At 45.8% G+C, this 70,243-nt stretch overlaps 3 protein-coding genes across 11 annotated transcripts in view; all 3 read left to right on the top strand.

Annotated features, from left to right (window-relative positions):
* LOC129636277 (probable 2-ketogluconate reductase) overlaps positions 1-1,104 on the top strand; it is a 32,522-nt gene extending 31,418 nt beyond the window's left edge. For all 5 annotated transcript variants that reach the window (XM_055559689.1, XM_055559686.1, XM_055559687.1 and 2 more), the window contains one exon: positions 890-1,104. In XM_055559689.1, coding sequence (XP_055415664.1) covers positions 890-1,046 — 157 coding nt within the window. In that variant the 3' untranslated portion in view covers positions 1,047-1,104. The remainder of the gene's footprint in view (positions 1-889) is intronic.
* Positions 1,105-3,596: 2,492 nt separating this feature from the next.
* Positions 3,597-21,786, top strand: RBFA (ribosome binding factor A). 3 transcript variants are annotated; one of them, XM_055559199.1, is made up of 8 exons: positions 3,747-3,883; positions 5,369-5,586; positions 5,865-5,907; positions 8,054-8,230; positions 8,708-8,820; positions 13,531-13,615; positions 16,068-16,141; positions 17,265-21,786. In XM_055559199.1, exons 2-8 carry the CDS (start codon positions 5,582-5,584, stop codon positions 17,524-17,526), a joined length of 759 nt encoding a protein of 252 aa, XP_055415174.1. In that variant the 5' UTR covers positions 3,747-3,883; positions 5,369-5,581; the 3' UTR covers positions 17,527-21,786. The 3 variants fall into 3 exon arrangements, with proteins under 3 accessions (XP_055415173.1, XP_055415172.1, XP_055415174.1); XM_055559198.1 differs by lacking the exon at positions 5,369-5,586 and having other exon boundaries at positions 3,597-3,883; positions 8,054-8,122; XM_055559197.1 differs by lacking the exon at positions 5,369-5,586 and having other exon boundaries at positions 3,602-3,883.
* Positions 21,787-35,197: 13,411 nt separating this feature from the next.
* On the top strand, positions 35,198-69,355 carry ADNP2 (ADNP homeobox 2). Of its 3 annotated transcripts, none has more exons than XM_055558906.1 (4): positions 35,198-35,362; positions 46,190-46,310; positions 59,983-60,072; positions 64,670-69,355. In XM_055558906.1, the coding sequence occupies exons 2-4, from the start codon at positions 46,203-46,205 to the stop codon at positions 67,910-67,912; spliced, it is 3,441 nt and encodes a 1,146-aa protein (XP_055414881.1). In that variant the 5' UTR covers positions 35,198-35,362; positions 46,190-46,202; the 3' UTR covers positions 67,913-69,355. The 3 variants fall into 3 exon arrangements, with proteins under 3 accessions (XP_055414881.1, XP_055414882.1, XP_055414880.1); XM_055558907.1 differs by having other exon boundaries at positions 35,257-35,291; XM_055558905.1 differs by lacking the exon at positions 35,198-35,362 and adding an exon at positions 35,431-35,557.
* The last annotated feature ends 888 nt before the right edge of the window (positions 69,356-70,243 follow it).

Raw genomic sequence — 70,243 nt, 5'->3', positions numbered from 1 at the left:
TCACCCTGTCTCACACCCTTGTACCTAGACTGTTTTCCATTGTGTGCAGTAGGGCCCACCTGCTTCATAGGGGGAAGACAAATGGTTTTCAGAATAGTCCTATCCCTGCTAACTGTACCACACAATACAACTTACTTCAATCAGTCTTGGAGGTGAGGGTGGTTGCACTGCATTGGCATAAATTACAGGTGCCCGTAGAGAACTTCCATAGGTTTGGGGGTCCTTAAGATTCCCAAGGGCATGCCCCTTGAGCCTCAGTAGCTATTGGGCCAGGGTCGGGGGGTTGGGGGTTGGAATCACTGCCACGTGGCTACTTTGGCCTGAGTCTGTATTAAAATAAAGAGGCGCTGTCGGGCTAGGTGACAGCACTTTTCCAATCCTGAGTTCTAATATTATCCATCATTATGTTTGAGTCTGCCTGACCCAGTTCACTAAAACCTTATCTTCCCAGGCTGTCTCCCATTCTTTGCCTTCTTCCTGGAAGAGAGCTGCCTCTAACCTGCTAATCCTAGTTAAGAAATCTTTTCCCTCTGAATGCCATTCCCATTAAAGGTGTACTCATCTTGTCCCATCATGCCTGAATCAGCATGTCTCCCCAAGGCCCTTTCTTATCTTGTGGGTCACAATCATTTAATCCATCACGCATGTTCTGCAATTGTGAACTAATGGCGTGGGTGCAGTTAGGATATGTTACTTTACATCCAAAAACGTTGGGTCACCCAAACCAGGGTTAGATGAGCGGTGATCATCTAGAGTACATCTAGGTATCATCTCAGTACACCATGAGGCCTCCCACAGCCTTCCTCATCTCAGAGTGGGGATGTGAGACCAGAATATGAAGTTAAAGCAACCAAATTACTCTGTTTTCCTCCATTAATCTGTATTTCAGAGATCATCCTTTATTGGAGTTGAAGAACGTCATTCTGACACCTCACATTGGAAGTGCAACTCATCAAGCAAGACGACAGATAATGGAAAATTTGGTTGAAAGCATCCTGGCTTCTCTCAGTGGCCTTCCTATTCCTAACGAAGTGCTGCTTAAATGATTTATGTGAGTTAAGAGTTCAGTGGGATGGAAACAGCAGATTAAATGGGAAAGAAACACTTTTGTATACTTTATATTTGAGTCCATTATATAGACTGCATTAATACTTAGATGAAACACTTAAGGACTAGTCATAATACTTATCACCTGTTCAAAGTTTGCTAAATGCTTTCCTCACATGCCCACCTCATCCTCAAGGCAGCTGTAAGAGGGAAGTTCTGTTACCATTCATGATGAAACTGAGCACAGGGAATTACTTGTCTACAGTTCAAAAGTCTGCACTCAGTCTTTGGGTTTCCCAGTGAGTTGTGCTGCTTTCAATCTTGATAAATTCTGGTAAATTGATTGGATTACATAGTCTTCCCTGACAGTCTAATCACTATTGCTTTAATCATTAAAAAAAAGGATAATTGGGCACCTTCTATGTGCCAAGTTCCCACTCAAGGGTTTACTTACTAGTGGGGGAGAAAACCAAGCAGTGCCAGGAGGTCTGTGCTGAGCGGGAGCAAAGGAGTGGGAAGAGAGTGCCTAGAGCGGAATTACCAGGGGTGATCTTGAAGAGGGGTCTGGGGTGAGGATGCCTCCTTTCTGCAGCAGTTTGGAAGCTGTTTTTCTCCTCCACATGGACTGTCAAGCAGGTGTCACGGAAGTGAGCAAACGAATTAGTAGCATAGAGAGGAAGGAACTTGATCCTTCCTAGTTGTGCCAGCAGCGGGAGCTCTGCTCCAGGACGCTGGTTTTTCATTTAAACCACCGAGTGAGGACGGACCTTACTTCCCTGCTCCACATTTGAAGTTCTGTAGCAAGGAGTTGCAACGCCCCCATCTCTGTTAGCTCCGTGCGCGTGCATAAAGTATTCCTTGCTCTGCAGTCTCCTCCTCCGGGTGTTTTGCGCGCTTCCCCAGCAGCAAAGCCCAGCCAACGCGGCACTCGTTGGAAGAGCGGCGGCTTCGTAGCTCGCTCGCAACCAGCACATCCTGAAGTCCCGCCCCGCTCCTCAGGTTGCGTCGTGGCCCGCCGCTCCGCACCCTGATATCTGGCCCCACCCACGGGCGCCCCGCCCAGCCTATGGTGCACGGTCCCCTATCAGTCCCGGCCCGACCCACTCCGCTAACAAGTGTCCACACACCCCTGCTCACTCGCAGTCCCGCCCCTCCCCGCACACGCTTCCGCTCGGCCGCCTAAGGGCCGGTCTACTCGTCCCGAGACACCGCCGCGCCCTTTCGCCCTGCCCACAGTCTCCCGGCGACTCCCAGCATGCCCAGCACTTGGCCCAGAGCCGCTTCACCGGTTCCCCTAACGGGTCTGCCAGCCCCACGTCGCCTCAAGGCCTTACATCGCTCCGCCCTGAGTGGCAACGCTCCACGTCTCCTGGGCAACGTCGGCCAGCCACGCCCTAGTCTACAGCAGTTCAGTTCAGTCGCTCAGTCGTGTCCGACTCTTCGCGACCCCATGAATTGCAGCACCCCAGGCCTCCTTGTCCATCACCAACTCCCCGAGTTCACTCAAACTCATGTCCATCGAGTCAGTGATGCCATCCAACCATCTCATCCCTTCTCCTCCTGCCCCCAATCCCTCCCAGCATCAGAGTCTTTTCCAATGAGTCAACTCTTCGCATGAGGTGGCCAAAGTACTGGAGTTTCAGCTTCAGCATCATTCCTTCCAAAGAAATCCCAGGGCTGATCTCCTTCAGAATGGACATGTTGGATCTCCTTGCAGTCCAAGGGACTCTCAAGAGTCTTCTCCAACACCACAGTTCAAAAGCATCAATTCTTCGGCGCTCAGCTTTCTTCACAGTCCAACTCTCACATCCATACATGACTACTGGAAAAACCATAGCCTTGACTAGACCGACCTTTGTTAGCAAAGCAATGTCTCTGCTTTTGAATATGCTATCTACATAGCCCCGCCCTATACATCGCCCCGTCTCGCTTCGCCCCGCCCCACGTCTCCCCGTCAATTTCGCTCCACGACACGTCACAGTTAACGTCACTGCGTCCAGCGTCTCTCGCCTGAGTGTCTCCTTGGTAATGTTGCCCCGCCCATACACACGTCTGTCAACGTATCCCATCCCACATGTCGCCCTGCCCCGCGTCGCTCGCCTGACTGTCTCCTTGGGAACGTCGCCCCGCCCATGCCAAATCACGTCAGCGTAGCACCGCCCCACACGTTGCACCGCGTCTCTCGGCTCCGCGTCTCCTTGGCAACGACGTTCCGCCCACGCGCCGTTAACGTAGTTCCGTCCCCACGTCGCCCCGTCTCGTGTCGCTCCGCCCCACGCCTCCTTGGCAACGACGCCCCGCCGACTCCTCGTCAATATAGCCCCGCCTACATTTCTCTCCGCCCCGAGCGCTCCTCTCCCCGTCTCCTTGGCAACGTTACCCCGCCCACACCCACGCCCCTGTCAAAGTATCCTACCCCGCACACCGCACCGCTCAGCGTCGCTTCGGTTTACGTCTCCCTAGTAACGTCACCCTGCCTATGCCGCGCAAGCGTAGCCCTGCCCCACACGTCGCCCCGCCCCGCTTCCCTCCGCTCTACGACTCCTTGGCAACGTTGCCCCGCCCACGCCTTGGTCACAGCTCCGCCGCGTTTGTCTTCCTGCCCACGTCTCCCCGCAAAGGTCGCCCTGTCTGTCTTTGCCCCTCCCCACGTCTCCTCGTCACCGTCGCCCTGCCTTACGTCGCCATTTGTCCGCAGTCGCTGAGCAAACATGTGGGCCGCTCTCAGGGGGCGGCCGGGGCTCCACTTGGGGCTCCTGAGCGGTGCCCGAGGTCTGCACAGCTCTCCTGTGTCCTGTGGCAAGAACATGCTCAAGAAATTTGCTTCGAAAACCAAGTAATGTTCCCGAATGGGGTGGAGGGCGTTGGGGCGGTGGCCCGGCGTTGGGGTCCTCAAGGGTGAGGGCTCCGCCTGGGCGCTAGCTGGCTCCCGAGCGCGCAGCCAAGTCTGAGCGCAGACTCCGCGTGTGAAAGCCCACCCGTCACGGCTGCCGTTTGCGGTTTTTCCTCCCTGCCTTTTTTCTGTACTTTCATACAGTTGTGATGATTTTAAGTCTGCTATAAGCAAAGTGAACTTTTAAAGCAAAGTGATGTTTACATTCCACCGTGGGTCCGAGGTTCCAAATCCTCGGATTCAACCAACCTTGGATTGAAAATTCAGAAGAAATTCCACGAAGTTTTAAAAAACACAACCTGAGCTTGCCTTGCTGGCAACTGTTTTGGTAGCATTTACATGATATTAGGTATGGTAAGTCGGAGAAGGCAATGGCACCCCACTCCAGTACTCTTGCCTGGAAAATCCCATGGATGGAGGGCCTGGTAGGCTGCAGTCCATGGGATCGCTAAGTCGGACACGACTGAGCGACTTCACTGTCACTTTCCACTTTCATGCACTGGAGAAGGAAATGGCAGCGCACTCCAGTATTCTTGCCTGGAGAGTCCCAGAGACGGGGGAGCCTGGTGGGCTGTCGTCTCTGGGGTCGCACAGGGTCGGACATGACTGAAGCGACTTAGCAGCAGTAGCAGCAGCAGGTATGGTAAGTCACTGTATGCCGCTCACACCTAAGGAGTAGTGTGAGTTAGGTTCATGAATTATTGAGACTTTTGATGGAACATGTGTCTCTTTTTCTCCATTTGTTAATTCCTATCAGTATGCACCCATAGGTTAGAACCCATTACTACTTAATTTTGCTCCAGTTGTTCCAGCTTTGGACCATTGGTAGCTCTTCAGGTGGCTCCTATGTTCCTTTGACATGCCTCATTGTTGGGGGTTTTGAAGTAGTTTTTATTTGTTTTATTTTATTTATTTATTTATTGGTTGTACTGGGTCTTTGTTGCTGCCCTCAGGCTTTCTCTAGTTGTGGGGAGAGGGGGCTACTCTTTAGCTGTGGTGAGCAGCTTCTCATTGCAGGCTCTAGGACATGTGGGCTCAGTAGCTTAGTTGCTTTGTGGCATGTGGGATCTTCCAGGATCAGGGATCAAACCCGTGTCCCTTGTGTTGGCAGGCGGATTCTTAACCAGTAGACCACCAGGGAAACCCTTGAAGTAGTTTTTATGTTTAAAGAAATTTGTTAGGTCTTCTTTACTTTATGGCGCTACAGAATGCCTCAGTGCTAGAACCAGCCACTTCTCCAAGGAGCTCTGTCTGGTTCCTTCACTGGACACTGGCATCAGAACCATGATCTGGAGCTGAGTATGTCATTGCTACTGGGGTATTTGTCTTTTATACCCTTTCAGCTGACAAAGTGAAAACAATACATGTTCAGGTTAAGCCAAGGGTATATGCTTATCTGTAAATGTTTCTCCATGTCACCACCTGTAGCTGTAAAAAGTGGAACTTGAGTTCCTGCTGACCTCCATCTCTTATCTGCTGGTGCCCGGGTGGTCCTCACCCCCCTCCCTTGATTGTCTGCAGCAGTCGGGAGCCTGGCTCTCCCATCTGCCTTCTGCTGACCTAGCTGTTGATGTGTGACCGTGTCAGTTGTTATCCAGATCCCAGGCAGCAGCTTTGTGGAGTAGGACAGTGCTGTCATGCATGTGGTAGGTATGTTTTTAAGATCCCCTTTCTCCATCTTTGGGACTAGAAGCAGACTTTAGGTAAAACCTTGAGCTGAATTAAAACTGCCTCCTGTCTCTGCCCGAAAACCCAGCTGCTGTCAGGTGGATAATTAAATCTTTTAGAACCTCAGGAACTTAAATCTGTATGTTCAGGCTTAGCCCTTTAGAAACAGCTATGATATAACCTGCGGTTAGCATTTGTAACTGTTTCTTACCCAATTTGCCATTGTATCCAGCAGAGTTCTCACTTTCTCCCACAGGAAGAAGTTCTGGTATGAAGGTCCTTCCTTGGGCTCTCACTTGGTAAGTAGGAGGAGCAGTGACAAGCACTTTGGGATCTCGGAGGGCAGGAGGCCCTGCCCTGGGCAGCACTCCAGCCTGTGGTCTGTCCGCATCAGTACTGGAAGGGTGAGCCTGCATACACTGCTAACGTGGGGATTTGACCTTTAAAAAAATTACACCACAGTTTTCCAGAATGTCGTATCTGTTATCAGATTCTAACATGGTGATGTCCGTTCAGGTTGTGTGTGTGTAACACAGATGTCTATAGGTGTGCAGGCACTCCTTGTGTTGTGTTTCCCACATACTGTGATTTTTACGGATTGAGGTCTGTAGTAGCCCTGCTTTGGCAAGTCAGTGTCAGCGTGTTTTAGCAATAAAGTGTTTTCGGTTAAGGCATGTATGTTGTCTTTAGATATACTGTTACTTCACACTTAATAGACTACACTGTAGTGCAGACATAACTTATACGCATCAGGAATCCAGAAAATTTGTGTGACTCACTGTATTGTGATATCTGCTTTATTGTAATAGTCTGGAAGGAACCTGCAGTATCTCTGGAATACATTGTATGTGTATCATGGAAGTGTATGTAATGAATGGTTCCTTTTAGAAAAAAATACACTGTGTATACTAAAAACCCCTGGTGGCTCAGATGGTAAAGCGTCTGTCTACGATGCGGGAGACCCGGGTTTGATCCCTGGGTTGGGAAGATCCCTTGGAGAAGGAAATGGCAATCCACTCCAGTACTATTGCCTGGAAAATCCCATGGACAGAGGAGCCTGGTAGGCTACAGTCCATGGGGTCGCAAAGAGTCGGACATGACTGAGCGACTTCACGTTGACGTTCACTGAGTACACTAAAGCCTTAGGCTGTGTGGATCACAACAAACTGAAAAATTCTTAAAGAGATGGGACCACCTTACCTACCTCCTGAGAAATCTGCATGCACATCAAGAAGCAGCAGTTAGAACCAGACATGGAATAACAAACTCGTTCCAAATTGGAAAAAGAGTACATCAAGGCTGTATATTGTCACCTTGCTTGTTTACCTTATATGCAGAGTACATCATGTGAAATGCCAGGCTGGATGAAGCACAAGCTGGAATCAAGATTGCTAGGAGAAATATCAATAACCTCAGATATGCAGATGACACCACCCTTATGGCAGAAAGCAAAGAGGAACTAAAGAGCCTCTTGATGAAAGTGAAAGAGGAGAGTGAAAAAGCTGGCTTAAAGCTCAACATTCAAAAAAAGATCACAGCAGCTGGTTCCATCACTTCATGGCAAATAGATGGGGAAACAAAGGAAACAGTGGCAGACTTTAATTTCTTGGGCTCCAAAATCACTGCAGATGGTGACTGCAGCCATGAAATTAAAAGACACTTACGCCTTGGGAGAAAAGCTATGACAAGCCTAGATAGCATATTAAAAAGCATAGACATTATTTTGCCAACAAAGGTTGGTCTAGTCAAAGCTATGGTTTTTCCCGTAGTCGTGTATGGATGTGAGATTTGGACTATAAAGAAAGCTGAGGGGCGAAGAATCGATGGTTTTGAACTGTGGTGTTGGAGAAGACTCTTGAGTCCCTTGGACTGCAAGGAGATTAAACCAGTCCATCCTAAAGGAAATCAGTCCTGAGTATTAATTGAAAGGACTGAAACTGACGCTCCAGTACTTTAGCCACATAATGTGAAGAACTGACTCATTGGAAAAGACCCTGATGCTGGGAAAGACTGAAGGCAGGAGGAGAAGGGGACGAGAGGATGAGGTGGTTGGATGGCATCACTGACTCGATGTTTGAGTAAGCTTGAGGAGTTGGTAGTGGACAGGGAAGCTTGGCGTGCTGCAGTCCATGGTGGTTGCAGAGTCGGACACAACTGAGCACTAAACTGATACTGGAAACCACTGAATTGTACTTTTTAAGAAGGAGAATTTTATGGTATGTGGATTACATTTCACTAAGAATTTTTTCGGAAAAATATATGTACTTGGCCATACTTTTAATTTTGAAGGGATGCTAGGTAAAATCTAGATGGGTCCAGGTCTGTAAAATGAAGTATATCCTCATGAAAGCTAAGGTGGCTGAGGGTGACCCTTGTTGTCAGTAAGGTTCGCATATAGGTGTCATGTTGGCCTTTGTGTAATGTTGGCCTTTCTTCTTGATGGAGACCCACAAGTCATCCCAGTTGGATTTCCTGACAAAGAGCACTTCTCGGAGAACCCGGAAGGAAGACCAGGTACGCCTGAGGGCCCTGAACGGTCTCCTCTACAAAGCGCTCACAGACTTGCTGTGCACCCCTGAAGTGAGCCAGGAGTTGTGCGACCTGAACGTGGAGCTCTGCAAGGTAGCCATGGGACCTTGCACCCCGTCAGGTGCCTCGCGCTTGGGAGAGGCAGGAGGGAGGCTCGGTGTGCGCCTTGAGGTGTCGGGAGGAAGGCGTGGGGGACAGGCGCAGACAGCGCCTGGCACTCTGCCCGGGGTGACGCGGGCCATCAGAGGAAGACCTGGGTCAGATGAGTGGTGGCCCGTGTGCTTTCCCTCGGGGTAAGGACGGGGAGCTGGCTCCTGTCGTCTTCACCCTCAAGGTGGAGTGGGTTCACCCAGGGAGGGCAGAGGGCACTGAGGCACTTCTGGGGTGGGGCAGGGGCTGGAGTCAGGTCAGGGCGCGGGGGGCGGCGGGGGCCTGGGGCCCTGGCGCTGGGCACCGGTGCTGGGGGCGAAGCCAGGACTGCCCTTGGGTTAGTGCCTGTCTTCTGACACCCCCTGTCCATGAAAGCCCAGGTGAACTGACAGTGATTTGGGGCGGGGGTGGGGGGCTCAGGTCTCTCTGACTTCAGATTTCTCTGCCTGCCGTGTCTTCTGGAGGGCGACCCTCTCTGAGGCTCAGAACGCACACACAGAGGCCGTCCTGCGGAGGAGCGCTGCGCACATGAGGTGAGCCGTCTGCCTGACCCTGCCTGCTGGCCGGTGTGGTCACTACTTTTGCTTTTAAGGAAAATTTTGGAAATGTTTTCTTGAATTTCAGAGCAGAATTCACATCTTCATATAAGCCACAGGCCAGGTCAGTGGTTCTCTAAGTGGGTCCTGGTTCCCCAGGGACCCCCGAGGTCCTTTGTGAGGGGACGTTCATGAGGTTAGAGCTGTTTTCATGGTGAGCTGTGGTTTTCCTTTCTCGCTGTGTGGACGTGTGCACTGAGGATGTCCTGGCCGTCACTGTGGCGTCAGCGTGTACTCACGGTAATCAACTGCCAGCTTCATTAAGAATACCCTTGGTGAATAAGCAGAAGTTACTCTCTTTATTAAATCTACCCTTGGGCACATCTTTTTTAGTGTCTGTGGTGGAAAGTGTGGATGGAGCCCTAGTGGTTGTCTTGGAAAAATATTGTGGTTGCTGATTGTGACCCAGAATACACATTTTTCACTTGGAAGAACAAGTGAACCAACTATGGTTATTAAGATGTAGGTATTTGATAGACATTTTCTCCAAAGTGAGTAAAGTAAACCTGTCACTTCAAGAAAACAACTGACCGTGTTTGACCAGTGATAAAATGCAAGCTTTCAGTGAAAATGAGAATTTTAGAAAGCCTGTACCCACTACCGTGAGTTTGACAGCTTGCAGTTCATAAGACCCTTTTGATGAGATTGGAGACGATATATTCTAAAGTGCTTCATCATTCTGAAAATCTGTGTAACTTGGTAAATCAGTATTTTCAGAAAAATACCAATGTATGATGTTACAGAATCACCAATGGGGAAAGGTCAATTCAGAGGGCAAGAGGATCACAGGATTTTAATGTACAGAGAGTGACCTGTCCATCCATCTGGTTTCAGATTCCACATTGCCACCTTAAATAAACTACTTTTGTTGAGATTCTGTGTAGCATCAGAGAACCTCGACACCTTTCTGAAGGGCTGTTCACATACTCTTCCTTTTTCAGTTTCTGATCCATGAGCTTACATTTCCCTCTTCTTTTTTAAGCAAAATACTAGGACAGATTGAATGCAGATACAGAGGTGAGAATCTAGCTGACTTCCATTATGCTGGGTTTTAAAGAAATTTGAAACCATGCAAACAGTATCACTCTTCTTAATCTCATTTAAAATACAGCTGTTACTTTAAATGAATTAATGAATACATATTTTTACATTTTTAAGTTTCACTTTCTAATGTGTTAAGTATTGTTTGGTGTCCTCAGTAATTGTTAAGAGTATAAAGGGGGTTCTGAGACCAAAAATTGTGAGAACCACTGAGCTGGGTGGTAGGAAAAAAGTTACTCAGTTTTCTCCTCAGTCTTTAAAACATGGAAAACCTCAGAACTGGGCTTTCTCCTTCCTTCTTCTCTCCTTTCTCCCTGGGCCTCCTGCCTCCACTGTACGGCAGGCTTTCATTTTGCTTCTTAAAGTTTTTATTTATTTTTGGCTGCTCTGGGTCTTCGATGCTGCACACGGGCTTTCTCCAGTCATGGGGAGCGGGGGCGACTCTCTCGTCGCAGAGCATGGGCTCCGGAGCAGAGGCTCCATAGTTGGGGCTCATGGGCTCAGTTGCCCCATGGGTTGTGGGTTCTTCCTGGACCAGGGATTGAACCTGCGTCCCCGGGTTCTTGACCCCTGGACCCCAGGGAAGCCCCATGCTTCCTTTTTAGAAGACGAGGGGGTAGATGCTGAGAGCAGGGTCCTGCGGGTCTGGTATTCTCCTGCGTGCTCGCTTCAGCCACTCTGCATCCCTCACAGTGCCGTGGTCTCTGAAGCGGGGCATCATCAAAGAGTGGTCAGACACTCTCAGTTTTTACATTTCACAGAAAGAAGAAAACGAGAGATTTCCAACAAGTGTTGAGATAACAGCATCATTTTCTGAGTAGCTTTTAGGTAAACCACTAGACCATTCAGGTATGACCTAAATCAAATCCCTTATGATTATACAGTGGAAGTGAGAAATAGATTTAAGGGCCTAGATCTGATAGACAGAGTGCCTGATGAACTATGGAACGAGGTTCGTGACATTGTATAAGAGACAGGGATCAAGACCATCCCCAGGGAAAAGAAATGCAAAAAAGCAAAATGGCTGTCTGGGGAGGCCTTACAAATAGCTGTGAAAAGAAGAGAAGTGAAAAGCAAAGGAGAAAAGGAAAGATATAAGCATCTGAATGCAGAGTTCCAAAGAATAGCAAGAAGAGATAAGAAAGCCTTCCTCAGTGATCAATGCAAAGAAATAGAGGAAAACAACAGAATGGGAAAGACGAGATCTCTTCAAGAAAATGAGAGATACCAAGGGAACATTTCATGCAAAGATGGGCTCGATAAAGGACATAAATGGTATGGACCTAACAGAAGCAGAAGATATTAAGAAGAGGTGACAAGAATACACAGAAGAACTGTACAAAAAAGATCTTCACGACCCAGATAATCATGATGGTGTGATCACTGACCTAGAGCCAGACATCCTGGAATATGAAGTCAAGTGGACCTTAGAAAGCATCACTACGAGCAAAGCTAGTGGAGGTGATGGAATTCCAGTTGAGCTATTTCAAATCCTAAAAGATGATGCTGTGGAAGTGCTGCACTCAATATGCCAGCAAATTTGGAAAACTCAGCAGTGGCCACAGGACTGGAAAACGTCATTTTTCATTCCTATCCCAAAGAAAGGCAATGCCAAAGAATGCTCAAACTACCACACAATTGCACTCATCTCACATGCTAGTAAAATGATGCTCAAAATTCTCCAAGCCAGGCTTCAGCAATATGTGAACCGTGAACTTCCTGATGTTCAAGCTGGTTTTAGAAAAGGCAGAAGAACCAGAGATCAAATTGCCAACATCCGCTGGATCATGGAAAAAGCAAGAGAGTTCCAGAAAAACATCTATTTCTGCTTTATTGACTATGCCAAAGCCTTTGACTGTGTGGATCACAATAAACTGTGGGAAATTCTGAAAGAGATGGGATTACCAGACCACCTGACCTGCTTCTTGAGAAATCTGTATGCAGGTCAGGAAGCAAGCGTTAGAACTGGACATGGAACAACAGACTGGTTCCAAATAGGAAAAGGAGTACGTCAAGGCTATATATCGTCACCCTGCTTATTTAACTTCTATGCAGAGTACATCATGTGAAATGCTGGACTGGAAGAAACACAAGCTGGAATCAAGATTGCCGGGAGAAATATCAATCACCTCAGATATGCAGATGACACCACCCTTATGGCAGAAAGTGAAGAGGAACTCAAAAGCCTCTTGATGAAAGTGAAAGTGGAGAGTGAAAAAGTTGGCTTAAAGCTCAACATTCAGAAAACGAAGATCATGGCATCTGGTCCCACCACTTCATGGGAAATAGATGGGGAAACAGTGGAAACAGTGTCAGACTTTATTTTTTGGGGCTCCAAAATTACTGCAGATGGTGACTGCAGCCATTAAATTAAAAGATGCTTACTCCTTGGAAGGAAAGTTATGTCCAACCTAGATAGCATATTCAAAAGCAGAGATATTACTTTGCCAAAAAAGTTCCGTCTAGTCAAGGCTATGGTTTTTCCTGTGGTCATGTATGGATGTGAAGAGTTGGACTGTGAAGAAGGCTGAGCACTGAAGAATTGATGGTTTTGAACTATGGTGTTGGAGAAGACTCTTGAGAGTCCCTTGGACTGTGAGGAGATCCAACCAGTCCATTCTGAAGGAGATCAGCCCTGGGATTTCTTTGGAAGGAATGATGCTAAAGCTGAAACTCCAGTACTTTGGCCACCTCATGCGAAGAGTTGACTCATTGGAAAAGACTCTGATGCTGGGAGGGATTGGGGGAAGGAGGAGAAGGGGATGACAGAGGATGAGATGGCTGGATGGCATCACTGACTCGATGGACGTGAGTCTGAGTGAACTCCGGGAGTTGGTGATGGACAGGGAGGCCTGGCGTGCTGCGATTCATGGGGTCGCAGAGTCGGACATGACTGAGCGACTGAACTGAATTGAATCAGAAACGTGGGGCTTCCTTGGTGGCTCAGTGGTAAAGAATCACCTGCAATGCAGGAGACACAGGTTCGATCCCTGAGTTGGGAAGATCCCCTGGAGGAGGGCATGGCAACCCACTCTTGCTTGGAGAATCCCATGGACAGAGGAGCCTGGTGGGCTACAGTCCATGGGGTCACACAGAGTCGGACACGACTGAAGCAACTAAGCAGCAGCAGCAATCAGAAAAGTCAGTTGAACCGAACGTTTCCCACCTCTTTGGATCACCAGGCTTTAGTGTGAAGGTCTCCGCGTGACTGTACCAGCTCTGTCGCTGAGCAGCTGTGCCTGCGTGTCCCAGCAGTGTTTTCTGTGTCTGGCATCTGGTGGTGGTGGGCTGGCGGCCACCCTTCTGTGGCGCTGCTGCTGGTGCCTGTGAATGGAGGGACAGGACGCTGGCGGTGATGCCTGGCAGGCCATCCCAAGTTCACGTCAGACTTGATCTCAAAAGTTGCATTTAGAGAATTAAAAACAGTAGTGATGATGCATTTTATAGCGCTGTTGAAATGTGGCAGTTGGCTAAGGAAGACTTTTCATCTTTGAATACTGTGATGAACCAAACTCACGTCTCACCTCTTTGTGAGATGACATTTGTGTTTCTGGCACCCCTCCACCAGATGTCACCTCAACTGCTCAAACCTTATTTTCTCTCCAGGCATCTTCTGATGTCGCAGCAGACCCTGAGGAACGTGCCGCCCATAGTGTTTGTTCAGGACAAAAAATATGCAGCTGTGATGGAGGTAAGGCTTTTGCATAATTGCCTCTTTACTGTGTCAACTTCTGTATGCGTAAGGCTTTACGCATTGTTTCATAGTTGTTTTCCTTGTTTTAAGTACAGGTTTTAGGGGTTAAAAACCTGTTACCATACATGCATTTTTCACCTGGTGGTGGTTCCTTGGTTATTAAGGTGTCTTACACCTTCACAGGTTCACTGAAGAAGCCAGCAGCACTGCAGGAGGATTCGGCGGCGTGTTCACTGTGAGACTAGGTAGTGCATAGGTCCACAGGAAAGAGATCCAGTTGTACATTGTTGTCTCTCATTGTTCATCATACAACCTATACTGGAAGCATCGTTTGGATAATAGCCTCGTGGGTGTGTGGTTTCCTCGCTAGAAGGGGAGCAGGAGTGAAGATGCAGAGCCGCTTGTCAGCCCAGGTGGGGTTTGGGCTGTGGTGTGCAGACCCCAGCAGGAGTCCCCGTGCAGGGCTGTGGGAGGAGCCCAGCCTGTCCCGGAGGGTGGACTCCCTGTTCTCACTGAACTGTTACTCGTCCCACTCTCTGTGGAGGAAGATTTCATGGCTGCAAGGTGGTCCCTGGCTGTGTGGGTTCCTTTTCAGAAAAGTCACTGGAGGGGAGGGTATATGCTCCCACCTGTATGCTTGTGTGTCTCTAGGGGGGGCCTTTGTCCACTTCAGGCCTGTCTGTCCTACCACACACACCCAAGGGAAGTGCTGAAGGGTCGGACACAAGCCATATGGTGATGGTGGGTCCTGCATGTGGACCCGCCAAGGGAAGGTCAGGCCATGGCTGGCCGCGTCATCCTGTACTCTGTCTCACTGTAGGTAGGAGTAAAGGCTGGACCAGAGTGGGTTTCTGATTTGGGTAGGTGATCGTCAAGGGCATGGTCACTGCTTCCCTTGGCTAAGTCAGAGCAGAGTTTTTCAGACTCTGTACATTTTTAAAATTTAAAATCATGCATTGGTAAGCAGCTTGGATAGGCACAGAAATTTGAAATTAGTTCTGGATGAAACTTGGAGTCTTCTGTCAGTCAGTTTATTTCTGTCTAATATTGGTTGCAACAAAAGTCGCAAGTAGTTGCTACTGCTCCAGTTTGAACAGCTTACTTTGCGTTCTCAGGATAGAATGCAGTCTTCAGGTCACAGGTCTGGATGTTTGAAAGAGGCTGAGTAATCAGCTGTGTCCAAACTGAAACCTAGGTAGTTCAGCAAAACTACTGGTACTGCCAGTGCTCACACTCAGGGGTGCCCAGCACTGGTGGTCTGCCAGTGCTCACACTCAGGGGTGCCCAGCACCGGTGGTTCTGCCAGTGCTCACATTCAGGGGTGCCCAGCACCGGTGGTTCTGCCAGTGCTCACACTCGGGTGCCCAGCACTGGTGGTTCTGCCAGTGCTCACACTCAGGGGTGCTCAGCACCAGTGGTCCTACTAGTGCTAACTCTCAGGGGTGCTGTCCATGGGATTCTCCAGGCAAGAACACTGGAGTGGGTTGCCATGCTCTCCTCCAGGGGATCTTCCCGACTCAGGGATCGACCCGGTGTGTCCTGCATTGCAGGTGATTCTTTACCACTGAGCCACCAGGGAAGCCCCACTTTGCTGATTACTTCAAAGCTAATGATGGTCCTGCCAGTGCTCACACTCAGGGGTGCTCATTGCTGGTGGTAGTACCAGTGTGCACACTCAGGTGCTCAGCACATTGGCCATCATGAATGTGAGTTAACTCCCAGTTTTAACTCGAGGAGGCCCATTTGTTCTTGATGTAGTATCATCTTGTTCCTGGGTTTTCTGTGGACTGACTCGTGTCCGGTTCTGCCTCTTCTCACCTTGTGGTTTTAATAGCGTCACTTGTTGGTGATGACTTCATGTGGATGTCGGGACCCAGTTGTGGGTCCGGCTGGCTGGGCTCGCACTGAAGTGGGAGATCAGGCCTCAGTGCCCAGCCCAGGTGGGAGCACCTGGCGGCATCAGAGCAGGCAGGTGAAGGTGGGGGGCCTCGCTGGGCCCTGCTGAGCAGCAGAGTACATCTCCAGCCTTGGCCCCTCACACCCCACAGAGCTGGAGTCTAATGCCGGGCTTTGTGACTCCCACATAGCCACTCTGGGGGCTTCGTTCCCTCAAGAAAATTCTGTGGCAAAATTGAAGCATTTTACAGAACCTCATTAGAAACCAGTAAGTGTCAGGAATTCAACTAATATTTAACTGATTCCTTTGTAAATTTGACTAACATTTACACGCTTTAAGTACAGTCTTTTGAGAAGACTCGGTTCATTATCAGAACAAGTGTAACTAAGATCGCGGGCATGCGCAACATCAGGGAGGGAGCCCTGTCACGCAGCCGGGCCCTGAGGTGGCCGTGGCTCTGGGCAGCCTGACATTTGCAGTCTGTAGGCGCCCCGCTCGGCAGGCAGTGGAGAAGCACAGCTCTCCGGTAACCCACTGTCTGTTTCGTTTCAGGTTGATCGGCTGCTGGCAATTGCTGATTTTGGACCCCAGGGTGAAAAAGAAGACTTTGTGCAAAGTGACTTCAGGTGGTAACATGTGGATGTGTGTTTCTGATGGGGGCACATGCAGCTATGCACGTGCTGGTTTCCACAACCGCTGCACAGTGCTGCCTGCCCCCAGCCCAGTGTAGAGGGGTGGGCCCTGGTTTATGCCCTAGGGTCTTGACCTGAGGCCCAACCCAGGGTTGGCCCATGGCAGGCCACAGTGGCAGCATGGCCCATTACCCAGCACCTTGGGGAGGCTGTCAGGAGGGCCTCTGGGCCCACTGGAAGTGCTGGGGCCTGGGCGCTGAGTGCTAGTGGTCGCAGCTCATCCTCTCTGTTCCCTCATGCATTTCTGTCGAGTGCCTGCTCCCAGCAGGCCTGTTCTAATGCTTAGGGAATGCTGTGAACAAATGGCAGTGTCTTTGGAGCCTGCATTTTGCTAGGAAGCAGTGAACATCAGGGTAGGCCTCTGAGAAGGTGATGTGAGGATTCCAGGTGAGGGAACAGCTCCACCGGGTGTCTAGCCTGTGTCCTTAGATCATCTATGTGAGTATCGCTTGGGCACTGTCAGGGCCTTGGGGGCCAGGGCCGACAGAAGCCAGCCTGCCACGGGGTGGGGGGGGGCAACACTTAGACCCCTGAGCTAGGGCAGAAGCCCCGAGTGGCAGTGAGTCCCCAGTTCCAGCTCAGGGAGGAGCAGACCTGGGCGAGGCAGGTGGAGTGCCTGTGGGTGTGGAGCCCTTCCAGGTCTGAGAGTGAGGAGCGTGCTGTGGCCAGATTGGGGTTTTGAGAGGATTGCTCTGGTTTTGCCCTCAGAATGGACTTGTCTTCTCTTTTGGTTCATCAGGTAACTAAAGACCAGCTCCCCATGATTCTGTTTAACTAGCCTAGTGCACTAGCCATGTTTAAGTGGGGAAGTAATGAAAATACACTTGATGTCAGCCCAGGATGTCTGCATAGGGAGCATGGTGGCCTGAGCCACATACAGGCTCTGGGAGTGCTGGTCAAGAAGTGCTAGACTGGAGGCCGCTGGACCAAAGCCCGCTTTGTGCTGGCTCCACAGCCCCACTGGAGAGGTGGCAGCGCGCTGTGTGGCGGGGGCTGAGGGAGTGTTTGTATGCCATGTGATATTTGTGCCCGGTGTGACAACTCCCTTCTCCCCCAGTGACCCCGAGGCCCTGGACGTGGCTTCGCCAAGTGATACCCTGGGCCCTGCTGCACGCTTGAACCTGTGTGGGATTGACCATGAGGCACTCAACAAGCAGATCCTGGAGTACAAGAGGAGGAGAGCGCAAGGGCATGGGAGCACGGGCCCCCTGTGGCCAGAGCACGTGGCTGACCTGACGAAGCAGATGAGGAGGAGGAAGGCCAAGACCCACGTGGACGATGACCTCTCTCCCAAGAACTATCTGCACGGTGGGGAGTGACAAGCCCCTGGACAATCGAGGGGCCTTCTGAGGAGCACGCCCCAGGGTACGAGTGGGGCTCCGAGAAGAAGAGCAGGAACTGAGGTGGAGAGAAAGGACCAGAAGGCAGTGGATCGTGACTCGGCTCCGGGCGCATGCGCAGTGCAGATGCCGTCCGCACTCCTTATACGGTGTTGCAGAGGAGGCCTGTGGGAAGGGTGTAAAACCCTCTTGGTGGATGGCGAGCGGTCTGGCCTCCTTATTTGGGATCCACGTGTGCACGTTTGCTCACGCACTGGTTTCTCCACAGCCCCCAGATCTGTGGCTGCCGTGCTCCCCTGGTCTTCCTGGACGAGCAGACTCGTGGACACTTGAGTCCTGGGATTCACCGGTGGCCTCTGTTCACAGAGGCGCTGCTTTGCCTGCTTCGTTCGCCTCATACTATAAACGGCTGTCCTCTCCGCAGTTGGGTTAGCGTCACATTAGTGCCTTTTGATGGAGATGTCAGTCCTGGCCCTGAGTTGCTGACGAGTTCTTCTGAGTGTGAGATTCTGTGCTGTGACTTCCAAAGAGAGTGTGTGTGTTAGATGAGCCTCGTTAGGAAATAACCATCTGAGTCTGACCCAGAGAAAGTGTCCTAAACTTGGGGTGTCTTGACTCACCAGGTGTCAGCCTTGAAGTACTGGAAATGCTACCAACCCAGTTCAGACGATTGGAGAAGGGTTCCTGCTGAGATACAGCAGAGACGTTTGTAGCGCTGCTTTCAGGGCGTGTGATCCCCCTTCTCATAACATCTCTTGGGAAGGTTGCCCGTATCCCAGCAGCAGTGGCATGGCCTGGATGCTCCGTTCCCTGTCCGCACCTGGGATGAGGGGCAGTGCCTGGCAGGGATGCGGCCCCCGCTGGAGGGCCAGCAAGGGTCCTGGGACATCGGCCAGCCACGTGGGTACCCGCTCTGAGCACATGGCTGTGGGCTGGTGCATGTGGTGCCCCAGAGGGGTGCAGGTACCTGCGTGGTTGTTTCCTTAGGAAGGTGGGTGCTCACACAGCCTCTTGTTCAGACCAGAGATGGCCGGAGGGAGGACTGGCCAGTGTGAGACCTGCGCTGACGGGCGGTGAGGCACACGTGGGAGCACCCGCCTTGAAGGACTGTGGGTGCCTCCGGGGTGTTTCTGGTGCTCCCATCTTGCCAGGCTGGAACCAGAGCTCACACACGTGCCCTCGGAGGCTGGAGAAATGCCGTCTCAGTTCTACCTGAAAGTTCATGGGGCTGCTGTAGACTTCATGTTGAAGGAAAGCTGTGTCTTCTGCTGTAGCTTCCGTTGGGAGGAAGCCCTGTCCTGCAGCAGAGACAGCCCCAAACTGGCCACGACCAGCGGGATGGCAGCAAGCTTCCCTAGACCTCAGGGCACCTTCCCTTTGTAGTCCTCCCATCTCACACTCACACACATTCAGACACACACTCAGCACAGTGTCTCAGTGTGAGAACGTGCGTGTGCACACACACCTCTACACCTTCCCTTTGTAGTCCTCCCAACTCTCATACAGACTCATATACACTCAGACAGACACAGCACAGTGTCTCAGTGTGAGAGCACACACATGCGCACACACACCCCTTCCCTTTGTAGCCCACCCAACTGACACTCAGTGCAGTGTCTCAGTGCAAGGCTTTTGGTAGCCTTCCTGCCTCTGGGCCCTGCTTCCTGAAGCTCTGAGTCTTGGTGAGAGGAATCTTGCTGTTTTCCCTCCTAAAACAGCCATGTATGGTGTCAGGACTGATTCTGTGCCCCAGGTGCAGAGGGCAGAAGGGAGGTGCTGTCACATTCCCTGGGGATGGCAGCTCCGGGTGCCCACGGGCTCTCCTCTAGTAGCATCCCAGCAGCGGCTCCACTTCCCTCCCTAGAAAACCAGCTCTGTCTAACCAGGAGCTTCGCAGAACACGCTGTGTGAGCAGCAGCTCTGAGTCAGCTGTTCAGTGTCTCACTTTACCCTCTGAAGTGCATGCAGGTAGTCTCACCAGTGTTTGAAGGCCTCAGAGTTTTCAGTAGCTGAAGGAAAAACTTGCACCCTACACTATTTCATTTAGCTCTGCATCTCAGTCCCCAGTTTTATAGAATGCAGGTCCCTGCTCCATTGTCTTCATTTTCAAACTGACTTATGCATAGCACCTCTCAACATGAACTGTGACATTATTAGATCCAGCTTATTAAAGTAAGCTGCTCTGCGAAGAATATGTATGGAACGAACTCTGAAATGTTCAATAAAGTCTCTTCACTCAGCCCCAAACATAAAATCCCCTCTGGCTCCACTCTGCAGACGGCCCATGCACTGGCTTTGGAGAAGCACTTGATGCGGGTTCTGCAGATATGAGTCAGTGAAGTGCAGTGGAGAAAGGCCCCTGTAGGTGACGTGTGTTCTGGGTGGGCTGGGAGCTGCATAAAGAGCAACCAAATGTCATCACGGTTGGCGTGGTGTTGGCGTTCATGTTGTGTAGGCTGGCGTCTCCATTTCCAGAAGTTGAGCTCCTAATGTCAGTCCCTGCTCAGGCCCACGACTTGCCAACTGGCTTGTGGGCTGGATGCCTGCGTCACCCGTTACTGGGACCAAGGAGGCTTGGGAGGATTCACTGCCCCATCTGGCTCCCATGCTCAACTACTGGGTCTTCAAAGCAGATTACATCAGATACACGTGAATCTTGGTCACAAAGCCACCAGCAGTGGGGTGTGGGTGTTTTAGTGACCAGAAAAGCAAAAGTGGAGGAAGAACCACTGAGAAGTGAGGAAAATCATTGTGAAATCCAGCCTGAAGTCTAGACATAACTGTCAAAGCCTGGCAGGGCTGTCCATGTAACAGAGCTCATAATAGTATGCTAACTATTCTCCCCCCAAAATGAGGAGAGAACACTTACCAAATTATTCTAGAAGGCCAGTATAACTCCAGCACCAAAGCCACACACACGACAAAGAAAAGTGAAATCCAGTATCCTTTATGAACATTGATGTGAAAATCATCAACAGAATACTAACAAACAGGATTCAGCAGCACATCAAGAGGATTAAACACCATGACCAAGTGGGATATATCCCTGACATGTAAAAGTTCCAACACACGAAAGTCATCAGTGTTACATGTCACATCAACAAAGTGACAGGAAAAACCACATGATCTCAAATGATGCAAAAAAAAAAAAAAATTCAACACCTCTCATGAAAAAACACTCAACAAAATAGGAATGGAAGGAGACTGCCTTAATATAAAATCTATATGAGAAAATCCATAGCAAACAATACCCAGTGGTGAAAGACCGAAAGCTTTTCATCTAAGGTCAGCAGCAAGACAAAGATGCCTGCCTGTTTAAATCGTTTCTATTCAACATAGTCCTGAAAGTTCAGCCAGAGCAATTAAGCAGGGAAAAGAAAAGACCTACAAGTTAGAGAAAAGTAAATTGTTTGCAGATGATATCGTGTTATACATAGACTATCTTAAAGATAAAAGAAAAGCTGTTAGATCTAATAAATGAGCCCTGCAAAGTAGCAAGATTAAAAGTCAGCACATAAAAAGCTGTCACATTTCTATACATGAGCAGTGAGTGACCTGAAAGTGATTACAGGGTATTCCCTGACAGTCTAGCGGTTAGGACTCTGCACTTTTGCTGCTGGGGCCTAGGTTCAATCCATGGTTGGAGAACTAAGATCCCACAAGCCATACGGTATGGCAAAAAACAAACAAACAAAAAACAACCAAGACCTGATATTACAATAATATTTACAATACTGCCAAAAAAGAAATACTTAGGAGTTAAGCATAAGTGAGAAAGACCTGTACAATGAAAACTACAAAACATGTTGAAAGAAGTTAACTGATTGGAAAACTTATGAAAACATCAGTATTACTCAAAGCACTCTACAGATCAGTGCAGTCGCTGTCAAAATCTTGATTTTTTTTTTCTCTAGAAATTGTCAAGCTCATACTACATTTCATAAGGAATCTCAAGGGATTCTGAGCAGCCAGCACAATCCTGGAAAAGGAATTAAACTGGATGACTTTCATTTTCCAGTTTGAAAACTTACTGCAAAAACAACAGTAATCAAAACTGTGTATTGGCTTTAAGACAGACATATAGACTAATGGAATACAATAGCCCAGAAATGAACCATCACATAAATGGCCAGATGATTTTTGACAAAGGTGCCAAGATCGTTTAGTGGACAAAGGAAACAATGGGAAAAGGGTAGTCTCAGTAAATGATGCCGGGAAAGCTAGATATCACATACAAAAGTGTGAAAGTAGGGGACTTCTCTGGCAGTCCTGTGGTTAAGACTCCATACTTCCAATGCGGCGAGCAAGGGTTCAATCCCTGGTCAGGGAACTAAGATCCTGCATACCAAGTGCCATGACCAAAACAGAAAAAAAAGTATGAAGTTGGACATTTTGTTTGTTCAGTCACTAAGTCATGTCCAGCTCTTGCAACCCCATGGATTGCAGCACACTAGTCTCCTCTGTCCTCCACTATCTCCGGAGTTTGTTCAAATTCATATTGAGTCAGTGATGCTATCTAACCATCTCAACCTCTGCTGCTCTTTTCTCCTCCTGCCCTCAATCTTTCCCAGCATCAGGGTCTTTTCTAATGAGTCAGCTCTTTGCATCTGGTGGCCAAAGTATTGAGGGTTCAGCATCAGTCCTGGTGAACATTCAGGGTTGATTTCCTTTAGGATCGACTGGTTTGAGCTCCTTACTGTCCAAGGGACTTTCAAGATCTAGCACCACAATTTGAAAGCGTCAGTTCTTCAGCTCTCAGGCTTTTTTATGGTCCAACTCTCATATCCTTATTTGACTACTGGAAAAACTGTAGCTTTGACTCTGAACCTTTGTTGGCAAAGTGATGTCTCTGCTCTTTATTATGCTGTCTAGGTTTGTCATAGCTTTCCTTTCAAGGAGCAAATGTCTTAATTTCATGGCTGCAATCACCACAATGATTTTGGAGGCCAAGAAAATAACACTTCTCACTTTTTCCCCTTCTATTTGCCATGAAGTGATGGGACTGGCTGCCATGGTCTTTTTTTTTTTTAATGTTGAGTTTTAAGCCAGCCTTTTCACTGTCTTTTTTTTACCCTCATCAAGAGGCTCTTAGTTGCTCTTCACTTGCTGCCAGTAGAGTGTTATTATCTGCATATCTGAAGTTGGTATTTCTCCTGGCAATATTGATTCCAGCTTGTGATTCATCCAGCCTGGCATTTCTCTTGATGTACTCTATGTGTAAGTTAAATAAGCAGGGTGACAATATACAGTCTTGTCGTACCCCTTTCCCAATTTTGAGCCGGTCTATTGTTCCCTGTCCAGTTCTAACTTAATTCTTGACCAGCATATATTTCTCAGGAGACAGGTCAGGTGTATCGAAGACCTAAATGTAAGACTTAACAATATAGAGAATTAGCTGGCAGTCCAGTGATTGGGACTCCGTGCTTCCACTGCCAAAGGCATGGGTTCAACCCCTGGTTGAGGAACTAAGATCCCACAAGCCACATAAAGACTTAACACTAAAACTTTTAAAAGAAAACATAGGACTAGAGCTTCAAAACACTCAATTTGGCATTGATTTCTTGGATATGACACAAAAGGCATAGGCAACAAAAGGAAACAGACAAGTTGGACTTTGTGAGAATCTTTTGTGCCAAGACACTATCAATGAAATAAAAAGGCAATCCACAGAATGGGAGATAATACTTGCAAATCATATGTCTGATAAGGAATTAAAATATAAAATAGATAATGCTTACAACACAAGTGACAACACAATTCAAAAACAGTTGAAGGAACTTAAGTAGAATTCTCTCCAGAGATGTACAAATGACCAGTAACCATATGAAAAGAATGCTCAACAGCACTAATCATTAGGGACAATGGAAAAACAGGACATGAGGAACAATAAATCAAAACTACAAGATACCAACTCATCCATTAGGATGGCTAGTATTAAAAAAAATTACAAGTGTTGGCGAGGATGTGGAGAAATGTGAACACTTGCACACTGTTGATGAGAAGGTAAATGGTACAGCCAAAGGCAGCCCGCGGTCCTAACCTCTGCTGCATCCTGCTTATCTGCGGGGCGGAGCCCATCATGGGAAGAGGGAGCCTTCAGCTGGAAACTGCGCATCCTATTACATACCTGACCTGCAGATGCCCCGGTGGGCAGGCTATTTTCTGGCTACCTATGGGGTTGTTGCCTTCCTTTTGTCTCTGGGGTCCTTTCCAGCATGCGTCAGGAGCGTGTGTCCTGGGGCAGTGAGGCGGGCGCAGTGGAGCAGCAATTCAGGGATGGAAAAAGGCAGCGGGGTGAGAGGGGAGCGTAGGGGCGCAGAAAGGCGCAGGCTTGCAAGCTCAGTACTCATCTTACAAACAGGGAAACAGGCCAGACCCGGCTCCTGCCGGCCGGTGCTTAGTGCCCCGAGAAGGCAGCAGGCAGCGGCCCCCGCCCCCACACGCTGAAGCCCGCTTGGGTTCTGGGGGACAGTCCGCCCCTGGAGGCTGCCGGAGCCCCCAGAAGACGCCTGGCGTCCACGCTAATCACGAGAAGTTGGCAAGAGCTGACCTAGTGAAACCCTCGAACCAGCCTCGTGGGCACGTCGGTGAGCTCTTTCTCTGCGAAACTGCTGCGGAAACGGGGACTGAGTCCAGGCGTCTCAAGCTAAGGCACTCCATCAGCGTCTGTTACTTTGTCAGGTAGTTAGCCGTTCCCAAGCTTCAGTGTACCCCCCGGGGTCCGGTAACACCGTACGCGGCCGACCACCTCTCCGGGGTCGCAGGCCCGAGACCCGAGCATCTGCGTTTCTACGGAGCTCCCTGGAGACACGGCGCTGCCGGCCCGGGTGCACGCGCTGTGGCCCACCGAGCATCTTCGGGGGGATCTCCCCGGGGAGCGCCCTTCGCCCTTCCTCGCTGCTCCCCGGGGGTCGCGCGCCGACCCGCCGCACACGTGGAGCGGAGCCCCGTGGGCGCCACAGGCAGGCTTGGGGCGGCGCGGGTCGCTGCGGAGTGACCGAGGCACACCTGCGTCGCAACCCCCGGGCTCGGGGCCTGGAGACGAGCGCAGACTTCCGTGTCGCGTCTGGGTCTGGGGGCAGCCCCGGGCGCCCTGCCGCCGGGCGCCCAGGCAGCACCGGGTCTTGCGCGAGGAGGCGCTCCCGGCCCGGTGCCCCCGCCCCGCTGCTCGCGCCCCGCTCGGCTCTCAGGACTGGGGTCTGCCCGCCGCCTGGCGGACGTCCACACTCTCCCGCGCCCCGGGCGGGGGTCGCAGTGCAACTGGATTGAAGGGCGAGAACCCTGAAGCCTCGTCGGCTCCGAGGTCTGAGGAGGAAACCACTCCAGCCTCCGAGCCAAGGGGGAGAGCTTCGCCCCAGCCCCTCATCCCGCTCTTTCCACCTGCAGCGCCGGCCTGGAGCTCGCGCGGGCGCGGGAGTTGTGTGCAGGCTCCCAGGGCCGAGTGGGAGACGCTGCCGGCCCCGCCCGGTGCTCTGGACACGCGGCGCGGACGACCCGGGCTTCCTCCTCCCCAGGCCGCGGGCAGGCTCCTCCGAGGGCCCTGCGCAGACCCGGCGGTGTCGGCGGGGACGCGGGTCTCCAGGTCTCGGGAAACACCTCCAGATGCTTTGAGCCGGCAGCAGAGCTTCCCTTTAGCCTGGAGAGGGTGGGGGAACGGGAAGGGGCGGCGTCGGGAAGAGGCGGCTCTGACCCGGGACCGGGGGCGGCGAGCAGCCGGCGGGGAACCTTCTCCCGGTTTCCCGCCCGCCAGGTCTAAGTTCCTGCCAGGCCGGGTCCCGCTCGCTCCACCGCTCAACGTTCTTCTGCAAGCTTGTAAAGCAGAACGTGGAAGCAAGGTTCCTTGTTTAAAAGAAAATCTAAAAAATGGTTTCCTGCGTTGCGGGACCGGACTGCCTGCTAGAACCCGGCAGGTGTGAACCCAGTCTCTGGTGCTCGGGCCAGACTCCTGAGTGACTTTGAAGGGACTGGATCTTTCTCCCTTGGAGGGAACGCGCCGAAGGACCGGGTGGTGTGGTCTCTTCTGAACTGACGATTGCAAACAAAACACCCATTTGCCTTCTCTCGGTCTGAGAACCACAAGACAGGAGCCCTCCACTCAACTCTCCTGAATTCCACCTGAGAGACTGCTGGATCTTATGGTGGTTATGTTTTCAATTTTAGAAAGAATTTCCATATAGGCTGCACGAATTTACATTCCGACCAGCAGTCCATGAGAGTTCCCTTTTCTTCACATCCTCACCAACAGTTGTTACTGTCTTTTTGACAGTAGCCATTCTGACAGGTGCTGAGGTGACATCTCGGTTTAGTTTGCATTTCTCTCATGACTAGTGACACTGAGCATCTTCTCAGGTGCCTGTTGGTTATGTGTGTGTCTTCTCTGGAAAAATGTCTGTTGAGGTCCTCTGCCTATTTTTAAACTGGGTTGCTTGTTATTTTAATGGGGAAGAACAGGGAGGGGCCCTGGTAGGCATCTGTCTGGGCTTGGAGGGAGGGGCAGGGGAACCAGGGACTGCTGTTGACAGTGGCTGTGACTCCTGGGACCACGGAGAACCCTCTGAAAGCTGGAGGTCAGTATTATCAGAACATCAAAACAGGGCTCCGTTGGTAGCTGATCCTCACCTCCTGCAGCTACCACTGGGGGTGCAGCTGTACCCCAGGATGGCCAAGAGTTAGTGCAAACGTAGACCATCCACTGGGCAGAGAGTATTGGTTCCCATTTATGATTTCTGAGCATTAGCAGTGTAGCAGGGCAAGGCCAGACAAAAATTTTACTTCTGACTTTACAATTTGAGTTAGATAAAGGACAGTAAAACCCGAAAGAGAAGGATAGGAGGAAAGCACTAAGGAAGCAAAAAGAAATGAATAGAGAGCACATGTAAACATTATACTGCATTGTGCAGACAAGCTTGTGTGTGATGCACTTAATGTTGGAGATAGATATGAGGAAATTGCTTTTATCTTAAAGGCTGCTGCTGCTGCTAAGTCGCTTCAGTTGTGTCCGACTCTGTGCGACCCCATATATGGCAGCCCACCAGGCTCCTCTGTTCCTGGGATTCTCCAGGCAAGAACACTGGAATGGGTTGCCATTTCCTTCTCCAAATGCATGAAAATGAAAAGTGAAAGTGAAGTCGCTCAGCCGTGTCTGATTCTTAGCGACCCATGGACTGTAGCCTACCAGGCTCCTCCATCCATGGGATTTTCCAGGCAAGAGTACTGGAGTGGGGTGCCATTGCCTTCTCCGATCCTAAAGGCTAAGTTTATCTAAAGGCTAAGGCCTATTAGAAGAATGATGAGCATTCTGCCTTTACAGGAAAAGAGTGAAATTTATTAATTGACAGTTTTGATAAGGGAGAAATTCTGAATTAGTTATTATACTGTTTTGTTTTCTATATAAAATATACAGTTTGAATTTTTGTAAATGTCTACTTTCAAAGCATTTTTCAGTTCAGTTCAGTCGCTCAGTGGTGTCCTACTCTTTGCGACCCCATGAATCGCAGCACGCCAGGCCTCCCTGTCCATCACCAACTCCCGGAGTTCACCCAGACTCACATCCATCGAGTCAGTGATGCCATCCAGCCATCTCATCCTCTGTCGTCCCCTTCTCCTCCTGCCCCCAATCCCTCCCAGCATCAGAGTCTTTTCCAATGAGTCAACTCTTCACATAAGGTGGCCAAAGTACTGGAGTTTTAGCTTCAGCATCATTCCTTCCAAAGAAATCCCAGGGCTGATCTCCTTCAGAATGGACTGGTTGGATCTCCTCACAGTCCAAGGGACTCTCAAGAGTCTTCTCCAACACCACAGTTCAAAAGCATCAATTCTTCGGCACTCAGCCTTCTTCACAGTCCAACTCTCACATCCATACATGACCACAGGAAAAACCATAGCCTTGACTAGACGAACCTTTGTTGGCAAAGTAATGTCTCTGCTTTTGAATATGCTGTCTACGTTGGTCATAACTTTCCTTCCAAGGAGTAAGCGTCTTTTAATTTCATGGCTGCAGTCACCATCTGCAGTGATTTTGTAGCCCCCCAAAATAAAGTCTGACACTGTTTTCACTGTTTCCCTATCTATTTCACATGAAGTGATGGGACCGGATGCCATGATCTTCATTTTCTGAATGTTGAGCTTTAAGCCAACTTTTTCACTCTCCACTTTCACTTTCATCAAGAGGCTTTTTAGTTTCTCTTCACTTTCTGCCATAAGGGTGGTGTCATCTGCATATCTGAGGTTATTGATATTTCTCCCAGCAATCTTGATTCCAGCTTGTGCTTCTTCCAGCCCAGCGTTTCTCATGATGTACTCTGCATAGAAGTTAAATAAGCAGGGTGACAATATACAGCCTTGACAAACTCCTTTTCCTATTTGGAACCAGTCTGTTGTTCCATGTCCAGTTCTAACTGTTGCTTCCTGACCTGCATACAAATTTCTCAAGAGGCAGATCAAGTGGTCTGGTATTCCCATCTCTTTCAGAATTTTCCACAGTTTATTGTGATCCACAGAGTCAAAGGCTTTGGCATAGTCAATAAAGCAGAAATAGATGTTTTTCTGGAACTCTCTTGCTTTTTCCATGATCCAGTGGATGTTGGCAATTTGATCTCTGGTTCCTCTGCCTTTTCGAAAACCAGCTTGAACATCAGGAAGTTCACGGTTCATGTATTGCTGAAGCCTGGCTTGGAGAATTTTGAGCATTCCTTTACTAGCGTGTGAGATGAGTGCAATTGTGCGGTAGTTTGAGCATTCTTTGGCATTGCCTTTCTTTGGGATTGGAATGAAAACTGACGTTTTTCCAGTCCTGTGGCCACTGCTGAGTTTTCCAAATTTGCTGGCATATTGAGTGCAGCACTTTCACAGCATCATCTTTCAGGATTTGGAATACCTCAACTGGAATTCCATCACCTCCACTAGCTTTGCTCATAGTGATGCTTTCTAAGGCCCACTTGACTTCACATTCCAGGATGTCTGGCTCTAGGTCAGTGATCACACCATCATGATTATCTGGGTGGTGAAGATCTTTTTTGTACAGTTCTTCTGTGTATTCTTGCCATCTCTTCTTAATATCTTCTGCTTCTGTTAGGTCCATACCATTTTTGTCCTTTATCGAACTCATCTTTGCATGAAATGTTCCCTTGGTATCTCTAATTTTCTTGATGAGATCTCTAGTCTTTCCCATTCTGTTATTTTCCTCCATTTCTTTGCATTGATCAGTGAAGAAGGGTTTCTTATCTCTTCTTGCTATTCTTAACTACCTGCTATTTCATTTGCACCTGTCAGGGTGCTCTGCAGAGCACTTGAGAACCTGAGTATGTCCCCTGGAGAGCCATCTGCTTTTTGGGGTTCAGAGTGAGTTCTCAAAGTGAGATTCACTGGGGTTTTATTTTAAAATGTAAACATAAACTTTTCCTCTAAACAATTCGGAAATCATTTTTTCCCATGGCACTTTAAAAGAAACTCAGAGCATGTCCTGATATGTAAATGAACAAAAATCACCTCCATTTTCAGCTGTTTGGAACCAGCACTTCATGAAAGAAAAGACAGTGACATAGGCAGGAGTGGAGAGGCATGTCCAGCCATAAAAGCTGTTTCAATCACAGTGGGGAGAACACGGAGAAATGGCTTGGTAGATGAAGTCTCAGTGTTGTCTATTGATGGCTCTGAACTTGTGCAAAACCTAGAAAGTGAAGCTAAGTTAGATCTGGAGGAAGATGACCAGAAAAGAGGTTTAGAAGCCTTCAGTGCAAACTTGCTGGCTCAGGTGGGAGGGGGTGAGGCTGTACTGCGTTTGCCTCGTGGGTTCAGATATTCATGGGTGATTATCGATACCTGTGGGCACTTGTGCAGAAAAACGGGAAGACCAAGAATGAGGAGTTGGAAGGCCTGTCTCTGCATGCAGTTGGGGGTGTGAATTCAGATACCTACTTAATTTCTCTGAGCTGCTGTTTCCTCATCTGTGAGATGAGACAGTAACATCTCTATGCTTCTTGAAAATTATATATTAATTCTTCTTCCCCTTCACCGCCTTTTATGATGATTTATTTTTCAGTTTGGGAATAAGTATGTGTAAACCAATTTTTAAATGATGACTTTTTTCCCCTAAAAATGCTTATATCTCTCTTCTAATAAGAAACTTAAAAATACCACTGGAAGATCAGAAATTCCCAATGTTTTACTATTTCTCCATTAAGGCAGGATTAATTTGATTAAAACAGCTTGTGAGACATTATTCTGGGGAACCTGAGAAGCAGAAAGAAACGGTTGGAGGACAGACTGAAAGTATAGTAAAGGGAAGGACTTCGCAAGGCTGTTCCCACTGCCTGAAGTTGTCTCCCCTCACGACCACTTGCTGCCTTGACCCACTCATGCCGGCTTGTCCTTCTGACTTCAGGTTGCCACTCTGTCAAGAATGCGCCTCCAGATCAGGTCTCTGGGATGTGGATGCTTGTAGAGTCTACCTTCTTCAGGAGTGTTTGCTCAGGTTATAATTAAACTTTCACTGTGTTCTTATTTCACTAATGATGATCTCCCTCATGGTTCTCTAAGCTCTATGAAAGCAGGGATTGAATTTCTTCTGTTTTCTGCTCATTGCTGTCTTCTTGGTGTCTGCTAAGTTGCTTCAGTCATGTCCGACTCTGTGTGACCCCATGGATGGCAGCCTACCAGGCTCCCCTGTCCCTGGGATTCTCCAGGCAAGAACACTGGAGTGGGTTGCCATTTCTTTCTCCAATGCATGAAAATGAAAAGTCAAAGTGAAGTCGCTCAGTCATGTCTGACTCTTAGCGACCCCATGGACTGCAGCCTACCAGGCTCCTCCGTCCATGGGATTTTTCAGGCAAGAGTACTGGAGTGGGGTGCCATTGCCTTCTCCACTCCTTGGTGTCTAGCAGACACAAAAAAATGTAAAACAAAGGTGAGAAAGGCAAGATCACATCTAAGGTGTTCACAAAGAATATCTTTCCATAGAAATGTCAGTGGATTTGGATGAACCTTAGAGATGTATTTCATTTAGATGGGCATGTGTACAGTTGTCTCTTTGTGTGTTGCCAGGTACAGTTGCCTATGTGACTTGGAAATCCAGACCACTCTTCTTGCAAAGATGTGTCCCCTGATGTGGGGCTGGGTCTGCCCAGAGGAAAACACACACACACACACACACACACACACACATATATATATATATATGAGGTGTCACTTTTATCTGTAAGCTGGGACCCTCAAGGCAGCACCCTCCCAAAGGGCTCCCCCTGTGGGCTGATATGTCAGGCTCTGGGGCTATATAGTCACCCAGATTGCTCTTTTTGTGGTGGACAATTATTTTTACAAAAGCTGATGCTGATTATAGAAGGAACCAGATGCGAGTGTAGAAAAAGTCCAGCACAGGCTATTTAGACCCAACTGAACAACTAAAAACAAAGCATCTGGTACTTGTACTGAAACCAAGTAGGTTGAGAAGAAGCAGAACAAACTTGCTTGTGCTGCGACATGTCCAGCATATACGCCCTCAGGTCTAACTTCTGATTTTGAATGATTTGATGACTGAGTCCCTCTGGGTCATATTGCTCATTCCTCTGTCATGGAGAGGGACAGTCCTTTCAACATGAAAGCTGTTGATTGTAGTTTTAAATGTCATTTGTAACATATCCATGCATGCTGAAGTGTTTAGGGACACAGTAGACAAATATCTGCAATTTCGAGTGCATAAAAAAAAGATGGTACAAGAGATGAAAAGTTGATTCACAATAGTATGGAAACAACATAAATGTCCATCAACTGATGAATGGATAAAGAAGATGTGGTACGTATATGAAATGGAAAACTACTTAGCCATAAAAAAGAATGAAATAATGCCATTTGCAGCAACATGGATGCAACTAGAGGTTATATAAAGTGAAGTAAGTCAGAAAGAGACAAATACCACATGTGTTATCACTTATATGTGGAATCTAAAATATGGCACAAATGAACTTATCTACAAAACAGAAACAAACTCACAGATAAAGAACAGAATTGTGTCTGTCCAGGGGGTGGGGGTGAGGGAGGGAGGGACTGGGAGTTTGGAACTAGCAGATATAAACTATTACATATAGGATGGATAAACAACAAGGTCCTACTGTATAGCACAAAGAACTATATTCAATACCCTATGATAAACCATAATGGAAAAGTACGTAAAAAAGAATGTCTATATGTGTTTAACACTTTGCTGTAAAGCAGCAATTCCTTGTAAATTTTGTAACATTGTAAATTGTAAATCAACTTTGCTTTACAAACATTGTAAATCAACTATGCTTCAATAAAAAACTGAATGAAAAAGAGGAATAGCTGGATAGCTGGGTGATATAGCAAATACAGCAAACTTGTTAATTGTAAGATCTAGGTAATGGTGTTCACTGTACATTTATTTCAACTATTCAGTATGTTCAAAAGTTTTTATAAGGTGTTGGGAGAAAAATGAAGTCTTTCAGCATTTATTAAAGGTTTATTATGTTTATCAGAATATTATTGCAAATTGTATTAAAGTAACCTAGGCATCGGGGATACAGTGATGACCAGGAGACATGGCCCCTGTTGGTACAGCACTCCTTGAAAGAGACAGATACATTAGCAAATGAGGATCACACAGTTAGTGCGGTGTTCTGTGAATATCAAGAGGAACCCATTACATCTTGCCACAGGTATGTGTGCAGTGCTGGTGGTCAGGGAGCTCTTGGGAGAGAAGTCAGCAGAACTCAGCCTTGAATGGCAATGGAACAGAAGTCAGTTCAGGTTGTGGAAAAGGAAGGAATCCCATGAACAAATACTGTGCAGTGTTTGTGCGAGCGGGAGATGGGCTGGGGATGGTCAGCACTGGAGAGCTTGTGTTCAAGCTGAGCAACTGTCGGAATGGCTGAAGGGAAGAAGGGAAGCAACAGGGTCAGGCTTGCTTTCGCTAGATCTCTAGGATGGCTGACTGGAAGGCTTCCCAGAGATGCCTGAGCTGACCTGACCTGTGCAGGTGTTCCCACCAGGAGAGGCACACGTGGTAGGAGGGCTACAGGAGAGGAGCATCAGGATGTAAAGTTAGAGAATTGGAGACGGGAAAAATGAAGGCTAGGTAAGCACATTGCTTACTGTTGGAGGGACTGTGGAGGAGGGGTGATTGCTCAGCCTTGAGCACGTGGACTGTGCGGTGTGGGTGGGACACCCAAGTGGAGCTGCCCCGTTGGCAGCCAGAACTCAGGACAGAGGTGGATACACTGGAATCAAAATAATGAAGTTTGAATCTGCCTTTGAGATTAACAAGGGAGAGGATGGAGAGTGATGACTGAAAGGGATGGGGGTTCCAGTACCTGGAACAATGCCTGGCACACAGGACGTGGATGAAAATGGGAGGAATTATGGGGCAAATGTTCAAGGATGTGCTGAGAAGGGGAAGCTAGTAAAGGTGTGAGGACTAATCAGCTAGGGTGGAGAAGATTAGAGGTCATGTTGTGAGGGAAGGGCTTCAGGAAAGGGAAGATGAGGACTAAAATCTGTTCTTGGCTTTAACAGTTAGGAGGTCACTGGTGGCCAAGTAAAGTCACTCAGTCATGTCTGGCTCTTTGTGACCCCATGGACTATACAGTCCATGGAATTCTCCAGACCAGAATACTGGAGTGGGTAGCCTTTCCCTTCTCCAGAGGATCTTCCCAACCCAGGGATTGAACCCAGGTCTCCCACATTGCAGGCGGATTCTTTACCAGCTGAGCCATCAGGGAAGCCCTGGTGGTCAAGGGATACCTGTAATTTCCCACTCTTAGATGCAGGTGAGGGTGGCGCAAGAGAGCACACGATGAGGAGTGGAAGCAGCAAGACATTTGGAGAAATGTGATACTATGCTCCACTGGAGCCGCGTAGTCTGGGTCAAGGGTAACCGGAAGGCTGTAACTTTTCATCCCACCCATTTCTTCAAGAAAGATGTATAGGGACATCATACCCATTTACTGCTGTGATTTATTACCAAATTAAATCATAATTCATAAATAACTATAAAGAGTAAATTCTCCTTCAATTATGGCTTGGAATCTTGTAGAGAAAAAAACAAATTGTGGCTGAGTAATATCAACCCAGCACTCAAGACCATTTTAAAATTAATTCATACATTTACTCAGTGCCTCTTATGCTTTTAGTCATTGGGTTAAACTGAGCAGAAGTTACCCATAGAAAGAGAGAAGCTGAAATTAGGGGAGAGGAATGCCAACAAAGGTCCGTCTAGTCAAGGCTATGGTTTTTCCAGTAGTCATCCATGGATGTGAGAGTTGGACTATAAAGAATGCTGAGCGCCAAAGAATTGATGCTTTTGAACTGTGGTGTTGGAGAAGACACTTGAGAGTCCCTTGGACTGCAAGGAGATCCAACCAGTCCATCCTAAAGGATGGAATCAGTCCTGAATACTCATTGGAAGGACTGTTCAAGCTTAAACTCCAATACTTTGGTCACCTGATGCGAAGAACTGACTCATTTCAAAAGACCCTGATCCTGGGAAAGATTGAAGGTGGGAGGAAAAGGGGACGACAGAGGATGAGAAGGTTGGATGGCATCACTGACTCAGTGGATATGAGTTTGAATAGGCTCCAGGAGCTGGTGATGGACCGGGAGGGCTTGCGTGCTGCGGTTCATGGGGTCGCAAAGCGTTGGACACGGCTGAGCGACTGAACAGAACTGAACTGAATGGTTGGGCAATGAGGTGCCGGGCAGGGCAAACAAGGCCCAGGAATGAAGGGACTGGCCCTGAGCGTGAACCGACACATACTCTGATCAGGATGGTGCTGGGGAAAAGGTGTGCACGTGGGGCCGGAGGAGATAGATGGAGACCATTTTTGATGGTCTTGGTCTTCTGGAAGAAGTAGACATGGTCTTGTGCTGAAAAGTAAGTTGAGGAGGGGCAAGTAATGGCTCGGCAGCTTCAATGAAGGGAGAAAGGGCTGGAATAGTCACTGAGGAGAGATAAATTAAAATAGTTGTTTGTCTACACAGCAGGCCTCCCCGTTAAACTGCAAGTTCCCTGAGGGCAATGCGGTTCTATTCTTACCCCTTGGGCACTTTACTCAACAGTTGAAGACCCATAGGCATTTTGAAAGCTCCATTCACGCTATGGTACATTCATTTTGAGAAATATATTATCCCTTCACATTTTTTTTACAAAGCTGGGCAAAAGTGAACTTTTAAGCCATTTAAGAATTTTTATAAATGTATGCAATTAACTTTTTTCCTACACAGCACGTAGTAGCTCTAACTTAAAAATCCGAATTCTCAAGAAAAAGTGTGAAATTAATTTTCTTAGGATATAATTACGAAGTCAGGAGACCCTATCCAGTCAGTTCACCAAGATATATCAAGAGCATCCTTGTCAAAGTTCTGATAGTTCAAGTTGTATCCTCCAATGATAGGGCAGGATTCCCCTCACAGCTGGTTTCCCATTGGCTCTGAGATGTGGGCGGGGCTACCTATTCCTGCTACTGCCTCTAGCTCCACCCCACCTCATGCAAATGAAGCCAAAGCTCTAGGGAACCCACGTGATTGGTCACGTGACGAACGACGCACAGGCCCCGCCCCCTCTAGTGACGCAATCACCTCAAACTCTCACGAGAGTTTGTAGATGTGGTGAGAGGCTAGCAGGCCAGTTCACTGTGGCAAGAGTGGGGTCAGGGGAGGGGGCTTCAACACAAAACCCCATTCCCACTGCTGAGCCTCCAGTTCAGCTTAAGGCAGGGGCCCAAAGGGGCCTGTGGGTCAGTGCCCAGTAGGGGGTCCCATGCATGCTCTTCTCCCATTGGTTGACTGCATCGGCATGCAAATGAGGGTGCGCGTCACTTCCGGAGGCCAATCGAGCGCCATTTTCTCTTTCTGGCCGAGCTGGGAGGAGGGGACGGGGTCGCGCGGGGTGGCGCGCGCCGAGCGGGGGTCCCGCCGCGCGGGGCGGAGGCGGGCGGGCGCGGGGCCCCAGCGGGCGCGGCCAGACGTGCGAGGGACGCGGCGGCGCTGCGGGCGCCCAGCGGTAGGTAACCCCGGCCCTGCCCGCGGCGACGCCCCTGGCCCGGCCTGCGAAGTCCCGGCGGCGGCCCCGCCCCACCCCGCCCACACCCGGCGGCCCGTGGCCGCCTCCCGAATCCCGCGACGTTCTGCCAGCGCGGGGCTCGTGGCCCGAAGGGCGCCCGTCGTCCCTCCGCGTCACGTGGGCCGGGGTCGAGGGGGGCGGGGATGGGGCCCGGGAGGCGGGGCGGGGGACGGCATAAGGGCGAGGGGAACGCGGGGACAGGGCGGCGGCCGGGGAGGGCCGGGGAGGGCCAGGGAGGGGGCGGGCTGGGAGCCGGAGGGCCGCCCGGAGCGAGCGCGGACGCGGGCCGGGCAGAGCAGAGGCGGGCTCAGCTGCTTGCGTTGTGGCGGGTTTTTTCTTGAGCGCACAGCTGAGAGGAGCCCCAATTCCTTCACCCTGGAGTTCTCGGTGTGAATACTGATGACGTGCAGATGTTGACATTACAGTTGAACTTTTCACATGCCGCCGCTCACCGCGCTTATGTAGAGCGCGCAGAATTTCTCCTGACTCTTGGCTTGGGAACGTCGAAAATAGTAGCCGCCAGTTTTAACTGAACAGTAGCTAAATAATTAAATGTTTAAAGTATTTTCTTTGAATTTGAATGGGAGGCTTGCCGGAATGCTCTTAAAACTCTTTATAATTGAATGGAATGGGTAATGGCAGCCTCTTGAGACTTGGAGGACTCTTGTGTGTGGTGATTTATGATGCAGATGGGCAAGTGCTTGAGGGCACCAGCGAGCCCCACAAGGCTCAGCACGCACGTGGGACCGGGAGTCGGGAGGAGCGCTCTGGAGGAGAGGACCACGTAAAAAGTGCGAGTTGAGGAAAGCGCGTGTTCGGCTTTGGTTGGAAGTCAAGTAATGCTTGTTTAGACATACATGTTTACAAATATGTGTAACTTGTTATTGGGGATGTAGCCATGTTATGAACGAACTTTGATATTCTAGTTGTAATTGGGAAGTTTGTTGAGACAGTGGTCTTTAGACATGGAAGTGACCTATCTGTGTGTCCTAAGGGTATTGATGCTAGTCTGGAGGGGGACTGGAGTTGGGAGGAGATAGGCTCACTCGTCTGACTGAGCAGTGGTAAGGATGTGAGAGCTGGTTTTAGAGTTAGGAATTGAAGATGGGTGTCGGGAGAGGATGGGGAAGGAAATGGCAACTCATTCCCATATTGCCTGAAGAATTCTATGGACAGAGAAGCCTGGTGGGCTGTAGTCTGTGGGGTCGCAAAGAGGCAGACACGACTGAGCAACTCACACACACAGAATTCTTGTAACCACTCTACCTTCCTCTCCCGTAGTGAGTGAGTGAAAGTCGTGTCCGACTCTGTGACGCCATGGACTGTAGCCTGCCAGGCTCCTCTGTCCATGGAATTCTCCAGGCAAGAATACTGGAGTGGGTAGCCATTCCCTTCTCCCGGGCATCTTCCTGACCCGGGGATGGAACCCAGATTCTTTACCGTGTGAGCTACCAGGGAAGATATCTATCTATCTGAAGATATCTGGGACACCTTTTTAATTTGATCCAAGTTTGCAATATGTTCCTGGTGAATTTATGGTTGTAGTCACTTTGAGTGGTCACACCCCAATATTCTGCTGTGGCTGCCACACCGGTTATCACAGACCTCTTGGCAGTGTGTTACAAGAAGGTCATTGAATCATGAGGACTTGCTGAAGGAGCCTGTCTGAGAAGGGATCTTCCTGTGTTTGAACCCAGACCTTTGATTCTTGCTTTCATGTATAAATATCATGTGTTTTTAAAGTTACTTAAAAAGAAACAACTAAACCCTGTATTTGATCAGTTTCAGCATTTCATTTATATTTTTTGGAGCTTGTTGTTCAGTCATTAAGTCATGTCTGACTCTGCCAACACCGCGCCCCACCCCCCCACCCCCCCCACCCTCCCCCCCAGCACCAGGACTGCAGGATTCCAGTCTCCTCTGTCCTCCACTGTCTCCAAGAGATTGCTCAGATTCAGTCCATTGAGTCAGTGATGCTATCTGTAACCATCTCATTCTCTGCCACCCTCTTCTTTTGCATTCAGTCTTTCTGTAGCATCAGTGTTTTATCCAGTGAGTCAGCTCTTAACATCAGGTGGCCAAAGTATTGGAGCTTCAGCATCAGTCCTTCTGGTGCATATTCAGGGTTGATTTCCTTTAGGATGGACCGGTTTGATCTCTCAGTCCAAGGGACTCTAAAGAGTCTTCTTCAGCACCACAATTCAAAAGCATCAATTTTTTGGTGCTCAGCTTTCTTTATGGTCCAGCTCTCACATCCGTGCATGACTACTGGAAAAACAGTAGCTTTGACTATACAGACCTTTGTCGGCAAAGTGATGTCTTTACTTGTTAATACTGTCTAGGTTTGTCATAGGTTTCCTTCCAAGGAGCAAGTGTCTTTTAATTTCATGGCTGCAGTCACTGTCAGCAGTGATTTTGGAGCTGAAGAAAATAAAATCTGTGACTGCTTCCACTGGATGCCATGATCCTAGTTTTTTGGATGTTGCATTTTAAGTTTTTGGAGTTAGATAATAGCAAACTCACAGTCTTACGTTCTAAGTGCTGTTCTTACATTAAATGAATTTTCTTCCTCAAAACTACTTCTCAGAGTCGGTTGTGCAGTCCCTGTTGTACAGAAAAAACAGGCCCTTGGATTAAGTAACTTGCTAAAGATCACATAACTAGGAGTTAACTGTGGAGTTTACTTGAACTCAGGCAGTGTAGCTCCAGAGTCTTGCTTGGGAGATCATTGTTCTGGATTGTTTTGCAAGTGAAATTGTTTCAGAACTTAGATTTCACAGGAACTTAAAAGAAAGTTCTATGACTTAAAAAATTACTGTTTATTACCAGAATGACATTTTTTACAGTGTATTTTTTGATAATGGGGTATTCTTAAATGATCGTGATACTAAAAAGCAACAAAAACCCTTTAAGTGCCTCTTTGGAAAATAATATTTTCTTTTGCTGCTGCTGCTAAGTTGCTTGTCATGTCCGACTCTGTGCGACCCCATAGACAGCAGCCCACCAGGCTCCCCCGTCCCTGGGATTCTCCAGGCAAGAACACTGAAGTGGGTTGCCATTTCCTTCTCCAATGCATGAAAGTGAAAAGTGAAAGTGAAGTCGCTCAGTCGCGTCCAACTTTTAGCGACCCCATGGACTGCAGCCTACCAGGCTCCTCCGTCCATGGGATTTTCCAGGCAAGAGTACTGGAGTGGGATGCAATTGCCTTCTCCGATTTTCTTTTGCATTTTAATGCGATTTTTGGTAAATTCATGTCTACCACACACTGTGAAATTAAAGGTAATTTACTGTGGGACTTTGCTGATAATAGAGTAGATAAGAATCTGCCTGCCAGTGCAGGGAACACAGGTTCGATCCCTGATCCAATATTCCAGAAGCTGCTGTGCGGCTAATATGCCCATGAGCCACAACTTCTGAACCTGCATGGTGCAGCTGCATGCTGCAACTACTGAAGCCTGTGCGCTTAGAGCCCGTGCTCTGCAACAAGAGAAACCCCGCTCCTTGCAACTAGAGAAAGCATGTGTGCAGCAGCAAGCACCAAGCACAGCTGAAAATAATAGTAAAATACAAAAGAAAAGAATAATTGACTGTGACCTAAACGTGGTAGATAGTACAGCTGCATTACCCTGCTGTTTCCTAATGGTGAAAATACAGATTTAATTACTAAGAATATATAGAGAATAGCATCAGTAAAGGATCTATAGATATGGAAGCATTAAGCAACTTCTTTTCCAGTTAATTAATCTACTCCGCCTTTTGTGTAGAATCTTGCATCTCTTAGAGAATGGATAAATTATGGTAAAAGTCAGCTTTTTCCCCCAAAGTGATTGGCAACAGTAGACCAAGGATCTTGATAGAACTTCTGTGATTTATCTGTCTTTTGTTTTATTATGTTTACTTGGTTTCCCTAAAACAGTAAATGCTATAAACAGGAGACTTTTTCTTTAAATTAAGAATGGACCTGTGTACTTGTTTTGAGGGAGGGAACCACAGTAACAATGATGAGGGAATGGGAGCGTGGACAGTTGAGAATAAAAAGCTCCTATTCTGCAGGTTCACGAAGACTTTGGCCCTTCTCCCAAGCCTTGAACAAGTACCTGCAGAGCCCTTTAAAACTTGCCTGATCACTGGAAGCCTCTTCAGCGCCTTCCTCCTGAGAGTTGGCCTGTCAGGAACAGCTTGGGAACCATCCTGTGAAATGTGGCCAATCCCTGTACTACTGTTTCTCAACTGTGATAAGATCAGCACTTGCTATGTGAGGCCAGATTTCTTTGCAAGCAATACATTTAGCTTCTTTGTTTTAGATATAGGTGGATGATGGTCTTAACCTTGGGCAGTCCTATTTATCAGCCAGCTTTTGGGAAAGAAGTGCTCCGGGAACTCTAAGGAGGACAGACCAGCACGTCTGGTGGAGTGAGTGGAAAAGGTGAAGGGAAGTTTCTGTTGAGGCTGCTCTGGCCAGAGAAGCCAGTCTGGGCTTGAAAGTGACGCTGTGCTTAATTTTTAAGAATGCTCCCACAAGGTTCTTGACAACTTGCCTTTTAGATTATGCTTTTGAAGCCTAGAACCCAGTTCTGTGCATTTTATTGTTACTGATTTTATTATTTTAAAACTTTACTTGCTATGATTTTTGTATCTTCTGGTTCTAAAATGCTAAATGATCCTTCAAACTCGCTTTCTACTGAACCTGAAATATAATTTTTACAAAGGTAACTTGTCTGAAAAATGTACCCATTCCAAATTGGCTTCTCGATACTTCACATTTTCTTATTACCGGGGAAAAGTTCTTTCCACTGTTAGCTCAATGCCCCTTTCATGTCTCGTTTTATTCCAGTCCATGTTTTCAGTTTTACTTACCTTTTGCCAAATACATTCAGATACTCCTTTACCTCAGTGATTTTTTGATGCTGATCTATTTACTTTGAATGTCTCGAACTCCAACTCACCAATCCTCTACAGCCTGTCCATTTTGAACCTCTGTGATAGGCCCAGATGTGCAGAGAAACATGATTCCTGCCCTGAAGATGTTTAGTTCAAAAGGGGAAATAGGTATATAAGGAAATAATTACAACGTAGTGAGGTGAGTGCAATGAAATAAGTATAAACTGGCCATTCTGGGGGTTCTTAGAAGGGGTTCCAAGCTTATCCTTGAGGGAGGAGGAGTTGTAAAAGGGTTTAGAAGTGGAATTTCCAACTCAGAGAAATTGTTTAAAAATCTTGGGAGATACTGCCAGTCGATGTGTAAACATGGAGAAATTAATGTTTTTCTACTTAACCTCACTACCAGTCAGTTCATTTCAGTTCAGTTCAGTCGCTCAGTCATGTCTGACACTTTGTAACCCGGTGGACTGTAGCACACCAAGCTTCCCTGTCCATCGCCAACTCCCGGAGCTTGCTCAAACTCATGTCTATCGAGTCGGTGATGCCACTACCAATGGATATTATCAATCTTTAAGTTATTGTTTTGATAATTTGAAAATTGGCGTTATTTTACCTGACATTTCTTTAACTCAAATTTAACTGATTTTGTTTGTAGTTTTTATAGTTTGTGCATTAAAACCTTTTTTGAAATAGTTTCAGATTTAAAGAAAGTTGCTGGTGTAGTACAAAGAACTTCCCCTGAATCATTTGAAGCTAAGTTGCCAGAAAAGATGCCAGATGACTCCAATATTGTCCATTTCCTACAATAAGGACATTCTACATACCCAGAACACAACCATCAAAATCAGAAAATCAATGCATTGTTAGCATTTGATCCTCAACCCACATTGAAGTTTTGCCAATTGTTCCAGAAACATCATTTATAGTAAAGAATCTAGTTAGAATTACACATTGTATTTAATTTTCTTTAGTCTCTCACAATCTGAAACAGTTCCTTAGTTTTTCCTCGCACTTTCTTTGTCTAAGTATTGTTGTTGTTCATTTACTAAGTAGTGTCCAACTCTTTGCGACCTCATGGTCTGCAGCACACCAGGCTTCCCTGTCCTACACTGTGTCCCAGAGCTTGCTCAAACTCATGTCCATCGAGTCAGTGATGCCATCCAACCATCTTAGCCTCTGTCGTCCCTTTCTCCTCCTGCCTTCAGTCTTTCCCAGCATCAAGGTCTTTTCCAGTGAGTCAACTCTTCACATCAGGTGGCCAAAGTATTGGACTTTCAGCTTCAACATCAGTCCTTCCAATTCAGTGTTGATTTCCTTTAAGATTGACTGGTTTGATCTCCTTGCTGTCGAAGAGACTCTCAACAGTCTTTTCCTATAGTTGAAAAGCGTCAATTCTTCGGTGCTCAGCTGTTTTTATGGTCCAAGTCTCACATCCATACATGACTACTGGAAAAACCATAGCTTTGACTATGGACCTTTGTCGTCAAGTGATGTCTCTGCTTTTTAATGTGCTGTCTAGGTTTGTCATAGCTTTCCTTCCAAGGAGCAAGTGTCTTAATTTCATGGCTGCAGTCACTGTCCATGGTGATTTTGGAGCCCAAGAAAATAAAATCTGCAGCTATTTCCACTTTCCCCCCATCTATTTACCATGAAGTGATGGGACCAGATGCCATGGTCTTAGTTTTTAGAACATTGAGTTTTAAGCCAGCTTTTTCACTTTTCCCCTTTCACTCTCAACAAGAGGCTCTTTAGTTGCTCTTCCCTTTCTGTCATTAGAGTGGTATCTGCATATCTGAAGTTATGATATTTCTCCCTGCAATCTGGATTCCGGCTTGTGAGTCATCCAGCCTGGCATTTCCCATGATGTACTCTGTTTGTTGGAAGGATTGCTGCTGAAAGCTGAAGCTCCAATACTTTGGCCTCCTCCTTTGAAGAGCCGACTCATTGTAAACAACCCTGATGCTGGGTTGTTTGATTGAGATTGAGGGCAAGAGGAGAAGGGGATGACAGAGGATGAGATGGTTGGATGGCATCACTGACTCAATGGACATGAGTTTGAATAAACTCTGTGAGATAGTGAAAGACAGGGAAGCCTGGTGTACTGCAAACAATGGGGTCGCAAAGAGTCAGACATGACTTAGGGACTGAACAACAACAACTCGGCATATAAGTTATATAAGCAGGGTGATGATACACAGCCTTGTTTTACTCCTTTCCCAAGAACCAGTACATTTTTCCATGTCCAGTTCTAACTGTTGCTACTTGTCCTGCATATAGACTTCTCAGCAGACAGGTAAAGTAGTCTGGTGTTCCCATCTCTTTAAGAAGTATAATTAGTTGATTTTTAGTAAATTTATAGAATTGTGCAACCAACAACACAATCTAGTATTAGAACATTTCCAGCACTTTCCCCCAAAACTATTCATGTGCGGTTACCCACAGCTGACCACTAATCTACCTTCTATCTCTGTAGATTTCTCCTGGACGTTTCATATAAATGGAGTCAGACAATATGAGGACTTTGCATCTGTTCTTTGACTTAGCATCAATTTTTGAGATACTGATTCATGCTGTTGTGTGCATCAGTGCCTGGTTATATTTATTGTCGTAGTGTTTCATGGTATGAAGATGTCATGTTTTGCTCATCTGTTCACCATTTGATGGACACTTGGATTGTTTCCACAGTTTGGCTATTATGAATGGTGCTCTTGTATCATCTGGATACTTCTGAAGTTTACAAGGAATTTTGTCTCTTAATTGGATGTCTTCCAGACTTCCGTGAATTACTCTTTTCCCCTTGGTTATTAATGAGTATTTTGTGGGGAGGTGCTTGGAAATGATATAAAATACCCTGTTCTTGACTAAACTTTAAATTGAATTATTTTTGTTATCATGAACTTGAGTTTATGTTCTAGTGGGTTATATTTTGATAACTGTTTCTGAATACCAAACCACCCTAAAACTTCGTGGAGTGAAACATTTTATATAAAAATTCAGTAATTCTTCAGGTGGGAGCAAGGGGAGATGGCTCATTTATGTTCCACAATGTCTGGGGCCTCACCTGAGAAAACTCAAAAGACTTGGGGTGAGTGGACAGCTGCAGGCTGTAAGAGCATCTTCACTCTCATGTCCAGTGGTTGATGTAGAGCCTTTCCATGTGGGCTGGTTGAGCTTCTTGCAATAAGGAGTCTAGAGTCCAAGAGTAATGGTACCCTCAGGGCAAGGAAAGTGTGTGGCGTTTTGTGGTCTAGCCTGGGCATTCACATGGCCATGCTTTATTGGTCGAGGGAGCTGCCGAGTTCTGTCCAGGTTCAAGGAGTGGGAGTGTAGATGCCCCTCCTGCTTGGGAGGAGTGTCACGGACATGTTCTGAGGAAAGCATTTGGGATGGGCGATACGGAGACATTATCTTTGGAAACTTCAGGGCCGCAGGTTATAGTCTGTTACTGTCATTTATTTGGTACCCACATTGTCCCATATTTGGCTTGTGGAAACTTCTTCAAGCTGACTTCTTTTGAGTACTTTTGACATGTCTCCCCGTTTTCTGAGCAACGCCTTTATTTTCTGGCAGAAGACATTCTAGGATCATTTTGTCTCTTCCGTGCTCCAGCCCTGAAATCAGCCATTTTTCCAAGGAGCCCTGCTTCCTTTTAAGGGAAAGTGATATTTAGAAAGGAAGATTTGAGCTCAAGGCGTGGTCTGCTACTGGTGTGTAACTACTTCCAGGCTCTTGCAGTGGCCTGAGCTGTACAATATACACAAACACATTAACAAATATATATTTTTAGAATCCATATTTATTACAGATTATAAAGTCACAGCTGTACCTTTTATCCTGGTCAGCTACCACAGGATTTATTTTAATCTTATGCCTTTTCAGATATTTTAAAAGCAGAGTTGGTGGTGGTTTAGTTGCTAAGACGTGTCCAACTCTTGCGACCCTATGGATTATAGCCCACCAGACTCCTCTGTCCATGGGATTCTCCAGGCAAGAATACTGGAGTGGGGGGCCATTTCCTTCTCCAGGGGATCGTCCCAACTCAGGAATCAAACCTGGGTCTCCTGCATTGTAGGCAAGTTCTTTACCAACTGATCTACTAGAAAAGCCCAAAAGCAGCGTTACTGAGACGTAATTTACATTCCGTACAGTTCATCTGCTTAAAGTGTACAGTCAGTGGTTTTTATTTAGTACATTCACAGAGTTGTGCATAACATCACCACAGTGGATTTAGGACATTGTCACTGTTCCAGAAAGAAACCGTAGCCATCACCTTCCATTCTCCTCAGCCCTAAGCAACCAATGTTCTCCTTTTTGTCTCTGTAAATTTTGTCTATTCTGGACATTTCCTATCAGTTGAATCATATAATATGTGGTCCTTTGTGTCTGATGCCTTTCACTTAGAATATTTCCCAAGGGTTATCAGTGTAACATGCATCAGTACTTCACTTTTTATGGCCAAATAATATTCCATTCTTCGGATACACCACATTTTATGTATCTATCAGTTGATGGACATTTGCGCTTTTTAGTTTTTGACTGTTATAAGTAATGGTGCTGTGAACATTCTTGTGCAGGCTTTTGTTTGGATGCAGGTTTTTTATTTCTCTCAAGTGGTATTGCTGGTTCATATGGTACTTACATGTTTAATCCTTTGAGGACCTGCTGGACTTTCCCAGACCAGCTGCACCATTTTTCTGCTGTTAATACCAGCAGTGTATGGGGGATCCACTTTCTTCACATCCATGCCACTATTACTGCTACTTGTTTTAAAATTGACAGCCATTCTAGTTGGTGTGATGAGTTATCTCATGATGGTTTCTGTTTGCTTTTCCCCGTAGCTAATGTTGCCTAGCATATTCTTAAGTGCTTAATAGCCATTTGTATATTGTCTTTGTAGAAATATCCAGATCCTTTTCCTGTTTTTAAGTTGGCATATTTGTCCTTTAATTATTGTCATCGGAGATTTTTTTATATATTCTAGATATAAATTCCTTATCAGAAATAAGATTTACAAATGTTTTCTCCCATGTTGTGGATTCTCTTTTCATTTTTTTGATGGTTTCCTTTGAAGCATGTACGCTTTTCATTTTGATGAAGTCCAACTTAGCTACTTTTTCTCTTGTTCCTAGTGCTTTATGATATCATATCTGAGAACCTGTTGCCAAGTCCAATATCATGAAAATTTATGCCTGTGTTATCTTCTGAGAGTTTTAAAGTTTTCACTTGTGCATGGATGTATAGGACTCATTTTGAATTAATTTTTGTGTATACTAATAGGAAAGAATCCAACTTATTCTTTGATTGTGGAAATCTAATTGTCCCAGAATAATTTGTTGAAAATTACTCTGCTTTCTTTACCTACCCTGTTTTTAAAAATTTTATGCACATACATGTGTATGTGTGTATATATGGATGTGTGCTAAGTTGCTTCAGTTGTGTCCGGCTCTTTTTGACCCTATGGACTATAGCCCACCAGGCTCCTCTGTCCATGGGATTCTCCAGACAAGAATACTGGAGTGGGCTGCCATGCCCTCCTTCAGGGGATCTTCCTGACCCAGGGAACGAACCCATGTCTCTTATGTCTCCTGCATTGGTAGGCGGGTTCTTTACCAGTAGCGCTGTGTGTGTGTGTGTGTGTGTGTGTGTGTGTGTGTGTACACTTATTATAATTTTGTTTTCTTTCCTTTAAAGGAAAATTTCAAAAATGTTTCAAATTCCCGTGGAGAATCTTGACAACATCAGGAAGGTACGGAAAAAGGTGAAAAGCATTCTTGTGGACATTGGGCTTGACAGCTGCAAGGAGCTGCTGAAGGTAAGAGGACACGTGTAATGGATGAAGAGAAGACAGTAACCGCGGAAGCCCTGGGCTGAGGGGGACTCTTTGAATGGGACTCTGAACGGGACTTCGAACAGGTCAGATGCCTCAAGGTGGAAAGTGCTGCCTCTTAAAATGAGGCCCAGGAACAGCATTCCTTCTTATTTATGTCTTTATGGTTTAAAGTGACTGCTTTAGGCTCCAGTTTTTAGTTACTTTAAGAGGGTCATTCAGTTCAGTTGCTCAGTCATGTCCGACTTTTTGTGACCCCATGAACCGCAGCACACCAGGCCTCCCTGTCCATCACCAACTCCCGGAGTCCACCCAAACCCATGTTCATTGAGTCGGTGATGCCATCCAGTCATCTCATCTTCTGTCGTCCCCTTCTCCTCCTGCCCTCAATCTTCCCCAGCGTCAGGGTTTTTTCAAATGAGACAGCTGTCTGCATCAGGTGGCCAAAGTATTGAAGTTTCAGCTTCAGCATCAGTCCTTCCAATGAACACCCAGGGCTGATCTCCTTTAGGATGGGCTGGATGGATCTCCTTGCAGTCCAAGGGACTCTTCGAGAGCCTTCTGCAACACCACAGTTCAAAAGCATCAATTCTTCGGCACTCAGCTTTCTTCACAGTCCAACTCTCATATCCATACATGACCACTGGAAAAACCATAGCCTTGACTAGATGGACCTTTGTTGACAAAGTAATGTCTCTGCTTTTGAATATGCTATCTAGGTTGGTCATAACTTTCCTTTCAAGGAGTAAGTGTCTTTTAATTTCATTGCTGCAGTCACCATCTGCAGTGATTTTGGAGCCCCCAAAAATAAAGTCTGACACTGTTTCCACTGTCTCCCCATCTATTTCCCATGAAGTGATGGGACCAGATGCCATGATCTTAGTTTTCTGAATGTTGAGCTTTAGGCCAACTTTTTCACTCTCCTCTTTCACTTTCATCAAGAGGCTTTTGAGTTCCTCTTCACTTTCTGCCATAAGGGTGGTGTCATCTGCATATCTGAGGTGATTGATATTTCTCCCGGCATTCTTGATTCCAGGTTGTGCTTCCTCCAGCCCATCGTTTCTCATGATGTACTCTGCATAGAAGTTCAATAAACAGGGTGACAATATACAGCCGTTAGTTGCAGCATATATTTGTTTTTGATCTTTGAGGGGAGTGTGTTGAATTACTTAAATTTTTTTAACAGAAAAAGTCTAAATCAGTTTTTCAGTATTAGAGTAATCCCAAACGGGGATGCATACTTGTACAGTAGGGTTGTTTGTTTTTCTTTTGTCTTTTTTGATTTGTGAATTTAATACATGCAGTCTTACAAAAGTTGAAAAAATTAAAGTCACAGTCACATTCTTTATGATGAACTCTGTTCTCATATAATTTTATAACTTGAGAATATGGCTGGCATAAAGAAATAAAAATTGTTAAATAAAGCTTTCTATGTAGCTTTATAGCCATTCTGTGCATGTTTAATTCATAACTATTGAAAATAGGGACTGTGTCTGCTTTGAATTTTTCAGAGTTGTGAATAATTTGATTCCAGATATTACTGGCCCAGGAAGAGATCAGTTTCTTAATTTTTAAATCTCAGACTTTGAACCAGATTGATTTTATTTATAAAAAAGGGCTGAAAGACTAATAATTACCAGGATTCTCATTAATGGTCAGAATTGATTTTTGCTCTAAAGTAAACTTTCTGAAGAAAAGATCACAAGTAGTTTGCTTGTCAAACGCTGCTGCCCCAGAAAAATCTTCCCCCTAAAATTCTGCTCTTTCCACTTCATTACCTTACCTGCTCTGTTTTTCTCCAAACCTCTCACAATACCTGATGCTGTTTGTTTATCTGTGTCCCTCAGGTCAGGTATTGCCTTTGGTTGTCATCTCTCTTTAGTCTCCTTTAATGTGAATTCACTTTTAAAATGGAATTCTGTTACAAACTTAGTGTTTTATTTAGATAAAATGTCAGTAACAACTACAGTTTTTCATCCTGGAGTCCTTTGATTTTGATGTTGCATAAAACTGGACATTCCTCACTAACTTGCTTCCTTAGTCAGTCTAAGATTGTTTACTCATCTCAATTTGTTCAAGACTGTTAACTTTTTCTTTCCAAGACTATGCGGACATAGATGTATGTATATTTCACAAAAGAAAAATAAGACATTTGAATGGCATACCAGTATTTTTAGTTAATTAACTATTGGGTTAAATTTTACTAATTCTTTTGGGGGGAAATTTTGTTTTGATTAATTTGTAGTTGGTCTTATATTCTGCAGACTTTCTGAAAACTCAAGCAATATAAAAGTTCATTATAGAAAAATTAGAAAATATACATAGAAACATAGAGGAAAAAAATGACTAGCTTGTACGCTGTTACCCTAGAATCTCCATGGTAAACATTGTTATATTAATATCTTTTCAGATTTTTAGAGACAGAACATGCTCTAACCATGTGTTGGCTTTGTGTTTTCTTTTCACTGAATCCCACATTAAGAACTTTTTAATGTCAAATGTACTTACTCTTAATCCATTGTAGTAATTAGAGTTCTTGGTTAAAAGTGATGAAAACCAACACTGACCAAATGAAACAGGAGGGCGTTTATCTGACACCTGTCAGGGTCCTTTCTGTTTCCTTATCCAGCATTTCAGACTTCATAGTGAGAATTCACTCTGCCTTCTTGGAGTTCCAAAGTGTATATGACTCCATTCATCCTAAGAGTTAGGACCTCAAATCATAGGCTGTACAGTTCTTGTCAGAAACCTGGCTGAAAGTAAACCTGAGGGAAAATAAGCTCTTCCACGAACCTTATCTCCTTTTCTAAAAGTAGATCTAAACCCTGCAACTCCTTAAAGTATCTTGAAGAGATTCTTAAAAAGTTAACATTTGATCTGTTATATTAAAGGCTGCTGCTGCTGCTAAGTCACTTCAGTCATGTCCGACTCTGTGCGACCCCAGAAATGGCAGCCCACCAGGCTCCGCCATCCCTGGGATTCTCCAGGCAAGAACACTGGAGTGGGTTGCCATTTCCTTCTCCAATGCATGAAAGTGAAAAGTGAAAGTGAAGTCGCTCAGTCGTTTCTGATTCTTAGCAACCCCATGGACTGCAGCCTACCAGGCTCCTCCGTCCATGGGATTTTCCAGGCAAGAGTACTGGAGTGGGGTGCCACTGCCTTCTCCGTATTAAAGGCTAGCTACATACTTGGGCCCTGTGCAAAATGAAAATGTGGGGAAGTGTGCTGTCCCAGGCAGATGATAGCTCCCACGTGATTTCAGCTTCTGAGCCAGGATGCTTCTGGTACTTGGATTCAGAGTGGGCTCTAGGCGCCAAGTTATCTGCCAAACACCATGGTGCTGCCAGCCCAGGGTGAGGCTGGTGACCACCTTGCCTCATCCTCTCCCCAAGTCTGAACCTGGCTCTCAGCAGGGTGACTGTGGAATGTGGACCTCCTGATAGCTCAGCTCTTGCCCCAGGTGGTGGGCGAGAGTCTCAGAGCGATTGTGGGAGAGGGGAGCATGGAGGGTATGGGGACCGAGAGCAGGAACAGGCTCTGTCCCAGAAACAGTGGCGGTGGGACCGTGTGTGAGCTGAAGCTTCAAGCCCCTGGTGTGCGCTTCGTTGTCCTGTTAGACTTCACGTCATAAAACAAATTCAGAGTTAAAATTATCAACATTTCAAAAATGGTGAGAGCAGGGCTCGCCCTGCACTGGCCTTTCTGAGCACGGGACCCTGTGCACCGGCAGTGGCTGCAGCGCCTCTTTGGTGTCGGCAACGACTTCTCCAGGTCTTTATTTTTTAATTTAATAATTTAGTTTATTTAGCCTCATATGTTACAAATATTGTTTCAATATGTAATCAGTATAAGATAAGTAATGAACTATTTTAATCTCTTTTTCCCTTAAATCTTCTAAGTGTACTTAGAAATTTTTTATAAAGGTAAGATATAACATGAAATTGCCATTGCTGTGTGACTCGTGGGATCTTATTTCTCTGACCAGGGACTGAACCCTGGCTGTAGTGTTGAAATCGCCCGAGTCCTAATCACTGGACCACCAGGGGAATTGCCCATTTAGCCATTTTTAAGTGTACAATTCAGTACCATTAATTACATTCACACTGTTTTGCAACTAGATTCCACCATCTAGTTGTTATCATCTCAAACAGAAACTCTTAAGTAATAATTCCCCATGCTCCCACCACAGCCCCTGATAACCTGTAATCTACTATATGTCTCCGTAGATTTGTCTGTTAAAGATATTTCATGTGAGTGGAGCATGCAATATTGGATCTTTCGTGACTTGCTTATTTTACTTAATGTTTTTGAGGTTCATGTTGTGGCACGTGTCAAAATGTTAGTCCTTTTTATGGCTAAGCGAGGAGAAGGCAATGACACCCCAGTCCAGTACTCTTGCCTGGAAAATCCCATGGACGGAGGGCCTGGTGGGCTGCAGTCCATGGGGTTGCTAGGAGTCGGACACGACTAAGCGACTTCACTTTCACTTTTCACTTTCATGCATTGGAGAAGGAAATGGCAACCCACTCCAGTGTTCTTGCCTGGGGAATCCCAGGGACGGGGGAGCCTGGTGGGCTGCGGTTTATGGGGTCGCACAGAGTCGGACACGACTGAAGCGACTTAGCAGCAGCAGCAGCAGTCCGTTATATAACCACATACTGCATTTCATCAGTTTATCTGTTGATAGACACTAGGGTTGATTTTGTCTTTTGGCTATTGTGAATAATGCTGTAGTGAACTTTGGCTCACATGTGTCTGTTTGAGACCCTATTTTCATTTTTTTGCTGGATCATGTAATAATTGTTTAGCTTTTATGAGGATCCACCTAACTTTCCAAAGTGGCTGTACCCTTTTCAGTTCCCACCAGCCATGCATGAGGGGTCCAGTTTAGCCACAGACTTGCTGTTTGTTCTTTTTATCTCGTCCTCTTTCTCTCCCTCCCTCCCTCGCCACTGTGGCCACTAATGATGTTGAGCATTTTTTCATGTACTTATTGGCCATTTGTATATCTTTGGAGATTTGCTTTCAAGTCTTGTTCATTTTTAAATCAGATTGTTTGTCCTTTTGTTGTTGAGGTGTAGTTTTTTATGTACTCTGGATATTAAACCCTTATTAGGTATGATTTGTAGATGTTTTCTCCCATTCTCTTTTTACTTAATATCTTTTGACGCACTAAATTTTTATATTTTGATGGAGTCCTGTTTGTGTGTTTGCAGTGCTTTCTATGTTGTATCTAAGTGGCCATTGCCAGATTCAAGTTAAGATTTTTCTATGTTTTCTTCTAAGAGTATTACGGTTATAGTTCTTTTTGTTTAGATTGTTGATCTGTATTAATTTTGTATATGGTGTGATGCAAGGGTCCAACTTCATTCTTTTGCATGTGGAAATCCAGTTGTTCCAGAGCCATTTATTTCGCTAGTTTTCCCCCACTGAATGGAATTGGTAGCTTTGTGGAAAATGATTTGGCCATAGCTACATGGATTTATTTCTGAACTCTCAGTTCTCTTTCATTAATCTGTATGTTTTTCCTTACAATAGTATTACAGTGTTTTGATTACCATAGTTTTGTGTTAAGTTTTGAAGTTGGAAAGTGTGAGTTCTTCAACTTCTTTGTTTTTTCTTTCCCCCAATATTGTTTAGGCTGTTAGGGGCCCCTTTCACTTCCATATGAACTTAAGGATTGGAGTTTCTATTTCTGCCAGACTATTGGAAGTTTGATTGGGATTATATTGTAGATCATGCTGGATAGTATCGACATCTTGGCAGTATTCCTACCCATGAATAAAGGATGTGTTTCTATTTATTTAGGTCTTTAATGTCTTTCAATAATGTTTGTAGTTTTCAGTCTACAAGGCTTTCACCTCCTTGGTTATATTTATACCTAGGCATTTTATTATTTTAGATGGTGTTGTAAATGAAATTATCTTAATTTCCTTTTCAGATTTTTCATTACAGGTGTATAAAAAACAACTAACTTACGTATGTTCATTTTGTACCTGGCATTTTTACTGAATTTATTATGACCTCTGGTAGCTTATTTTGGATTCTTTTTTTTGGCTGTGCTGGGTCTTCACTGTTGCACACAGATTTCCTCTAGTTTCAGAGAGTGGGGACTACTCTCTAGTTGTGGTGCACAGGCTTCTCTTGTGGTGTCTCATCTTGTTGCAGAGCATGGGCTCCAGGGTGCTGGGGCTTCAGTAGCTGTAGCACATGGCTCAGTATTTGCGGCTCCCGGGCTCTGGAGCACAGGCTCGGTAGTTGTGGCACACGAGCTTATTTGCTCCTCGGCATGTGGGATCTTCCTGGATCAGGGATTGAACCCATGTCTCTTACATTGGCAGCCACAAGGGAAGCCCCACTTTGGATTCTTAATAGGATCATAATCACCTGTGAATAGAAAGTTATACTTCTTCCCTTTCAATGTAGATACCTTTTATTTGTTTTTCTTGTCTAAGAGCTCTGGCTAGGACTCCAGGACAATACTGAATAGCAGTGGTGAAAGCAGGCTTCCTTGTCTTGTTCGCAGTGTTGGGGGGAACGCTTTCCGTCTCTCACTGTTGAGTGTCATGGTGTCCATCAGTGCCTTTTGTCATGCTGAGAAAGTTCTATTCTAGTTTTCTGAGTGTTTTCTTAATCATGAAAGGATGTTGGATTTTGTCAGATGCTTTCTCTGCCACTTGAAGTAATTGTGTGGGGTTTTCTCCCCTTCATTCTGTTATCTTTGGTATATTACACTGATAGATTTTCTTATGCTGCCTCTGCTGGCATTCCTGATATAAATCCCACTTGGTCATAGTGTATAATCTGTAATCACTGTAGGGTTTTGTTCATTAGTATCTGTTAAGTAGTTTTCATTTTTATTCATAAAGAATATTTATAATTTTCTTTTCTTGTGATGTCTCTGTTTAGCCCTGTTATTAGGATAATGCTGGCCATGTAAAATGAATTAGGAAGTGTTACCTCCTCTTCTGTTGCGGGGAGAAGAGTTTGAGAAGAACTGGTGTTAATTCTTCTTTAAATATTTGGTAGAATTAATCAATGAAGCCATCTGGCCCTGGACTTTTCTTTGTTTTGATATTTTTGATTATGCCTTTTGATTCAATCTCTACTTGTTATAGGTCTGTTGAAGTTTTCTATTTCTTGAATAAGTTTGGATAATTAGTGTGTTTTTAGGAGTTTGTCTATTTCATTTAGTTTATCTATTTTGTTTGTATACAGTTGTTGCTAGTATTTTCATCTAATCCTTTGATTTCTGTAAGGTCAGTTGTAAAACACCCACTTTCATTTCTGGTTTTACTTATTTTTATCTTCTCTCTTTTTTCTGTCAGTCTAGCTAAACATTTGTAAATTTTGTTGATCTTTTCAAAGAAACAACTTTTGGTTTCTTTGATTATCTCTTTTCGTATCTTTGTTCAGTTCTCAGGTTGTTTTAATTTTGGTGTGCAGCCAGCAAACTGTTCGGTTGCGAACACCAGGATGCTGAGACTCATATCATGTGAGCTTCCCCAGAATTACATTTTAATGCTGTAAAATAGTCACATCAATTACCTTCATTATTTTACTCACATTTCCCCATGTAAAACCTTAAAAAAACTTTTCAGAACTTGTGCTAGGAGAGTATGTGGCATTTCTTGAATGTGCTGGACCCACAACAGAGATCAGTCCCAGCCATACTGGTGCTTGGTCACCCTAGTTAGGCAGGGCCAGCCCTGAATCTCATTAAAATGCAGAAGAGACTAGTACCGGTTGTTCAGTTTAAACACACACACACACACGTAATTGATGGGAGTAGGAAAGTGGAAGAGACATTAGATGTTCTTTCCATGTATAATGTGTGTGCTGCTTACAGTAGAGATTGTTCATATATGATGTGAACCCTTGAGGAGTCATGAAGTTATTTGGGAGTTATTACAGTTTTTCTGGTGGCTAAAAATTCATAGGTAAATGAAGCATTATCTGAGAGTTGAAAGTGATCTCGTCCATTAAATCACTGTTATATATCAAATGTTCATGGATACTGACGTGATTAATAGTATCCAAATTTATTCAGAAGTAGTAATGTTCTGGACTTCTCTGGTGGTCCAGTGGTTGAGAATCCACCTGCCAGTGCAGGGGTCATGGGTTCAGGTCCTGGTCCAGGAGGATTCCACATGGTGTGGGGCAGCTTGGCCTGTGCAACACAGCCCGTGAGCCTGCGTTTTAGAGCCGGTGAGCTGCAGCTGCTGAGCCCACAGGCCCTGGAGCCCATGCTCTGCATCCAGAGCAGCCAGTGCACCACAGCTGGAGAGTAGGCTCTGCTCACCGCAGCTAGAGAAAGCCTGCGTGCAGCCATGAACCAAGTGCAGCCAAAAATAAATAAATTTTAAAAATTAAAAACTGTTATTGTTCCTAGCAGCTTTTGTCATCCTATGTTTTCGCAATAAGGAACTATCAGAGATACAAATACTGCCACATGGAGAAAAAGGGGATTTAGAAATAGAAGGTCCCTTGGTTAAAGTATCTGTCAAATTTATTGAGAGACATGAGCTAGAAGCAATTAAGGTTGACCATCTAGTAGAAACTTGATCCATGATCATAGTTTCCTTTTTGGGGGACTTGCGGATTGTTACTTTGTAAACCTTTTCTCTCAGTCTTCTGTTGCACCCTGTCCTCCCTGGAGTTCTTCCATCGTCCCCAGCCCCTGCGTTTAGAAGCCCTCAGGGCAGCCTGCCTTTGGTGTCGAAGTTTGGCTGCTCCTGTTCTTGCTTCACTGCACCACACTGTGTTGCTTTCTGCTGCTCTACGTAGAGCTGCCATTTCTGAGGCAGCTCCCGCACTTAATTTCTGTGCATCAAGTACTAGATCAGGTCGGAACATTTAAACCAGTGTTTGCAAATTTGAGGTTGTTGGATCTGAATTAGGGAAGCTTAATAAAAGGGTGCACTAAACCCACCCCTGTGACAATCTTCTGAGATCATTATATATATAAACAGATTTTTAAATGTGTTACACTATGTTCCTGTATCTTAATCTACAAGAAATATTGAAATAGTTAATCTGTTTATTTCCTAATAATTGGGTTTTCTTGTTCTTTAGTCGCAAGTTGAATCTGACTCCTTTCTGACCCATGGACTGTCGCCCACCAGGCTCCTTTGTCCATGGGATTTCCTAGGCAAGAACACTGGAGTGGGTTGCCATTTTCTCCTCCAGGGGATATTCCCGACTCAGGGATTGAACCTATGTCTCTTGCTTGGCAGGTAGATTCTTTACCACTGAGCCACCAGGGAAGCCCATACTAGCTCTTTTTCCCCTGCATCTGACAGTGGAAAGCACTTCTTCCCTTAAACCCTTCTCATCTCCTACTATAGAACATTACTGCTTACTTCTTCCTTTTCCAGTATTTTCTTAGGAAAAATTGAAGCCTACAGAAGTACTGAAAGGATTGTACCATGAAAACCCATGTACCTCCCACCTAAATTCTATAAAATTAACACGCATATGTATATACACACCCATCATTCAACCTTATTTAAAAAAAAATTATCTGTTCGGCTGCACTGGGTCTTAGTTGCAACATGTGGGGTCTTTAGTTTCAGCATGTGGGATCTAGTTCCCTGACCAGGAATTGAACCCAGGCCCCATGCACTGGGAGTGCAGAGTATTAGCCATTGGACCACCAGGGAAGATCTTCTATCTTATACTTGGATGCATTTCTAAGTTTCAGGCATTGATAAATTTGCCCTTAAACTCTTACAGCATAGGTGTATCTTTAACACAAGTTTAGTATTACTTTACAGCTTTTAGTGGGAGGGGAATTTATATGTTTGTGAGATGCACCATAGCCGTCTCCAGTTGATGGGTTTGGAGATGCACTGATTCATGCAGTACAAGCCCCTCTCAGGGCACAGGGCCTGGTGTGGCAGTCAGACCCCACCCCACCCCACCGGTTACCATCACGCTGAAGATTTTCGCTGTGGATGAGATTTGCCTGGCTGATGTGTTATATGAGTGAAATAATAGGTGCTCCTGGGGAAGATTCTTCTGTGTTGTTTCTCTGTAGCTGCTTGTTTTTGTTGCTGAGGAGGATCCCATTCTGTGAGTAGTTTGTTATTGATTCTTCTAATGTGAACACTTAGGCCGTTTCTGGTTTGGGGTTATTATGAGTAAGGTTCTTATACATATTCTTATAGGGCTTCCCTGGTGGCTCAGACGGTAAAGAATCTGCCTGCAGGTGATGTGGTTTTGATCCTGGGTTGGGAAGATCCCCTGGAGAAGGGAATGGCTGCCCACTCCAGTACCGCCTGGAGAATCCCATGCACAGAGGAGCCTGGTGGGGTTGCAAAGACCCGGCACAGCTAAGCAACTAGCACTTTTTTTTCAAATATTCTTATAAAAGTGTTTTTTTGTGGACAGCTGTTTTGATATTTCTTGGATAAGTATCTAGATTTGGTATTATCCAAAGTAGTTGTGTGATTTCACACTCCTGTCAGCAGTGTGGGAGGGTTTCCCTTGCTCCACATCCTCACTAACTTTCGATAGTGTTGGTTTTCAAAAAATTTTTGAAATGAAGCCTAAAATAGATGTAAGAATGTTCTTTATGTTACCTTGCAGCATAGTTGTTAGCTACATGTTTTTGGGAGATCCCCTTTTCAGGTTGAGAAAGATCCTTATTCTTACTTTGCTGAGAGCAGAAATTATTGACTGATGGTTGAATTTTGTCAGATGACTTTTCTATATTAATATAATTTTCTTTTTTTAGTCTAGTGAATTACATGGCTTTTATTTTTGTTATTTTTTAAGAAAAAAAATTGTTAAACCAACCTCTATCCCTGGGATAAATTCCACTTGGTCCTTTTTAATATGTGGATTGATTTGCAAACATTTTGTTAAGGATTTTTCATCTATGTTCTTGAAGGGTATGGTCTGTAGTTTTCATTTTCTGTTACATCTTTGTCAAGTCTTGGCCAGCCTTGTGAAACGAATTGGGAGTTGTTTCTTCCTTTTTATTTTCTGGAAGAGTCTATGTAGAATTGATAATACCATGTTTAGTAGAACTCCCAGTGAAGCTGTCTGGAATTGGAGTTTCCTTTGTGGAAAGGGCTTTAATTATGAAGTCAGTTTCTCCACTAGACATCAGGCTATTGGGTTACCTGATTTTCCTGAGTGAGCTTTTTCTCATGCTCTTTTAAGAGATTTGTCCTTGTCAGTTTGTCGAATTTACTGGCATTATGGTGTTCATATTATTTTCTCATCTGTAGGAACCATAGTTGTATCTCTGTTTATTCTTTGGCCGCGCTGGGTTTTCGTTGCTTTGCACAGGTTTTCTCTAGCTGTGGCGAGTGGGGGCTTCTTCGTCACGGGGCGCTGACTTCTCACTGCGGTGGCTTCCCTTGCTGCAGAGCACAGGCTCCAGGTGAAAGGGCTTCAGCAGCTGCAGGTTGCAGGCTTAGCTGCGCCCCGGCGTGTGGAATCTTCCTGGACCAGGGATTGGACTGCTGTCCTTTGCATTGGCAGGTGGATTCTTATCCGATTGCCACCAGAAAAAGTCCTCCCCTCTCTTTTTGGCATTGGTGATTTATATCAGCTTTTTTTGGACCAGTGGTCACATGATATTGATTTCCTTCTTTTTATCTTTGACCTCTCTGTGATTTTGTATTTGAAGTGAAATTTTTGTAGACAGCATATACTTGTTGCTGTTGTTCAGTCTCTTAAGTTGTGTTCCACTCTTGTGACCTCATGGACTGTAACATGCCAGGCTCCTCTGTCCGCCACTATTTCTTGGAGTTTGCTCAAATTCTTGCTGGTGATGCTATCTAACCATTTCATCCTCTGCCACCCCCTTCACCTTTTGCCTCAGTCTTTCCTAGCATCAGGGTCTTTTCCAGTGCGTCTGCCCTTCGTATCACTTGGCCAAATTATTGGAGCTTCAGCAACAGTCCTTCCATATTCAGGGTTGATTTCCTTTAGGAAGTGGTTTCCTTTAGGACTGGTTTGATCTCCTTGCTGTCCAAGGGACTCTCAGTAGTCTTCTCCAATACCACAATTTGAAAGCAGTTCTTTGGTGCTCAGCCTTTTTTATGGTCCAACTCTCACACCCGTACATGACTGCTGGAAAAACCATAGCTTTCACTCAATGGACCTTTGCTGGCAAGATGATGTCTGCTTTTTAATACGTTGTCTAGGTTTGTTGTAGATTTTCTTCCAAGGAGCAGGCGTCTTTTAATTTCATGGCTGTGGTCACCGTCTGCAGGGATTTTGGAGCCAAAGAAAGTAAAATCTGTCACTGCTTCCACTTTTTCACCTTCTAGTTGCCATGAAGCGATGGGACTGGATATCATGATCTTAGTTTTTTGAATGTTCAGTGTTAAGCCAGCTTTTTCACCCTCCTTTTTCACCCTCATCAAAAGGCTCTTTAGTTCTTCTTCACTTTCTGCCACTAGAGTGGTATCGTCTACATATCTGAGGTTGATGAATCCCAGCAGTCTTGATTCCAGTTTGTGAATTCATCTAGCCCGACATTTTGGATGATGTACTCTGCAAAGAAGTTAAATAAGCAGGGTGACAGTATGCAGCCTTGGACTCCTTTCCTGATTTTGAACCAGTCAGTTAACATATAATTGGATTGTGGTTTTTAACTCAGTCTGACATTCTATACTTCTTATTTGAGTGTTTAGACCAGAGGTAGGCAAACTGGGCCAAATCTGGCTTGCTGTCCATTTTGTAAATAAACTTCTTGAAATATAGCTTTGCTTGTCTGTGTTTACATACTCTCTGTGGCTGCTTTTGTGCACAGTGGTAAGCTTGAGGAGTTGTTTCAGACAGACTGCTTGCTGGCGAAGCCTTACATATTCACTGTCTAACTTCTTACCAACACTTGGAGTGCCCACGTCATCCCACCCCAGACGCGCTTCTCCATGGGGCTCACACTGGGAAGACAGTGTTTGCTCATGTGGGTTTTCTCTTTCAGAAATTATTTGTGGGAAATCTCATCTGTTTATTTCTTATAAGATTGTATTTTTAAAACTACACACACACACACACACACACACACATATATATATATATATTTATGTATGTTTTTGAATTTATGGAAGACTGAAGACATGGAAAGAATCCAGCACCCCAGCAAGTATGGCCGGCAAGGAAATCAGCTCTGTAATAGGACAGTTTAATGAAGCGCAAACAAGAAAGTGTGGGAAAGGAAGAAAAAAATGTATTGAATTTAAGACTCTGTGAAACTCAGAAGATATGTTTACTAAGTATAAACTCTGTAAGGACTTGACATAAATTGAAAGGCAGCTGCTGAAGTACAGAAGCTGTAGTATTAACTTGGATTATTTCAGCATTTTCCCCAGGTCTCCAGCTTGATGGGAACTCTGTCAGAGTTTGCCATGGGGTATATTTTCATTTCAGTTTTCCCACATAGATTTCCCTTTCTTTCTTTCTTTCTCTCCTTCCCTCCCTTTCTCCGCACTGTGCAGCATAGGGGATCTCATTTCCTTGACCAGGGATTGAACCTGTGCTCCTTGCATTGGGAGTGCTGGGACTTGTAACCACTGGTCCACAAGGGAAGTCCCTTGCATGTAGGTTTCTTAAGTGCCAAAGAATCCCATTGGGTTCGTTCTTCTTTATCTTCTGAAATTACATAATAATCTCTGTTTTTCTCCCTTTCTAAAAGGACCTTAAAGGCTTTGACCCAGGAGAGAAGTACTTTTATAACACATCATGGGGAGATATTTCTCTGTGGGAACCTTCTGGAAAGAAAGTGGTATGTATTTTTATTTCCAATTTTCATGTTTCCTCAGAACGTGGGGTAAGTGTTGGTTTAGTTCTGAGGAACATCACGTGTTTTGCGGTTGCAGATGGATGAAAGGGATGAGGAGGGGTATAATGTAAACATTTAGGGAAGTAGAAAAAGTTAAATGTTTTATAATACAGGATTGTTGATGCTGTGAGAGTTCTCTGCATATAAAGTTGATGAAGTGATACAGTGAAATTATTATATTATTATTATATGCCTCTGATATAAGAAGGGCTTTTGAGTTATGTAACTGTTCTGAGTGAAAAGAAATGACTTCAAGTATGAGCATACATTCTGGTTTCAAAAATTAAAAATATGGAGTTTGAATCGGGGAACACAATTTATAGTAAATTTGAAACCTCAATGTTAACCAGATTCCAGCTAAACTATGTGACATACTGCGGAATTCTCTGTTGTAAAGTGTTTGCTCTGGAAAACCTTCCTGCCGCCCAGCCACTGGGTTAGCACCTCTTCAGCTCCAGGCAGCTCGCCCCAAGGGGACCAACCTCCGCCCATTGCCTCCCCCTCCCATTTGTCCAAATAGCGTTGCCCTTGAGAATTCTGGCTTAAAAAAGCTTTCTGTAACTCGTCAGTCGTTTTTCTGTCAGAATTTTATGTGTAAACATTTCTGTTGTCACCTTGTCCTCTTGAGTCCTGCTTTCTGCCTGTTCTGTGTCTCTTCCCTTCCTTGACCCGACATTCCCCTCTGTACCAACAGACACAAGATTCCTTGAAACCCTCTGATTTGGCTATTCTGCTCAGAACAGCTCATGGCTTTTCAAATATGCCTTGTTTTGAATACCTTGGCTTCGTGAATATTTTCTTAGGCCTATCTGATTTTTCTCATCTGAATTCCTAAAAGATTATATGTAATATGCAGTATAATGTATAATTATATGTTCTTCATCAAGAAGCATTTTTTGAATTCCTGCTACAACTTTCTGAGTGCTTGATGCAAAAGGTGAAAGTTGAGGTTCTTTTCCGTAGGGAGTTTATGTTTTTTTGTGTGTGAATGGGCACAAAAAGTTAAATAACAATATGAAATAGTGGAGATTGAATATGTTAAATAGGTACCATATTCAGAAAAAATAAAGCACTGTTACCTGGCGTGGTAGAGGCTGTGTTACGTGCTAGTTTTAGTACCTTGCTCTGTATTCGTAGAGAACCTTCTTTAATTTGTGTCTGGGAAAAAGGATTTTTGAACAAAGACAGTTTTTTGGCCACTGCAGCAGGAATGTGCTACTCGGCTGGATTATGTGGCTCATGCTGCAGAGAAATGAGATATGCTGGATATCTGGGTTTGGGATGGAGATGCTCATGTTATGTTGGAAATGAAGCCCAGCTGTTATGGGACCTGAAGATGTGGCTTTAGGCAGAAGGGGAGACAGGGATGATCTCGGAGACAAGGCATCCTGCAGTGCCCAGGATGCCTGACTCCACTTCTTTCTGCTTCTCTCCTTAGTTATTTTTCTGTTACAGTGAACCAAGGTCTCACCCTCCAGTTATTTCTGATTGATCACTTTCCTAGAACTTTGACATACAGGTTTTTCTCTAAACATTTGCTTTCACGTCTCTTGGGTAATTGCCAGGTGTGAGACTGCTGGGTTGTACAATATATGGTCCATCTCTGTAACAAACCCTCGGACTGTTTTCCAAAGTGGCTGTACCATGTTGCTTCCCCACCAGTGGTGTATGTCCCGGCTGCTCTGCGTCCTCACTGGACTCGGTCAGGGCTTTGCGCTTTGGATTTACCGCTTATTTTCCACCTAATAGGCTTGTAGTGGTGTCTCCTCTGCTTTTAATGTGCATCTCCCTAGTGACTGACAGTGTTGAGCATCTTGACGTGTGTTTCCGTGGCATCTGGATGCCCTCTTTAGTTTAAAGTATTCTACTCTTAAATGTTTTGCCAGTTTTCTAAAAATTGGGTCATATGTTTCCTTACTGAGACTTGAACATGTCCACAGTGTGTTTTATGGACACAAGTCCTTTATTAGGTATGTGGTTTGTAAATATTGTTTTCTAGCTTGTGGTTTGTCTTTTTGTCTTTTAAAGTATCTTTCGAAGAGAAGATTTCTTACTTTGATAAAATCCTGTTTACAATTTTTTTCTACTGTTGTTCAGTCACTCAGTCATGTCGGACTCTTTGCAACCCCATGGACTGCAGCATACCAGGCTTCCCTGTCCTTCCACTATCTCCCAAAGTTTGCTCAAACTCATGTCCATTGAGTTGATGATGCCATCCAACAATCTCATCCTCTGTCATCCCCTTCTCCTCCTGCCCTCAATCTTTCCGAGCATCGGGGTCTTTTCCATTGAGTCGGCTCTTTGCATCAGGTGGCCAAAGTTTTGGAACTTCAGCTTCAGTATCAATCCTTCTAGTGAATATTCAGGGTTGATTTCCTTTAGGATTGACTGGTTTGATTTTCTTGCAGTCCAGGGGACTCTGAACAGTTTTCTCCTGCATTACAGTTGAAAGCATCAATTCTTTGACGCTCAGCCTTCTTTATGGTCCAACTCTCACAGCCATCCATGGCTACTGGAAAAACCATAGCTTTAATTAGACGGACCTTTGTTGGCAAAGTTATGTCTCTGCTTTTTAATATGATGTCTAGGTTTGTTGTAGATTTTCTTCCAAGGAGCAGGTGTTTTTAATTTCATGGCTGCAGTCACCGTCAGCAGTGATTTTGGAGCCCAAGAAAATAAAAGTCTGTCACTGTTCCCTTTTTTCCCCACATCTATTTGCCATGAAGTGATGGGACCAGATGCCATGATCTTCGTTTTTTGAATGTTAAGTTTTAAGCCAGCTTTTACACTCCTCTTTGACCTTCATCAAGAGGCTGTTTAGTTCCTGTTTGCTTTCTGCCATTAGGGTGGTGTCACCTGCATATCTGAGGTTATTGATATTTCTCCTGGCAACCTTGATTCCAGCTTGTGCTTCATCCAGCCTGGTATTTTGCATGATGTACTCTTCATCGAAGTTAAAGAAGGAGGGTGACAATATACAGTCTTGATGTATTCCTTTCCCAATTTTGAACCAGTCTGTTGTTTCGTGTCCGGTTCTAACTGTTGCTTTTTGATCAGCATACAGATTTCTCAGGAGGCATGTATTTTCTATTATGGATTGTATTTATGGTGTCTTATTTAAGAAATCTTTCCTTGATCCAAAGATCTGTTCAGTACTAACAGATAGTAACAAGTTGTTAGTTCTGTTGACTCTTTAACTGGGTGTAATTTTCATTAAGTATCTGGTTTTTCAATACAGTATTTTTGGAGTATAAGATGCTCCATTTTAAATGAACCACAAATGAAACTAAAGTACAGCATAAGGTGTTTCCAGATTTCAGAGATATTAAAATAGAAAAAAGTGTGTCCGAATTGGTGAAACATATTTTTTAAAATGTGATGTGTGGTTGGCTGTCCCCTAGGTTTTATAGATTCTCCTGGAAGTGCCAGAACCTGGGATTTCTTAATTGCTGAAAAGGCAGTAGTGACATGTTGTTGAATGTGTTTGGGTGCATTCTCTGATCAGTGACCCAAGAGGAAGACTGTGTGACTAGCAGAGAGAGTGACAAAACCCACAGGAGGGGAATTTCTATGTGTATGTATGTGTGTGTGAGTGGTCTCCGAGCACATGCCTGGGAAGGACGGGGGTGGCCAGCGGCCACTGCATCAGCGGGAAACAGCTGCAGGGTGGGAGGACCTCTGCCCTCTTGTCTAACCTGTCCACACCCTGGCCTTCCTGCTTTGTGAAACTAGGCCCAGTGTTTTCTGGTGCTCCAGCTCTGAGATCTGGTGCCTGCCATGCTACTCTCACGTCAGACCAGCAAGGCTTCCTGGATGTTAGAACACATTGTGCTCCTCAGTTGGCCAGCTGTTGTACAAATGTCTGTTCTTATGCCCTGGGCTTGTTGAATTCCCCATATTTGCCTTACAGAGAGATACCATGTTGTCAGAGTGGCAGTCTGTGGCTTGAACTTACCTCAGGCTTATTCACAGTGACTGAGCCACAGCCCCTCTGTCTTCAGTGGTTATCACTGTCCATTTGTCTCCTGGAATCTGGGAAATGAAAGGGGTGATCGGTTTAACAATTATCAAGTTTGGTTAAGTTAGAACATTCCAGAAGTTTTAGAATTTGGAGTAAAAACAACTTGGAACTAAGAAAAGTGGAATAAAAAAGGGAGAAAGTAATTTTTTGTTGCTGAGAATTGAGTTCAATTGATGCAGTTGATTCAGAGTACAAGATTAAATAAGGAGATTTGTGATTTTAATGGCTGGCTTTGGAAACGGGGTTCAGGTAGCTATGTTTTTGAGGCCAAACGCAGTTTGTATGTATGGCCTAAATGCTGAGAATAGTTGTTACATTTTTAAAGTGTTTTAGGAAGAAAATGAAAAGGGTTTTGTGATGTGTGTTGTCTGTAGCTGCTTTTCCTTACAACACAGCCCTAGATCCAGCAAGTTAGAAGAAAAAATATCATTTACTTGTTAACTGTAGATTGTGCAGCATCTGATTTTTATTAAACTATGTAGTTTTATTAAACTATGCTTGACTTTTTTTTTTTAACAGAGATATCGAACAAAACCATACTGTTGTAGTCTCTGTAAATACTCCACAAAAGTGCTTACTTCATTCAAGAATCATTTACATCGCTACCATGAAGATGAAATTGACCAGGAGCTGGTGATCCCTTGCCCAAACTGCGTGTTTTCCTCTCAACCCAGAGTTGTGGGAAGGCACTTCAGAATGTTTCATGCACCTGCTCGGAAAGTCCAGAATTACACAGTGAATATTTTAGGTGAAACAAAATCATCTAGGAGTGATGTGATAAGTTTTACATGTTTAAAATGTAACTTTTCAAACACTCTGTACTACAGCATGAAGAAGCATGTGCTGGTAGCACATTTTCACTACTTAATTAACTCCTACTTTGGCCTGAGAACTGAGGAGATGGGTGAGCATCCAGGAGCTGACGACACCCTCTGTGCAGAGAAGTTGCCCCTGTCTGACAGGTATTACTGTAAAAAGTGCAACGCGAATGCCAGCAGCCAGGATGCTTTAATGTATCATATTTTGACATCCGATATACACCGGGATTTGGAGAACAAGCTTAGGTCTGTGATCTCAGAACATATTAAGAAGACTGGCCTTTTGAAGCAGATGCATATTGCTCCCAAACCAGCTGCACACGTGGCCGTACCGCCGAATAGCAGCGCTCCAGGCATCCCAGCCTCCTCTCCGTGCTTCCACCTTGCCTTGCCGCAGAATGGCCAGAGCCAGACTGTGGTGCAGCCGGTTCAGGGTGCAGCCCCTCCGGCGACTGTGGGTGCAGGGGCTGTGGGCAGTGTCACCCACTCTCCGCCCACAGTAGCCCAGCCTCACATGACTCTGGTCTCTAGTCCTCTGCCAGTGGGCCAGAGCAGCCTCACTCTGCCACCCTCAACGCCTCAGCCTGTCTTTCTCTCTCATGGAGTGCCACTTAATCAGGCAGCGAACCCTCCTGTGTTGCCTTTGAGTCAGCCGGTTGGACCTGTAAATAAGTCTGTTGGAACCAGTGTCCTCCCCATAAGCCAGACCATCCGCCCAGGGGTTTTGCCGCTCAGCCAGCCTGTGGGGCCCATAAGCAGGCCAGTTGGACCTGGAGTTCTTTCGGTGAATAGACCCGTTGGGTCTGGGGTCCTCCCTGTCAACCCATCTGTCACCCCTGGAGTGCTTCAGGCAGTCTCGCCAGGGGTGATTTCTGTGAGTCGGACAGTCCCGTCAGGGGTCCTTCCTGCAGGACAGGTGACCCCTGCTGGGGTCATTCCTTCAGGACAGACAGCGACTTCTGGGGTTCTCCCTGCTGGCCAGGTGGTTCAGTCAGGGGTGCTCCCCATCGGGCAGACGGCCCCCTCGGGAGCACTGCCCACAGGACTGACGGTCCCGCTGCGGGTGCTCCCGCCTGGCCAGGTAGTCCCACCTGGGCTCCTTCCCCCCAACCAGACAGTCTCGTCAGCCGTTCTTCCTGTGAACCAGGGCATTAACTCTGGTGTTCTTCAGCTCAGTCAGCCGGTCATGTCAGGAGTTCTTCCTGTGGGCCAGCCAGTGAGGCCTGGGGTCCTGCAGCTTAATCAGTCTGTGAATACCAACATTCTGCCTGCAAATCAGACCATTAGACCCGGTGCTTCGCCAAACACCACTTTCCTGACGTCGGGCTCTATTCTCCGACAACTCATACCCACAGGGAAACAAGTGAACGGCATTCCCACGTACACACTTGCCCCGGTGTCTGTCACTCTGCCCGTGCCCCCTGGAAGCGTCGCCACCGTTGCTCCTCCCCAGATGCCCATCCAGCTCCTGCAGTCGGGCACAGCTGCCCAGATGGCCAGTTCCATGGCCGGCATGCCCTCCCCTCCTGTGGTGGTAAATGCCACTCAGAATATGTTTGTTCAGGCCTCTTCGTCTGTGGCAGAGGCGAATCAGGTGCTCAAACAGGCCAAGCAATGGAAAACCTGTCCCGTTTGCAATGAGCTCTTCCCTTCCAATGTGTACCAGGTCCATATGGAAGTGGCGCATAAGCACAGTGAATCCAAAGCTGCCGACAAACTGGAGCCAGAGAAACTGGCAGCATGTGCGCCGTTTTTAAAGTGGATGAGAGAGAAGACAGTGCGCTGTCTGTCTTGTAAGTGCTTAGTTTCGGAGGAGGAGCTTATCCATCACTTACTGATGCACGGGCTGGGGTGCTTGTTCTGCCCGTGCACCTTCCACGATATCAGAGGCCTCTCAGAGCACAGTCGGACCATGCACCTGGGGAAGAAGAAGCTGCCCATGGATTACAGTAACAAAGGTTTTCAACTGGATATTGACGCTAACGGCAACCTGCTGTTTCCCCACCTTGACTTTATTACCATATTGCCCAGGGAGGAGCTGGGCGAGCGGGAGGTCTACCTGGCCATCCTGGCGGGGATACACTCCAAGTCGCTGGTGCCCGTGTACATCAAGGTGAGGCCCCAGGCTGAGGGTGCGTCTGGGAGGCCCGGCAAGCAGGTGTTGACCTGCCCCTTTTGCTTTGGCACCTTTGTGACAACGGAGGCATATGAGCTGCATCTGAAGGAGAGGCACCACATCACGCCCACAGTCCACACGATTCTGAAGTCTCCGGCTTTCAAGTGTATCCACTGCTGCGGGGTCTACACCGGCAACATGACGCTGGCAGCCATTGCCATCCACCTGCTGCGCTGCCGCAGCGCCCCCAAGGACAGCAGCCCCGACCTGCAGGGCCAGCCCGGCCTCCTGGAGAACAGCGAGCTGCTTTTAGTCAATGGCGAGGTGATCCACGATGCCAGCTTCTCAGTGAAGAGAAAGCTGCCCGATGGCCACTCGGGGGCCGAAGACCAGAGGGATGGCGCGGAGCGGCCCCTCATCATAGACACGGACACAGACCCGGCCCCAGAAAAGGCAGCGAGCGCTGCACCTGTTAAACGGCAGCGGAGTGAGGGCAGGACGGAGGGACCGCCTGTTAGTGACGACACTCTTCAGATTTTAGCATTAAATCCTAAAAAGTACGAAGACCGTTCTTACGAAGACAAAAAGCAGTTTCTTAGGGATTATTTCCACAAGAGACCATATCCCAGTAAAAAGGAAATAGAATTGTTATCCTCACTCTTATGGGTGTGGAAAATTGACGTGGCTTCATTTTTTGGAAAAAGAAGGTATATTTGCATGAAAGCAATAAAAAATCACAAGCCTTCTGTACTTTTAGGCTTTGACATGTGTGAACTTAAAAATGTTAAACACAGATTGAACTTTGAGCATGAACCACAAAACTTGTAAGAAAAAAAAGTTAGGAAATCTAAGGTATTAGATAATTAGTAGTTTTTTCAATTGAGATTTTAAAAAACGTTATTTTCTTCACTGTATGTTGAACTAATCAATTTCAGTGGTCTTTATGCTGCTCTTTAGATTTCTTTCAGGTGCTCAGAAAGACTTCTGTATAAAGAAGTGAATAGTTCTTTCAAATTTGTTTCCTGCAGTTTGATTTTGTAACAATTATTTTTTGTTTTTTCCTCTGTCATGTAAATTAAATCTTTTGATAATTCATGCACGCCTTGTTTTCCCAGTAGTGTCAGTATCGTATGATAAAAACTGAAATCTATATATGTTTATTTTTCATTTAAGGAAATTTCAGCTTGTTTCAGAACACTTGATTAACTGCAAGTTAAAACTGCTCTCCCTCAGCTTCCCAAGTAGCAGCAGACGATACAGTAAATGTTTAGAGAAGTGAGTAGCAGCCTCCGTGACATGTCTGGTTCCTTAAGGATGCACTGCATTAACTTATGCTGATTTCTTCTTGTAAGGTATTTGCTTATTAGATTATAATTTTGATTTATGTTTTTTCAGTTGTTTACGTCCTAACAGTTGTTTTTGATTGTAACTCAGAAAACCAAATGTTTTCATTTGTTAAAAATATACTGAACCTGAAGTCTGGTATTTAAATCAAGAGTTATTTTACAAATAAAGTAATTCTGTAGGTACAAAATACTTCTTACTGTAGACTTTTCCCCTCTTTTTGATATGGTGATGTCTTCTCCATTCAAAGACAAGACAATAAATCTTTAGTGCCTTTAGAACAAACACTGAAAACACACACAAGCTCTCCTCCTAACCTAACTGTTCATAAACCAGCGAACGGGAAAGTCTGTGTTACTCAGGAATAAAATGTTGACCCCTGAGTGTGGCTACTAAGATTTAAACAGGTTTTCAGGGAACAGGTGAAATGTATGAACTGGAGCTAGTCTCCTAGTTGGTGTATTAAATCTGACAGTTTCCTGGAGGTAAATTTATTCTTTCTGGGAAAATGGGCTTTCCCATAGCCTGGTGTCCAGGTTACTGGGATGGGCTATTGCTAAGGAATCAAGTGTGTTACTGTCCTTCGGCCAACTAGACCTCGTTTTTTCCACAAAATCTGAAATAACTTAAAGCACCAGAAGCAGTTATGGAGACCAGCCTGTTTGACCTTGAGCCGCAGTGCTGGTGATGCACGGCAGAGGCGCCTGTGCCGCGTGCTTGGAAGATGCGACAGTCTACCACGTGGATTTTTAATAATTCTTGCATGTCATTGCTGTAATGTACATTTTTTGAGGCAATCGTGAAACTGGTGTGTGTGTGATTGTTGGTGTGCTCTGTTGTAAATTCAAAGAGCTTGTTCAAGTTTTTTTTTTTACTTATTGTTTTCAGAGTGTCTATTTTGAATTAAAACTTGTTATACCACTGCAAGTAGAACTGTTTAATTCTTTTAAATGTTAAAACATCATGATGATTCAGAAACAATTTAAACATGGAAGTAGATACCATATTTGTTGTTGTGAAAATAAGCACACCCCCAAAAGGCTGACTAATTACAGGGTCACGAAGTAGCTGTGGCTGGAGACCCTTGCTTTGTGTGACAGCGGCCGGGAGTTGCCTTTCTCCAGGCTGAGCTCTGTGCCGACTGGCTCAGCTTGCCATGTGTGTGGCTTGGCCAGCGCTCCTTCAGTTGTGAGACTTCGGGGCTCTGTTTGTGTTTGGGGCCTGGTCAGTCTGTCGGGCTGACCGTCCTGTCCATTGCAGGATCAGAGCAGCATTGCCAGCCTCTTCCCTCCCAGCCGTGGCCCCTGCACCTTCTCCAGGCTGTGTCCCTCCGGCAGAGAGGAACAGCCCTGAGCAGTACCACTGTGACGAAGGAATTTTGGTTGCTGGCTGTAGTCCAGCTTTTGATGTGGAATCTTTTTATATGCTAGTTACTGGTTTTTAAACACTTTTTTTAGGCTTACAGATAAAAATTTGATGTAAACTGATCTTCAAAAAGCATATGGGAGTTCTTGTAAATGTAAAAAGGGAGTAAATTTATTATTATTAGCTATGCTGTGCAGTATGTGGGATCTTAGTTCCTCAACCAGGGACTGAACCCCTGCCCCGGCAGTGGAAGTGTGGGCCCTTAAACACTGGGAATTTCCTAAGTTTATTATTTGAAAATTTAAAACTAAACTTTAGTAAAGAGTTTAGTGGTGGGGGATTTTTATGCTATCATTTAAAAGATTGGAAATTGAGAAGGAAAGAAAACAATTCTTTTTTTATTTTCATGGTTTCAAAAAGGTGTATATTTAAATTTTAATCTCTGCATGA

Source organism: Bubalus kerabau, chromosome 21 (genome assembly GCF_029407905.1).
Source record: "Bubalus kerabau isolate K-KA32 ecotype Philippines breed swamp buffalo chromosome 21, PCC_UOA_SB_1v2, whole genome shotgun sequence".
NCBI lineage: Eukaryota > Metazoa > Chordata > Mammalia > Artiodactyla > Bovidae > Bubalus > Bubalus kerabau.
Note: the sequence above shows the minus strand (reverse complement) of the source record. Positions and strands in the feature narration are given on the sequence as shown.

Bases quoted from the DNA above. Each gene is read 5' to 3' on its own strand.
- ADNP2 (XM_055558906.1), top strand. From the start codon at position 46,203: ATGTTTCAAATTCCCGTGGAGAATCTTGACAACATCAGGAAGGTACGG. The intron at 46,311-59,982 runs GTAAGAGGACAC...CCTTTCTAAAAG, and splicing joins GCTGCAAGGAGCTGCTGAAG to GACCTTAAAGGCTTTGACCC. The intron at 60,073-64,669 runs GTATGTATTTTT...TTTTTTTAACAG, and splicing joins AACCTTCTGGAAAGAAAGTG to AGATATCGAACAAAACCATA.
- RBFA (XM_055559197.1), top strand. From the start codon at position 3,759: ATGTGGGCCGCTCTCAGGGGGCGGCCGGGGCTCCACTTGGGGCTCCTG. The intron at 8,821-13,530 runs GTGAGCCGTCTG...TTTTCTCTCCAG, and splicing joins AGGAGCGCTGCGCACATGAG to GCATCTTCTGATGTCGCAGC. The intron at 13,616-16,067 runs GTAAGGCTTTTG...GTTTCGTTTCAG, and splicing joins AATATGCAGCTGTGATGGAG to GTTGATCGGCTGCTGGCAAT.